The following is a 60948-nucleotide window of genomic DNA, read 5'->3' as shown; positions in this document are numbered from 1 at the left end:
ATTAATGTATTATTGAGGTATTTTATATTTTTCTAACTGTTATATCATATACTCGTGCGAGATGCTTTCAAATACCTCTTCAAAATCTAATGTAATCAAAATCTAACTGTATAGTTCAATTCTCTTTTATTTGATCCAACAATCTCATCTTGAATGCTTGTAGGGAAATCATCGGTAAGTCTGTTTTTACAAATCCTTTCTAGTTTAGAGTGATGAATAAGGTATGTATAACATTAAGGAGTCTTTGATTTTGAGTCTTGAACAAAGTATTTAAAAGTGATATTGGTCTGTACTTTTTATGCAAATTTATTTTTTCCGTTTTTATGTACTAATGTCAAGATACCCCTACAGATGAACCCTTTTTGAAAGATTTCCTCGAAGCATAATTCTAATACCGGACTAAAAAACGAAACAAACTTTTGATAAACTTCAATGGGGTGACCTGAAGGTCGAGGTGATTTAAACTTTTTATCGTATCTATTAATATAGTTTTTTATTTCTTCTTCCGATATGTGAGACTGTATATTATTATCAACTTCAGTCTCGGTTATGCATATCTTATTATTCTTCTCTTTTCCTACCGTTTGTAGTTTGTACCCCATAAATATTTTTTTGGAACCCCCAGTATTTGACAAAATGTGCACATTTTATCATCAATGCAGCCTTGGCACGAAATAATTTAGAATAATATACCATAGCTTGTTGTGCAATATATTATGGATCATTTGAGATGTTTGCAGTTTCTGTTCTCAAGGCACTCAGTTTTGAATATATTTGATATTATTTTCTAAATTTTTAAGGGACATTTTTACTTTTAAGTTTGCCTCACTCAATTTAGACTTCAGTCAATAATAGAACCATTTTTTTTGTATTCCAGAAGAGATTTCAGTTCCCCATTAACTATGTCCAAGTTTTCCGAATTTTCCATCAGTGATTGAAGTCTCATTCTACTCTCTTTTCTCTGTAATACTTCTTTTTAACCAACATTTTTGAACATCTCTTTTGATGTAGCTTTTATTTTTTTTTATTTTTTAAAGGTATAACAGAAAAGTATAATCTGTATTCGATTTTTATATATTTCGTCAATCGCTATTTCAACTTTTTTCAGGTGCAATAATTTAATTTCTTCCAAAAAAAAAACTACGACCAGATGGAGGCAATCTGAATCTGGAAAATATCGGGGAATTAAAGGATATTAGTCGTGGGAGTGTGGAGAATTCCAATAAAAGTGTAGAAAGCTCCTTGTGGAATAGGATGTAATCGAGTCTTCCTTACAACTTATTACAATAGAATGCCATCTTAGGACTGTTTGGTACGTGGAGCAGACCAATATAATCAAGTGACAGTTATGATATGATTTTTTAATTCATTCTTTTCTGCAATTAAATTTGGTTTCTTCTTTTTTTTTAGTTAGGGGTATTTTTAGTTTGCATAAGGACTTCAGTGATATAGCAAGGATAACGTGTGATTTTTCTCGAGCTAAGTATCTTAGATGTTAGTTGCTTCGTAATAGGGATTGGTTAGACGTGGTGGGACTTTCAAGGTTGCTCTGGTGGAGCATGGCTGATTCTGACCATGCAGTTGTTTGGGAGATGTCAATAGTGGGATTGATGTCATGATCTTTACTTTCTACTGGAAATTTTTGATTGTTCTCTATCCTAGGTATCTTATGTTTTTTTTTAGATGATGTAGTACGGCTTTGTAGTTGGTCTTATATGGCGAGGCTCCAGAATATGTCTCATTCTTTGATTCAAAGTGTTTAATTTCACAAACGGTATTATACAAAAGATATTGTTTCCTTTGAATAAGGGCTAGGTGTTTCTAGAAGATACATTTACCTTCTCGGTATCCTGCTCGATCTCACTTTCAGAAACATAATCTTCGGGGAAGGACTTTCATTGGCATTCTCGTGAGGCTTTAAGATATAGGTATCTGAGTTGTCAGTGAGGGGAGGAGGCTCCCCCCACTGGTACGGTCATTGGTGGTTATTTAAGTTGATTTACTATATCTTATTATGTTTAAAATTAATTTGAATATCGCTGCACTTATGACACTAGTTAATTAACATTGTTAATTTATCAAAAATCGAATGAACAACAGAGAGAAAAAGAGTTATTATAATTCTAGACACTTTAAGTATTGCTTTCGATTTCCTTACGATTTATGAGCCTCTTCTATCATTGAAAAAAAGTGGCAGACAAATCTAGACTTTTGTGTTTTACTCGATATCTGCAATTTGATTCATTGTATATTATTATTTATTAATATTAATCGTGTATTATATGGGTCATTCCACGTAAAGTATACACACTTTTTTCCAATTCACGGCATGAGCATCACCAATTTTGATGATTTTTGGTTTTTGCTTTTCTGTATGAAAGAAGAAAGTGCGTGAAATATTAAGGTTCTGTGACTCATCCCAGCCGTTCTAGTCCCTTTCAATATTGGGGCTAATGCGTTGGACCAGTGTTGTTCAAAAGGCCATAATTCCTTTCATAGTGGCTTGATTTTAACAATAATTACATCAAAAGATGCAAAAGAACACAAACTATAATTTCTATTGTGTCATAATCTTATTTGAATGAAAAATAAAAGTTTGGCGCTCTGGTGTGGCTTTCAAAATGGCGCCCCTGCCAAGCAGAAAAATTGATTTTGTTTTAATTTTGGCAGAACATGTCTCAATGTATGTTTTCAAACATATCAAAAAAACAGAGTGGGATCTTAATGGGATCACTTCCAATGGAAGCCTTAACTATAGTATGTATAGTCGCTTTTATAGTAAATTAGTATTATTCTCATATATTTAAACTCATATTTTATAAAATATACATATTTTGTGTTAATTAATGAAATAAATTAGGATACTTAATAAGTAAGTATAACATAATTGAAAATTTTGATATTTTGCTAAATAAAAATAAAAATGATACTATAAATAACTTATTACCATTGGATCGAGAATAAGCCGCAATAAAAACTAATCAAAAGTACCGTCATGTTATTTTATCTATTGTATGCAACACTGCATTACCTTTGTACTACTTTCGTACATGTGATGCCTTCAAACTTAGTAATAATAATGAAAATACATTACTCTACAAATTTGAAAACAAGAACATTAACGATGTACAATTTTAACAGTGGGTATCTACTGATGGATTTGAATTAACTTCTACAGTGCTGCCAATAAAAGACTTTGTTGAGAGTTACTTAGAAAAAACAGTCTAGCTATCCAAACACGACTTTATTGCTAAGACCCAAAGCAATTTTTTAACATCAGATCTTATACCAACGACCAATCCCAAGACACCACGCAAAACGACATTATCCGGTCATCGAGTCAAGTTCCCCTTTATAGTTAAATATTAATCATACAGCACATTGGGGGAGGGAATACTGTAGTGAATACGAATCAAGCCGGAATATTACTTAATTAGACTGTTGTTTTGTTTATATGGTTTTTGATATTTTCTTTACCTTTTGCGGGGATTAATTTAATGTGCGAAATTTAGTATCGATAAAACGTTGTCGACAGTGTTTAATTATTTAATGAAATATAAACAACATGTGGATATAATAAAGGTTAATGTTAAAAAAATGAAATATATTTGTTCTATTTAGCTGTTTTTGTTCATAATACTCATCTGGTAAATTTTGCAAATCTACAGAGCAAGTCCATCAGGTTCAGTTTTTAAAACCTTTTAAACCATATAATAACATCCTAAATTAAAGGAACAGTTATATAATTCATCCATGTGGAGTTCATGTTTTGAAGTAGTATATTTGAAGTTCCTTCTTCATATGTTTCATAAGACACGTGTATAATGGAGTCACAAAAATACCCTTTACTAAATCATTTAGTACATGCATTACCGAAATCCACCCATCTATGTTACATAACATTCATATACTCTGTCCATTATGACCATTTTGTCATTTCATGGCAGCCGATATTGCTGTGTAAGAATCCAGCTCCGTGGATCTCTCCCTCCAATGCCTTTGTCTCTCCAATTCGATTACCCTCCTACATACAGTTTTGAATTAGTAATATTAAAATCTATCGTAACTCAAGTGGTTTTTTTAATTCTTCGCTCAGCTTCCTTATTGTTCATTCTCAATCTTGTCAGTTCTTCTGTCTACCATTGTGTAACTATTTTTTTTTTTCCGTACGCTGTGGTGATAATTCATTTAGAACTTTGAAGGGCGAACTTGTTAATTTGGGTAGCTAGAAGTTATATTTCCTCCACGCATATCTTGTTTTCTATTCCAATTTTAGCAACCTTCTTCAGTGGAAGAAGCTTCTTCTTCATTCTTATTATAATCCCGCCCTTTGATTTACTTTAGATTGATTCCTTTATAATATGGGTTCTGTTTCAATTTCAAGTTGTAACATTAAATATTTGTGGTCAGACATTGTCAATTCTCTTCTTTTTATTGTACAAGGCTTACTATGGCATATGATGTCCATAGTTCTGAAGAAGGACTAAAAGGCCCCTATATTCCACTTGAGTTTCGTCAAAAATTTATCCTTGGAGTCGAGTGGCTTCACCAAAGACGGATATTGCTGGTGAGATATGTGTGCCTTCGATGGTGGTATTCCGTAGACCCAGTATGACCAGAGGAAGAGCTTGAATCCAGTTCTCCGACTCGTTGAGGATTTTGGCACGGTGGTTAGTCTTAAGAGATCTATGGAATCTTTCGATGAGACAGTTTAATTGGGCATGATAAAAAGTTGTAAAGTTATATTTGGTTCCTAATAGCTCTAATAATTTTTTCTAGACATTCCCCGTAAACTGAATGCCACGATCCGAGACAACCGTGATAGGAACGCCGTATCGATTTATGCAGCCTGCAATAAAAACCTTTGAGATCTCATTCGCTGCTGTACCATTTATGGGGTATGCCTCTGACCATCTGGTATATCTGTCCATCACTGTGAGGATATGTGAATAGCAATCCCAATGTTGAAATGGGCCAAATATGTGGACATGAACATTGGTAAAGCAGCCATCTGGAGGAGATAATGGAGCGTCTGGTATTGAAAATCCAAGAAAAGAAGAAAAAATGCTGTTCATATATCGAAAGCCTCATATATAAGCAAAATTCCGGAATGGAAATATATAAAGAAGTTTAGGACTTGGTTGACGAATACACTGCAGGGAAGATAATCCAATGTATGTTAAACATGTGAACTAAATACTTTGAAGATTGAATAATTTAAAACAAAAGAAGAAAAGTTTGAAGACTCTATTCAATCAACAAGGTAGGAACACTGAAGATCTAAACAAAATTACTGCTACACTGCACGATTACTACGGAAACATTTATAAGTGTACAGATTTGATGAAGATACGCTGTGTCTGAAATGTAATTACAATACAGCAGATTTTGTTGAAAAGAGTATTGTTTAGATCATAAATGAAGAGGAAAGAAGTTTTATCCATACCAAAATTATTACGGATGAGATTTTGATTTATTTGAAAAATTATAATGGGAAGCATAAATCACCTGTAATTTCAGGATTCCTTATGGAGTTCTATATAACTTCTAAGGAATTACTGGCTCCAATACTGAGCAGAGTATATGAGGAATGTTTTAAGAAAGGACACATTCCAACTATTATAGCGGAAGGTTTAATTTCCTTAATGCCAAAATGGAAAAAGATCCCAGCTATGTACGAAATCTTAGACCCATTACTCTTTTAAATATTAATGATAAAACAATGACGGGAATTCTCACTGAAAGATTAAAAATCGTTTTAAGTAACACTATAGATAGAGATCAGAAAGGGTTTGTAAATCTATCAAGGGGACAGTGACGAGTGTGCAAGACTTGATGGTGGAAAAAGAAGCTTCTGGGTTAACAATTTAGTTTAAAAGAAGTATTTAACTCTGTTTCTCACAATCACATTATCAAGTCATTGAAACGCAAGAATTTTGGATAAGTTTTTATCCGGTATGTTGGGACATTGATTTCGAGAGCAAACTTTTCCAAAAGTGGAAGTGTTCAGGTAAGAAATTTCAAAAGCCAACGTTCTTGTAGACTAGGAAACCCTTAGCCTGCTTATCTTTTTATTATTGCATTAGAAGAGTTGATTGATACAATATATAATAATGAACGAAATATGGATATTGGTAGGAGACATGAATGTGAATACGGAGATTAATGCCGACAATATGACTGTCTTAGCAAGAAAAAGACACATCAATTTTAGAACTAATGAAAGTGCTAGAAGCGTTTGGAAGAAAAAATGGATTTAAAATAAATACAAAAAAGACTTAAGTAATCAATATGGGTAAGGAAACCGAAGAAAAAAATCCCAACTAAGAAAGACTAGCTATACTAAATTATTAGGTATATAAGTCTGGAGAATAAAGTGCCTAAACTTTGAGGAAATGGAAAGTTGAATAAAAAAAATTTGTCTTCACTTTCAAAATTACAGTTTGGATCTTCCTGAAAGAATACTTACATGGAATCAAATGATCTTGTCCAAGATTAGTCATTTAATATTTTTTCCTTCCATACATTAAAGAAAAAGAAATCATAATTCATCGAATGAAAAGAAAATTCATCTTCCATGGTGTAGCACAATATCATCGACTAAAATTCATTAGAAATGTTGTGGTGGGGATCTTGGACTAGTGGACAAAAAGAAACTCTGGATTATGAGTAATTTCAGATAGTTTAGAAGATTGAATGAGAGTCAAAGTACATGAAAAGAATATATAGTTATAATCTTCATGATCAGCCTGAAATTGGTAATACCGACCTTATGAAACTATTTAAAATTAAGGGAAGCTTTTAGAGTGGTATAGGTACTGCTTGTTCAAAATTACTGGCGATTGTTTTAATTTGTATTAAAGGAGCAGAACTTCTAGTTCAAAACCAAAGAGTATTGAGGATCTTTGGAGATCACGGTAAGGGGAAACTGATCCAAACAGGACGGAGAGTGGTGGGGGATATACAATTGGAGAGTAACAAAATGATAGTCTTATTTTGAAAAATGTATACTCATTTAAAAAAATATATATGTCGTTGGTTAGTCCTGAAGGACCAGTAAATGCATTTTTCCATTCACTTAAAAGTATTTCGAAGGAGAAAATTAAGAACCACATAACTCCACCTACATCATCTGGTTTGAGGGTTGTCAAAGAATTCAGGAAGAGATGAGGGATCAACAAATGTGCCTAAGTGATTTTTAAAAGTATACAAAACCCTCGGATCTCCCATTACACATGGTGGGTAAATTATAGCCTACAAATAAATAGATGAAAAAGAATGGTACAAGTATTTATAGGTTATGTGAGGTGATAGAAGTGAGTTGTACATATGAAGTGCTGGGCTCCAAGGCAGCTTAAACTCCTCCACTTCCGTGTTCCTAAGCACCAAGGAACCCTTCTAACGCTCTGGCCCATGGGTTGTCCAAGGCCAAATCCATATAATATCTTCATATTTAACGTTTTAATAAAAGAAAGGAAAACTTTGTAAACTCTTTGGTAGTCCTACATAAAAACATTGATTACTGAAATTTAAAAAAAAACAATTTATAAGCACGGAAGTGAGCTCAGAGTCTTCAATTGGAACACTTTGGATTTAAAAAATTAATCTAAATATTATTACATGATGAGGCCGGTCGGTATTTGGGGATATTAAAAGGGTTCCTTAATGCTCAATAAAGCTGCACCAGATAATTTCACTTGCCTCCAGTCCCTAAAGTTCATCTACACAACCCATGGACCAACGTCTATTTTTAGCATATTAGAAGGGTTCTTTGGTGTTTATGAACTCAGCGGGGGTGAAGTTCAGGCTGTCTTTAGGCCAGCACTTCATCTGTAAAACCTGAGGGCCAGGATGTATTTCGGGATATTAAAAGTGTTGCTTGATGCTCAGAGAAGCAGCACCGCATAAATTTAACTTGACTTCGTACTCAGCAGTTCACCTACCCAACCGGGGACCCAGGGTTTATTATACCATCACAGAAGGGTTATATCTTTGCATGTTTCATCATTCAATAGTTTTTATCATCCAAATATAATATAAATTGCAACAAAATTGCATAGGATAATATCTTCTTACAATGGAATTACTCACAAAGATATTGCTTCACGATTATATTGCCCACGACGTTTTTGTTTCACAAGGATAATTTACACAAAGATATTACCATACAACGATATTACCCATCCCAACGTTATTGTCCACAATCGTTTTTTTATAAAATATATAAGTTTCATTATAAAAATTAGGTAAAATTAAAAATATATAATTCACATTCCAAGTCATTGAACTGATAATTGTTTAATGATTAAACTTTCCGTTTAAAAAATTCAATTATTTTATGAAATGATTAAGATATGAGCTGATAAATTTCAATTTACTGCATTTACTTTATTAATATATTTTGCACTCCTATCAAGCACAAAAAAAAATGAGCGTTCCATTTCACTTCAGTATTTTCTGTGTGGTAAATATAAATGTATAGTAATATGTAATTTTTCCATGAGATAAATCTTTTTAATTCTTAAATAAATATTACTCAAACATAGTGTAACAACCACCTGCTTTAAGTGTGGCACCTCAAAAAGCATTTTTCAAATTTAGAATGATTAAAAATATATAATTTTGAGGTGAAATATCTATCTAGATGAAAATAAAAGGTAATAACAGTTGATAAAAAACATTCCATCATTCGAAAAAATTATTATTTATTAAGTTTTCATTAAAAGAGTTCCTACAAAAGTATGTCTAATCATACAAAAATCAGGAAAAAGAAGGATCATATTGTGAGACTAATATTTTTTGCATATTTTTTGAATGGTTTTATATAATATTAAAACTAAACATAAATTGGATATTACAACTTCAAAAGATTTGCTGTAAAAAAAGGTTGGTTTTCATTGATTTTTTCAGTTTGAGTTTTTATATTCTTATAATTTATCCGGTGAGGGGATAAAAACAGATGCGTTCCCGGTCGAATTAATACCTGTCTATGTATAGATTCCGGCCAGGGCTATACTTTGGGTAATGCTCAGCAATTTGTGTGGCTCATCATAGATTTATGCTAATTTTACTAGGAATTGTAGGAATGAAGGATTTTCCTAATTGATTGGAGTTAGTCAGAGATAAATAAGCACAAAATGCTTTTATATTGAAATTTTATAGGTTTTTAATTATTGAGGTCCCGGTACTCGAAAATGTGGTTTTGTTACCCTGTTAGAATGAAAAATTATTGGATACTCCACAAATGTGTAAAGGGCCAAATAAAATGTCATTTTTGAGGATTTTGTAGGTCTTTATGTATGCAATTAAACTTGTTATGGTTCAACTTTGTAAATGTCAGAACTTTCCATATTATATTATTATAATCATTCACTCTCTGTTGCTTTCGTTACAAACGAATGTAAGTAAAGAACGCCCATGCCCCATTATCACATCCACTCATTTCAACAATTTCTTGCTTAAAAGAAATTTCACAATGTGGGATCACCCTCTCAATACAATTTGCGAAATTGCTTCTTCTACACCGCTAAAGATGGATCTATCGATCACCATCACTTTTATTTTAGACGAGATTCACTTTCCTCCCCAGATACTTGATCTAATAAGCTTCTGGGAACAACTAGGCTATTAAAAGGGGCGTCTGCAGGATTATATATTATATTTGGGAAGGGGGCTTGTATTGTTTAATTTCTTCTTTGTTGTCTTTTTTTCTTAATTTTTCAATATTTTTGTGTCTTTCAAAACAGCAATTTTTCGAAAATTCCTTCAAGACGGGGGGAGGCTAAAGGGGCCGTAGGACGCGCCTAATTACTTTCCATACCCACATCTTTTATTTTCTATTTTATTTTAACAATAGTTTTAGGAATTATTGCGCCTTCCAGTTTCGCACTCATTTTTTTTTCTTCAAGTAGGTCTTTATTTATTGATACATGCACACACATACTAATAAAAAAAATATGTACACATATGGGAAATGAATAAAAAAAAATTTGTGTTTGGAATAAAACATAAATAAACATAAAGTTTCAGAAGAAAGGAATATAAAATTCCAAACTACAGTCAACGCATGGCAGTCAAAAAATACTTGTATAACATTATTATATATTCGACCACAGTCTTTGTATGGTAGTAAGAATTTTTATTCAAAGTGTAAGACTATCTACTTTGGATATTCCCGATCCTTCTGCAATGTAATCTTCCTTTCAATTAATACTGTAGCTATATGATTAGAGATGAAAATTCTTTTGTACAATGGGCATTTTAAAAGAATATAAACCAAAAATCAGTATGGTAACGCTAAAAATTTGAAATAATAATGCTGATGATTTTTCATTAGATCAATTGCATTCAGCTGTGACCAAGAAGCAAGAAGAAAAAAAGGTTCTTAAAAATAGTTCTTGGCCACATTTTGTGTGAGTGCAACTTCATGACACGCGCAACCTAAGATTGCTGTTTTAGTCACGAAGTTTACCCCGGGTGACCTTCTAAACAGCTCACAATTTGTCAACGTATTTTCTCTCTAGCAAATTTATTCACAGATTAACACAGAAAACAATGTAAAAGCAACAAATAAAAATGAAAATATACATATATGTAGCTGTGACAAGGGAGGAAGGAGAAAAGGATATTAACATTTGCTAGAATTACTCCGATGTCGATAAGGACTTACAATTATAACTCTTCAACAAATCCTCACGGTTACGCTCCGTCTTTTATGAGCACACACGAATGTTCAATCAGGAAATAGAATATAATTTAATATATTTATGAAAAGATGTTCACTAGTCAGGAATGGAAAAATAATGACAACTCCAAAAGAAAAGAAAACTCACATTTCCAATTAGCAATTTTTTTTAAAACTACAATAAACGGGCCAGCTATTAAATTCTCAGAATTAACATGAATGTATATTATACAACTTTCAGTAACAGTTTGGATGTGGTGAGTATGTAAATGACATTATAACAAAATCTACTATTCATTTACAAAAAATTTGGAGAAAAAAATTATCATCTAAACTTCCACATTTGTGAAATTCATACATGATTAAAAAGTTTTAAGTAATTCATCTAACATTACCAATTTTATTTCTAACTATCAATTTACAAATTTATAATAATTAATCCAAAAAAAGACTCATATTAAAAATATTAAGGAATGGAAATCACAAAGCTAAGATTGTATTTCTGAGGTTGGAAAGGATTTACATCATTACAATATCTTTTTTTTTCAAAAAACAAATATATAAAAATTATTTATTATAATTTTCGTTAATTCAATTGTAGTAGCTCAAAATCTTCAAATTTTATGGGAATTTCGTTATTATTACCAACTTTTCTCAGAAATAAAATAAGAAATAATAATATCTTATAATCCAGGAAAAGATGATAAATGTGAATCCAATAGTTACAATACAAGGTCTACAGTATTTATTGATTTCTTTAGTTTAGCTTAAATTTTTATGGAGCCCAAGTCTATGATTGTAAGATCAGGCCAAGTTGCAAGTCTGAAGTTCAATTCTCCACCTCTGATTTTCAATTTATTCACAAAATAATTAAAAGACAAAAATTCACAAAATCGAACAATGGATTTGAGTTTGGCTAAAATTAGAATTTTTAAAGTTTACTAGACTAAACTAAACTTAGATAATAAATTACTTTTTTTATTATTCTTTCCATTTAAAAAATGCAACTCCTATTAAATTTAGCAATACCAAGTACCATTATTATTTAGCGAGATATTTTCAAAATAATTATTAAATATTAATAATTATAAAATGGATATTAAACTGAACTTATCTCATTTTTAGAAGAAACAATCCTAGAATTTTTCAATGCTTTTCTCACATATGCCCGTCGGGGACAAAAAAAGTTATATTTTTGAAGAATAAAAAACTTAAGTGCCAAATCAAATGGCCTTTAACATTTACTCTTATTTTCTCTTCGATTGAAACTTTAGTGTCTTAAGACGTAACTCATACTTAAGAATTTCAGACTTGACCATTCCTCTTGGGATAGTTAAGGTCATATGTCGACAAATTTACAAGAACTTTTAAAACCCCTAACTTTTTTTAATGAAATAAACTAACTAAATATACATATGTACAACTGACTTTATTTCTGAACTTTATTGAAGAAAGATACTTTTCTCATGTCATTTATAACACAAATTGATTAATGTTGTTTTTCAATCTTGCCAACCCATTTAAAATTTTCTTTATAGGTCAGAAACACATTCACCTTCGATCTCCCTTCTTATTTAAAACTATTTCTTAATTTTACTCACACCACGAGTTTACTATGGTTAAAATACTCTCTAAAAAGATTCTCCAAAAATAATCTCTGGGGTGTTTTTATTTATTCTTGTTGTGAATCCCAGTATATATGTATGAATCAAGTAAAAGTTAAATATTACTCCATTATTAACAGGAATAAATTATATTTTTATTTTTTTGCTACTTGATATATTTTTTTGAAGGAAGGAGAAGGAAATTTTAAATATATTGACCTTAAATGTGAAAAACAATTGGGGACCACTATTTTAAATATTAATTGACTAATGTGACTGTACTATCATCACCTACGTATTATAGAGCAATATTTTTCTTTTAATTCTTTTGGAACTTCCATACAATTTTATTATTTCTTCTCAATATTGAATTTACTACATACATAGTCTAATATATAGTAAATCACAAAAAAAAAATATACAAAGAGAGAGAAAAAAATAGTATTTAAAGAAAAAGATTTCCGACAAGTTTCTATTATGATTGAAAGGATATTTTTTATCAAGATATGTTATCTTACGGACGATCCTTGGAACAAATTTTGAAAAATTATTTTAAGCATATTACTTTAAATTAAAAGTTTTTTTAAATCGATAGAAATATTATGCGTTAAATAAAACTTCTCAAAGAAAAATTAAAAAAAAAAACATATGATTAAATTAATAAAGAAATTACTCTAACTATATAATAAGTGATACCAATTCAATTTGAAGGCCACGCGAGTTAACCAAAAATAAGAATAAAAAAAACACAATAATAACAATAAACGAGTACTCGCACTATTAAAAAACTTATATGAAGGCCACTTTGAGCGCTCATTTCGACTTATTCACCAAGCAACAAGTGTATAATATATATAATAAACATTTATATCTCCTTTTTTCAATTATGTGTCAGAATCTGTTGTCTGATATTTTGTGATGTTAAACAAGTTCTTTATGTGATTATGAACTTCCTCCTATACAAAAGGTGGTTTTGTTGTTAAAGAGCAGTTTGACGAGTTTTTTTCTCCAAAATGAGCGTGCTGGATAGTGGCGAGTGCTTGGGTGTCAGTCTGGTCAATAATGATGGTAGTAGTCGTTCGTCGTCTCCACATCAATTGTACCTCCAATCGTCTCAAATCATATGTGAAACCAGCTCCATTGTGATTAATAGGCAAACAGAAAGAGATTTAAGAGAATCCTCCCCTAAATCTACAATTAAGTCATGTGTCAGTGATTCTTTTAACAACAATAATAATTCAGTATGTTCATCATTGAGAAAACGAAGACTCATTGGTGATGAGTTTTATTCAGATCATTTGGTGATTGAAAAACAGCATCAAGGACATAAACCCCCTTTAAAACTTTCTGTTTCTATAGTTGAGGTAAAAAAAAAAAAAACTTATTTTAAAATCTAAAAAAAAAGTTACATGGACTAGGAATTAAGTTATGGTGTTACAAAATGTATTTTTAATTTTTTGCACTGTTTAGTCAGGTAATATATGTTGATTAAATTACAAAAATTACTTATCTTTACGAAGTTAAAAAAGTGTCTCATAATATAATTTTATATATATATGTATTTACTAAATTTTATATATCTTCAAAAGTAGCCTAATCTCTTTGTAAATCATTCTTCGTAGTTTTAAAAATTGCATGTATATGTCCAATTTTATTTTAAATGATAACCTGTTTTGAGAAACATTCACTTTTATTATTGACCAAAAACCTGTTTATTACAAACGAAAGAAGGCGTTAAAATCTTACTTAATAAAGCATAGTTGAGTCAATATTTGTATAAACTTTATGAAAAATATAAAATCATTCATTTACTTGAACATAATTAACATTTGATGGTATATTTACTCACTAATAAATTATATATTTATATATTATATTATATATTTTACATACAAATACTATTATACATATATGTTATACATTTAATAGTGTGAGTTCAATAAAACTTCATGTGAAATAAGTGAAATTTGAGTTTTGAAATGTACAAATTAGAATCTCAAAACATTTATTTATAATACTCATTTCAATCCTAGATTGTATCATTTTAATAATTAATCCAGGTAAAACTCTCTCTAAATTTACCTTAAAGGCAATATAACTACATATGTAATACATTTATACCACGCGTTTTAAATTTCAAGGACTTAAAACAACTGTGACAGCAGCCTCTTACCAAAATTCAATTTTTTAAACAGTGTATATATATCAAAGTTCAAATAATCCATAAATAACTAACATTTTATAAATATAACTATTAAAACTAAGTAAAAATTAACATAAGTTGTTAAATATTCTTAGTTTTTCAATATTTATTTATCAAAATGACTTTATGTAATAATATACAAAAACATGTTGTAATAACAATATTAAAATGAAATTACCAATACTAACAAGGGTCAATATGTTAATCAATTTTTTTTTTTCACTACTATGTAATTAAGATTTTTTTTTTTAGAATGTAACATCATCTACTTTACAAGAAACTTCAAGCTCAACCTCAACAATAGATTCATCTCTATCGTTGGCACCATTACATTCATCACTTAAGAATAATAAAACAACAATTCCATCATTAGAAACTCCAACAACTTCATCAAATTTGTCTGACAGTTTAATCAAGCATGTTTACAACATATCAAGTAGGTTCTTATGATATGTATTATACAATTATTGTGTTTCTTAAAATCAACTATTGACTCGATTTGAATGTGATATATTATAAAATCTAAGATATAAGCAAGTTTTAGCTTACAATACATCGTTTATATTTAACCTAAAATGTGAAAAAAACATTGCTATAATTTTTAAAAAGTTACATCATGTTAAGAAAAATTAATGTATCAAAGATTTATAGGGTAATAAATATGATACAAATATCATATGATATTTTCTATAAATTGGGCAAATCTTGGTTATAAGCATAATCTAAATAATCAATATTTATTTTAATTCCCTATATTCATTGTAGATGATGTTGTACTATACGATTATAGACTTGGTGGTTCCTCCGGAGAAATATCAGAAATAGAAACAAAGCCATTGAATCTTTATTGTGGAGGTATTTCTAATTTAAAAAAAAAGTATTGATTTACACTGTCCTGTGGAAAGTGAACAAACGAATGATATCAATGACATGGCTGCCATTATTGGCCATGCAGTAAAAAATGAACCCGAGGACTTGACAGGAGTCAGAAGGAATTCTTCACCAAATAGTAACAGTAATGATCATCATCACCATGTTGTTTTGTCTAATTCCGGTAAGTAGTTCATTTTTAGTAAAAGTATATTACTTTTTTGCGATAAATTACATTTATTCAAATCATAAATATAATTACGCTACTTATCTGTTAATATAATATATATAAAGATATAAAGGAATTTAAATTTTGATTTTTGTTAAGAAGGTTAATTTTTCGAACAATGTAAATTGAATAAACACAGTAAAATCTCGATTGGCCAGAGGTAAAAAATAATTTCTATTCAAAAAGCTTATGCATTAATCTTCTTAATTTATTTTTATTGACAATTTTTACATTATACATTAATTACATTAAATATGATAACTATTAATAAAATCAGTAATATCATTTTATTAATATAACATATTTTAACATATTTTCCTTTATTATTAAACACCATTCCCCGGATTAGGGTTTCTTTCCAAAGAAACTTCCAAATTTTTTGTTAAATAGTTCAAAACACTCTTTTGAGATAATCAAATTTTCTTACTCCTGCTCATTTTCTTCTTTTAGAAAAGCAATATAGCCAAGATCTCTAAACTTTTTTTTTTTTTACCATAGCTGAGAGATATATTTAAATTTGTATCGAACCCAATCATACCAATAAATTTATTTACAAAGAATTGTTTCTTCAGATTTCGTAGATTCCAGGACTTTGGTACTTTTTTTATGGTAAAATTCTGAGGGTTTTATATTTATTCCTGAAATCCGGACCTCTTCAATGAATTAAAATAATAATAATAATGTTTCAATAATTAAAAGCTTTTGGCACAGAAAAAGTCATTATGCATATTAGTTATTACCTATTTCTGGTATGAACATTTTGCAGTCTGTCGACGTTTACTTCATATAATTTGAAATATGTTTGGGAGATTAACAAAATACATTCAACGCTGAATACTTATGAGTGAAATACAAATCTGACTTGTTTTATTTATATGACATTCAGTAGGCAGGATATATGCTTCTTTGTCAAATACTAACATTCGTAGTTTATGTATACAATTGGTAAACCAGAAGTATAATATTATTTAATCTATTTACTTATTTTGTATGTGATGGATACGAGGACAATTTTTAAAAAAATAGACCGTGTTCATAAGTTCATTTTTGAATTGGAAATATAGGATATAAAGTTAAGAGTAGTCTTTTCTTCCCAAAAAATTAATAACTTTTTAATTTTTTATCACTCAACTAATATATTGATTTCCTTGGTAGTGTACTGCTACCTAGATATCATAAGACACAATAAAACATATGATCGCCCCCCCCCCCATTTGTTCTTCCTCTAATACGAAATATTCCATAATCTTGGGATCAGTAAAATTGTCTTTAATGACAATTTATAATATTGAAATAATTGAATAAACAAAATGAGTGCCACTTATTTACGTTTTTTTTAAATTATCAATTTATTTATGAATGAAATCATGATATAAAATCAATTAAAATCAATAGCTATAGAAAGTGCTATTAAATTATAATATTGAATTTAATCAACATCCCAATGCAGATTTATATCAGGGAAGAAATTATGGATGTTCCTCTCCCCCTCCCCCCAAAAAAAAAATAATAATAACAATATATATATATATAAATTAATGTTTAGTTTTTACAATATATTATAGATATATGATCGACCTCTTTTAGACTATCCATATTTTACTCTTTAGATGATTAGTCTATAGACCTATATAACCCCTCGCCCATCCCAATAAGGTAATATTGACCACATTAAAGATGTTTGCATATTCTCACTTATGTTTTCATGAATATAAAATATTGCAGAATATTAAATTAATTAATTAAGAGTCTTAGGAGTTTTAAAATTATAAATAATATATTTTTGCATAATCATAATAAATTATATCTTATAGTCAGGACCGATTTGTGATAATAATTTCTTACGAAGCTATTCCTTACATAAAATAATACGAAAAGATATAATTTATTATGATTAGGCAAAAATGTATTATTTATAATTTTGAAAAATCCTAAGACTCTTAATTAATTAATATATATTTAAAATTATTTTTTTTTAATTTTAATTCAATTGATTAATTCTTGTTGTTTATATACAATTATTATCAACGCAATTTTTTTAATTAAATAAACGTTATAATTGGGTGTGAGTAAACTATTAGAAAATTTATACCGCAAGATGATGCAACCAATGTGGGTCCAGTTCATAGAATTGTAATAAAGGAAAATTACAGTGAATAGCATTTACATTGGCGGAAATTACTAGCGGTATTCAACAGCCATAATGTCAAAAAATCAAAATACTTGAATTGGATCCCTTGATTCCAATATGGCCTTAGTATTTCTCCATCGCTCTTAGGGCCTTCAGAAATAGGATATAATTTTTTACTATTTTTAAGATATATTTTAAGGATATATGATATGAATATACTTCAATGCCTAATGTTGAAAGATTCCAAAACCGTTTTTGAAATATCTTTTTTTATTATTCAAGCTTCAGTTATCTTTGCGTAATGTTGAATGCTTTTTCGTATATATTTATTTGATTATGAATTTCTTTAAAAATTTAGGGCAAAGATAGGCGAGAATTCTTCTTTTAGAGGGACATGTCAACACACTAACGACTTATTAAATAATGAACAAAAAAGAAGAAAGAGCACACTCATCAACGGTTTTTCCTTTTATAATTCATAATCTTAGTTTTTCTTTACACAGATCCCTTATTTAAATATAACTTGTTACTTCGTTTATTTATTTAGAAATTATGAAATAGCCATGACGTATCAAAAAGAGAATTGACAGCTGACAACAAAATACATAGGGTATTTTGTGTTAACGAGGTAACACCATGGAAGAAAAAAGGAAAGAAAGAAAGTTAGAAGAGGGCGTAGAACTCAAAAAGTGTAAGAGTAAATTTATCTTGCGAATAAAATCAAGAATCTGGGACCCACTCCGGGGATTTCCTGTGAATGTGATCCAAGAATATCCGCGTACTTCTACTAATTGTGATAGATGGAAACCATACGAATTCATACTTTATAAATGCATTTGGATCAAAAGATGAGCTATGGAGATTATCTGCGCTAATCCTCAAGGATAGATTTATCCTGATGATGATGGGTCCAAAAGAATTATATATAATTGATATTGAATCTATTGATTCTATTCATTGAAAATATTTGCATCTTTATACACCCTAAAGCATATAACATTAGTATGCTGGCGCCCATTCTCAACTTTAAGCAAAGATAACTTGAATTTTAAACATAACAAAGGCATTTTAAAATGGTTTTAGAATAATTCAACAAGAGAATTGTTCTCAAAAACTATTCATTTCGACTTTGAATTGTCGTATGTATGAAGATAATAATGATGCAGTACATTAATACTAGTGGTAGTACCCGGCATTGTCCGGAGTAATTAGGCGTTGGCTAAAAAGACAATGTTTTAAAATAATATAGAGGATAGCTCCCTAATAAATCCTCACTATTACTCTCCGTTTTTCAGGAGCACTCTCACAAGTAACTACTTCATACAATAATACGTAATAATACAATGCATATGATAGGATCTCTTCTCAAGAATGAAAGAATAAAAATAAGAGTCTGAGAAAAGAAAATGTAGGGATGACTGATTATTATTTTAGTCTTAAGAGCAATCACCAATAAAACTAACAAAAATTCATTTTAACTAAACAGCGTTAATATTTTATTCAAATCTTAACCTATATTGAAACTCCACATAAATTATGATATACATAAGATACTTATAACAAAAACAAATAAAAACAATACTCTTGTTATACATGCACACACCTACAATATTTAATTAATACAACTACGTTATTATTTCTTATATCAAAAATATTTATATAATTTACATAAGGGTACAGTGCACCATGTATACACGTTTGATGCCCACATCTGCAATATTTCATTAATACGACTATATTGTTATTTCTTAGATCAAAGTATGTTATTGATATACATCATTGAGTCTTATATACAGTGCATTAAGTGACTTGTCAAATATTTAGACATTCATACAGACAAGAAGACAAACATTGCTTCATTAATATAGATTATATCATTAAATAATTCAAGCCATATTTCATAGCTAAAAATTTATTTTGACAGTTTTCATCTTTGAAACACCATACGTTTCTGCTTTATAGACGATATATTCAAAATCGGTATTTCATATCATCTTAAACAACAAATGAAATTTACATACTATGAGTTTTATGATTAATCGAACGTAGTATTTAAATTTTTATGCTCAAATTTTATTGATGAAAATATGAATATGAAAGTTCATTATTTTTATGGGGCATGAGTGTAACACACTATAAACTGTTGTTTACTTTTATTTGTAAAAAAGAAACAGCCGGTAGTACTGTCTTTGTGGAAAAATAGTAGAGCTCACTGAATGATAACATTATTGAAAATAAAATAAAACATGTAAATATAAAGGGTGCTGTGAAAATTATTAGCAGCCTGCGCCATTTCTTTCAAAAACAACTTTTTAAACAAGCTATGGACAGTCACACCACCATATATATAATATTTTTTTAAATGTTTGCTTATGTCTTATTGCTTTTGGAAATATGCTAATACTTTTTTATCATACTGAAACTTTGCATAGCATAAAAAATTTAATAAATAAAATAAAATTTCTAACCACTCTATTGTATAATATTAGTCTTCATAGTCGCCATTCCCTCTAAAAAAGCACGTAATAATAATGTGGACATATAATTGATAATTTTGTATAGCTTAACAATAAGTTATTCGAACTCAACCAGTTAACCTTCAAAACACAAATACAGGATTTGAGAAGTTTAAAATCGACATCTGACAAAAAAAAATGTAAAAGTTATTGATGATTTTCGGATACAATTAGAATACATATATATATGGTAAAGAAAATGAGTAGTTGATCCCTTGTCCAAATTTTTAAGTTTCCCCACTGACAAAGGAAAGAACTATCTTTAATTGTAAAGGTAGCTTTATTTCAAAGTGAGAAATATTATATCAGCAAATAAAGTGTTTGGAGGAAGAAAAATGCTAAATTTAACCCATTTTTGTGCAAATGTTATGTTTTTTTTTTGGAGGGGGGTGTTTCTGTACTAAGGGGATAGGATGACTTCACAGCATACAGGAAATATTGGGTTACAACCTCCTTCCCTCAGAGCAGGGAATTTAAAATATGTCGTTTAATAGGTCTTCTAGCCTCAAAAGCCCAATAAAATAATGCCATGGCCATAAAGTAGTGGCTCGAGAAGAAGCACATTAAGGTAATGGAGTGGCTTTTGATAATCTTTATTATTCGACAAACTTACAAAATCAGCAAGGGGGGTTATATACTCCACTCTATTTATTTATATTTTAGAATTATTATCTATGTTAAAAATTTGTTACAAGGGTCAATAATCAGAACATAATAGTTAAAACAACAACATTGAAATGGAAACAATTATATTTACAAAATTTCTTTGTATAATTACGCGTTTCAATGTTAAGGAATATATTATGATAATTTTTCAAATAAATCGTTATTTTTATCAATTTATCATTTTTTTAAATATGGGACAAATAAAAAATCATTATTTGTCAACTCATTCATTCTCACAAGCTTATTTATTAAAAAATAAAATATTCTGAATTTTATCGAATTTTTTCAAAATTATTTGGATTATCCCAAAGTTTTAGAATTTTAAATATTTATAAAATTATTAAATATAATGTTTATAAAATATAAATTATTTTTCTAAAAACAGACCACTATCCTTATTTTTAAAAAATCATTTGAATTGTGTTTTTCTAAACATAGGGAATGTTAAACTTCTCTATTCGAAGTCGAGATACATAAAGAAAGACAAATGAGTATTTTGAAGCGTACGAGGCGACGTCAAAACATTTCAACTGACAATGTTGCAGCGTATCATTTGACACAGTATATATCCCTTGATCAAGAATTCCTTTTTGTAGCTGTATTCTTCCAAAAAGTTGTTTGTAGCAGCAATACTATGATACCAAAATAAATAACTTTTTAGTTGGAAAAAAATATGCAAACTTTAATAGCTACCATATCTTTTTTTGATGACATCAAGAGGATGAGTTACTTTTTACACAACAAATACTCACAAATTACCTTCTCTAGATATACTAGACTTGGATATTGAACGGAAAAAATGAACTGCTTTCATAAAGTTATTGTCGAGCTAAGGTATCGTTGAATGACTACTTTTTCCAAAAAAAAAAACTTTAATTTTTTTTTATTGATTTTAGATACAGTTATTAGGGGTCCCTAAAATAAAAATTAATACATATTGAAAAATTATCGATTACTCTGTACTTTGATTATTTTCTATACAATGTCTCACAATATAACATTTGAAAATAACTGGACTATGGAATGGTTGTGTATAAAACAAGTATTCTAGGATAGGTGAGAGTACAATTTTCTAAACACCCATCCATTTCTTATTTTATTCTTAAATATTTAATTAAAATCGGTATTTTATTTATGAAAAGATGAAGAATATCAAGTAAAATCAACCATATTCCAGAGAATGCATGTATGTAAACATAATAGGTAGCCATTTCTAAGACCCCCAATGTGATCGGTCTCAGATCATGTATAGCTGAGGCAATGATATTACGACCAAGGACGGTATAATGTCTGAGGTTTTGTCATTTAGAAACAATGTTTTAAATTATTGATTTCTTCACTTTCCAAAAAGATTTGGGCTGATATATCGGCTCAAAAGTGGAGAACCTATATATCGGGTAAAATATCCGATATCTGTATTTTATTGTTTTTGGGAAAAATTTGTAGAAATTTCCATATTTCTTCTGATATTTTATATGATGCAATCAGAAAAAAAGAAGGGAATCGAAAATAAATTGTTGTTCAATTTTTTTAGACAGAGAATGCCTGATACACAGAGTACTCACACTGAGATGAATGAATGCGACACATTGTTTACCTTCTGGTCATTAAATTAGGTAAGAAATCCAAGATAAGATTTATTAATTACCAAGATTAATCAATTTAGTCTTCCATAAAAATTGCCCTTTTTTTAAACAATCATATTTCTAGTATAATCAAATGGTGATCAAATTTATTGAATCCATTTTTATTTATCAAATATTTTTATTCAAAGAAATGTAGCTTTCACGAGTCAACTTTCTCTATCAGGTAAAGCATTAACCCACAAGATCTCAAACCAGATGAATGACCGCTTGTTCTTAAATTATTACGACTCAGAAAGGATAATTCAAATTCCGCAGCCTAGTAAAAATCTTGTCACTCAAATCTAATATTAAGCTGTTATTTTTTTATTCCATCCTTATACATCCAATTATTCTTAAAATATTTAATCTAAATATATTTTTTTAATGATATCCGAAAATATTGTGATATCAGCCCATTTCTACTACCCATCTGATTCAAATGCTTTTGAACTAAAGTTTATATATTATTTGCTGTTTAAAGGTTTTATATTCTACACATAAACAATCAGTTCAGGGCTTTATATTAATACTTGTCGGATACCTATTATTTAAGCTTATTTTCTTTTACATTGCAAGTCTTTCTCAACATATTTTGTGTGTAATCGGGAAAAACACCGGATTTTTGTGGACGTATGACCTAAATCATATTTTTGTAATACAAAAAGCTTGTCAAAATCTGAAAAAATATATTTGACAGCGAGTTGGATAGTAATTTAGCTTTTAGTATAGCTGGTACAGGGGCATTTGCAGAGGGTGGGCTGGAGTAGCTGTACTTCCCCCCCCCCCAAAATTAAGGAATTTTTGCTTCTTACTAGAAAATTTAATGATTTGAAATTTAATTTAATTTTTCAACTTTTTTTTCCAAAATATTTAACTTTCTATGAATGGTTATGAACTTTTTAAATTTTTCTCCAATTAATTTAATATTTCAAATTTAAATTTTTTCAAGAAATTTAATTTTTTGGAAATAGCTCTGGATTTTTTGAAATTTTTTCAAAAATATCTGTGGATTTTTTAAACATTTTTTCAAGATAGCTATGGATTTTTGAAATTAAAAAAAGTCCAAAAACCAGGTATACCCAAAATATAATATAGCAGACTTCCCTGGGGTGTGACGGATTATCAAAATATTAACATCTTTCACGATGTTACTTTTATTGTATTACGAAACCTTTTATTTGAAAAGAGACAGAAAAGCCCCAATAATACTATGGAACCATTATTCAATTATTGTTGATAATTGTTCATAGTTTCAAAGGGGCTAATTAGAATTCAATTAATCAACGTTCAGATCACTGATTAGAAAAATTGAAGCAAAAACTCAACCGCTAACAACAAAATAAACATTATCGAACTTCAAATTTTTGAAAATATGACTATATCTGGTCTGTTAATATTGTTATAGTAGCTAAGTAGTGGAACACTAAACTGGAACGAATGCTTTGAAGCTAGAACCCAAATATATTGTTTATTATCAATCAATATTGCAACTAGAAGCATGGTTCCGAATTCCTAACTTCCAATTTTAATCAACTGAATCAAAGCTAATTTATTAGTTCTCTTGATAAAATTTTATAACATTTCGAATTATAAATGAGAATAGTCAAATTCAAAATGGGAAGAGTCCAGTTCAAACCGGAATAGGCAAATTTAAAATGAGAATAGTCCAATTCAAAATAGGAATTGTCCAATTCAAAATGGAAATAGTTTAATTCGAAATGCGAATATTCAAATATATTTATGGTAGTCCAATCCGAATGTGTATTATTTTAAAAGTACTAGGGTATATATATATATATATATATTAAAATTTGAAGACAAAGTCATAGCCATAATATAAGGACTTGGAATTTAAATTTACTTTTGAATGTAAGATCATATAATATATTAATACATATCGACTTTTGGGCCAATAATGACCCTTCTAATTATAGGAACATTTTTCTATTCATTAGTGAAAAAAGTATAAAAATTGCTCGATGGAATCAGTTTTTATGAGATGAAGAAGTTTGTATGTGCTATTAAATTATCAAAGTAGTGTCATGTTTTTGTTATACTCATTCCTTTCTGGTAACTGAGCCTCGTACAATTCACATCTAGGAAAGTGTAGGCTCCGTGATTGAATCAGTCCTAAATGAAGAAATACATTATTTGAATTCGATGATAATAAAAAAACTCCTGCCTTATATTTAATATGCTAGTCTTAAGAAACCAGTTGTTAGTACGTGCGATTCAATGAGAAAACTGATCTCATTTTCGACCACGAATCTCCCTATTTCTCTGGATTTTAATAAATAATATATTTATTACATCATACTCAATGTAAAAACTCATCTTCAAATTCATATTTTGACTTAATTCAGACTGTTTAACATACCTACATTTTGTGTAAAAGTTGCAATTTTGTAGAAGTTATAATATGTACAAACAAATTGTGAATATTGCAAACCTAAAATGAGATTCAACGTTTTAAATATTAAATTTATGATAGATTTTACAGTACTTATACAAAAAATGATATCATAATTAGATTAAATGGTTATATATTAAAGGAGTAATACTAAAATTATATATTTGTATATATACATATGTATATCGAATTAGACTATTCTTATTTTGAAATTGATTGTTCCTATTTTGAGTTTGACTACTCCATTTTGTAGTGGACATTTTAAATTGTAGTATTCCATTTTGAATTGGACTATTCTCATATTGAATTGGAAACGGTATATAAAGTAGGACTTATTGGGATAGTTACAAATACTTTCCATGATATTATTCCCAAAATAAAGAATATTGTCAGGTGTATAATTTTATTTCACTCAGCTTTTATAAGAGAATATACCTCTAACTACCAATTCAGCCTTACATATAGCTAGTAACACAATTATTTTTTTCCAAAAATCGGTTGAACATTAAACACTCAACGCTAAAAAAATAAATGAAACAAGCCTAGTATAATAATAGAATACAGATTTATTTAAAAAAATTTAAATCGAAAGCCATTATTTCCTGCTGATAAGTCTCAAATTTTGATTGCACATTCCCTGACTACTTCATTATAAAATGCAATAAGGTAAAAAAAAAGTATACCGATAAAAAATAATTATAAAAAAAAAATTCTTCTTACAATTTCTGCCATTTTTTAATTAAATTCCATGAAAAGCTACAAATATCAATTTTAAAAGTACTTCATTTACAAAAAAGAGTAAAATAAGATGTTATCTAGATCATCATAAGCGTTGTTTACAAAAATTGAAAATATTCAGGGAAATATTGAATGTTTAAACTAGTTTGAATACTGGAATGTTTAAACTAGTTTGAATACTGGAATGTTTAAACTAGTTTGAATACTGGAATGTTTAAACAAAACATCGGCATCAGTTGATATTCAAATTTTTATGTCATTTTATTGAAGAAAATATTGACAATTTATGAAATGAAAATGATTTTGGATTTAAAGTTAAAAATGACAATAGCAAGGTAGCCAAGCTGTATTCAGACAGCATGTCTGATAAAAAGGGCAGAATCGAAGAAAAATATGACAAACAAAAACCTATTAGAGCTTTTGTACCAGTTACGTGTGATGGACAGCTTTAGTTGATAAAGGAAAACATTCTGTTTTGTACTTTCTGTTGAGAATTCCCTGAGGTAGCAGACAAAATATCAGCTTTATTTATTGCAACTAATTCTTTCAAAATGGAGAATTTAAATTAATACGGAGAATTCTCTACTTCATCATTTCCCAAGGGGATTAAAAAAAAATTCCCACTCAAAATATGAAGAACTACTTTCAAATTCAAAGGTGGTACTTTGGTAGAGATAGAAGTAGAAAACCGGTTTATGCAATGATTTACAATTGTTAGCCTATTGGACTAAAATATATTTTTTATATGAAAATTAACTTGACTTTGAGAGTTATAAATTTGGAATAAAATTTTACTTGTCATTAAAGATATTAAAACCAATTTACAAAATGAAATGCTTTATTTCAGACTCTTAGTATGAAAGCACGGTAAAATTGAATATGTTAAACAGTTATTAAAATAAAATTCAACAAATAATAAAATCAGTTAAGTATACATTGATAATTGCTAAAAAAAAAATTCTGGATTATAACTCCCCATGAAGTACTTTTTACAACAAAGTTTTCAAATTATAGGGAAGGTATTTTTTTTTGTAGGACAGATAGTTTCTAACTTGTCTGATAGGACAGGTTATGAAAAAAATAATCTTTTGCTCAGTATTTTTTTAACTATAGAATAAAAAAATATATAGAATAGGTGCCTTGAGGGTATTCGGAGCATCCTCGAATGACCTTATTTGCAGGAAGAAGCTTTAGGAACCCAAGTCTTATGAGAATTATCTGTTGACTGATTTCAGCCAAGTTTTTATTAATAGTAAAAATAGTTAAAAAATAAAATTTATTACTGCATTCTATGAACTTTTTTAATTGATTGTGATTGGGTATCTATAATAGCTTATAAAGACTTATTCTAAAACTAAGGGTAAGATAGCTCGAATTAGTTGAACAGTTGAGGTTACAACAACATTTTCTTTCTAGAAATTATCATCTTTGGTATTTACAAACAATACCTTTTCATTTGGGGATTAATACCATTTTAAAAAACATATTATATAAATTTAATCTTTCAAGACTTATTCAATATGACCAATTCCCTCACTTGATAACGCACCAAAACACAAATTAACTAAAACCAGCTTAAAATATCTAACCAAATTTGAGTTTTTTAATATAAAATAATTAAAACAAGGAATATAAATATGATTTTTTTTTAGAAGTTTATTATTATGTACATAAATTTTGGTCAGATGGAGTTCCATCTATTAAATATAAGTAAACATTGTATTTTTAGTCCAACCTATAATCTAGGAGTGACCGAGTATCGAACCTACCACGTACATACCAGGGTGTTTACAGGGGAGGCTGGAAGGGGCTGTATCTCCCGTCCCAATGAATGACCTTTTTTAGCAGATTTTTTATGAAAAAAATGGGGGCAATTTTTTTAAGGATTTATTTGCATAAAAAAACATAATTTGAGGGAAAATTGGGCTCAGGGAAAAAATTAAATTTTTGAATTTTTTTTATCAAGGTTCCAAAAACCAAGCACTTCCTTCCAACCCCCCAAAAAAAAAAAAAAAGAATATATATATATAAAGGTTAATAGAAATACACAGTTAGAACATCATGGAATCCAGCTTTCTACAATTTTCAATTTAATGTATCGTACCTACTGCTGGCCAAGAGAGGGAGGTTTTGACGTCATAGAGAATAGAAAAGGTATCAAATACAAATTCACAAAATGCCAAAATTAAGAACTTGGACGACGTTGTAGGCCAAGAGAGAGAAGTTTGGTATCATTGGAGTATGATATTATATCTTATTTACATTTTACAATATATATATCATTACTAAGCGATTATTATTATTACGATAATAATACCTATTTGCTGTTCCGAAAAAGTATAATATATTCGCATAAGGAAACTGTCAGTTGTGCAGTTTCTATTTGTGGTTCTCCTAACAACATAGTTTATCATCATTTTCCAAAGGATCCGTCAAGGAGGAAAAAATGGGAAAGTGCTTGTCATCGAAAGGACCCCTTAGGAAAATACCCTAGAATTTATGATAATCATTTTGAGGAAAATGCTTATAAAAAGGATTTAATAGGTGAATTACTGGGAATAATTGTAAAAAGAAAATTGAAAGAAGATGCTATCCCTTCCAGAAATCTCATATCCGGAGAAGGATTTGGGCAAGCTCCAAGGAAAACAAAATGAATTAAGATAGGGGACCATTTTGAAGAAGATTCTATTGAAATATTCTTGAAGACCTTAGACAATTTATCCAAAACCAACGTAAAATCAACTCAAACAATTGTTTTAGAAAAGATTAACACATATAATCAAGCATGTTTATCCCGGATTATACAAATTAGTAGGGCTTCTAATACCATAAAAGATACACTCATTCTAGAATTCGAGTCACTAAGGAAACATAATGCAGATTTACACGAAAAAGTGAAAATCTTTCTATCGGAAATTAGATTCTTAAAATCCAAATCCAATTTTAAGGAAGCAATGAAAGGAAAACTGGAAAAAAGATATACTAAATCTCAATTAAAAAACTCATTATCAGTGGGAAGAGGTTTGGAAAATGGAATGAGGGGGATTTTGTTGAAGGACTGATACTGAAGTATCTTTCCTCAAAAGCCTACCGTTACAACCAATCTAGTAGTCTACTTCCGGTTCCTAGTGTAACAACCCTCAAACGGTGGATCCGAAATTTTAAAAAAGCTCCTGGAATCCAATCAAATATTATTAAAATTATCGCTCAACAAATCAAATCGAACGAAACTCCAAATGGAAACTTTGCTGTCTTGTGCTTTTATGAGATGAAGCTCCAACCAATATAAAAAATGGACTGTGGATGTGCGATGGAGTAAATTTTGATATGCAAAAGGGTATTCTCCAAAGCAGCATGAATGTGATTGGCATACTGAAACAAATTAAGAGAAATAAAAATGTTCACGTGGTGTTCCCTAAGTCATCTGCTTTGAAGCCCTATCAAAAAAGGCATAAGTATTTCATCAAAATCTTTGATATCATTGTATCAATATATAAATAATGAAATTGGCCTTCCATACATATTGACATCTCATTTAAATCAAGATTGTCTTGAAAACTTTTTTTCAAGAATAATATATATTGGACAAACCCACTCTCATTGTTATGCAGTAGAGGCCATGGATCAATTTCGGATACTCTTCATAAGTGGGTCAGAAAAAAATGGTTGTTGAGAATTCTCCCATCAGATCTGAAGAAAGCCAATGTTTTGTTTCTATGTTTCAACAAATTACAGGTTGTAGGATCACCAATGCACTAATGTATCTCCTTTGAGGTCCTATTTTGAGTGAAGTAGATTCAAAAGATAACATCGATTTTTATCAAGACTTTGATTCGATAATTTATCCTCAAATCATTAAAGGTGAGATTGAGGAAGATATAAATAATGATGAAAATACAAGGAATAACTATCTAATGATTTACATCTTTCTAAAATCTGTGAAAATGAAGGGTTTATTTATGTTGCTGGATATGTGGCCAAATCGTTACATCAAAATTTCCCACTCTGGTGTGTAATACTTCCGGCATCCAAGCTCCTCCAAGTCCATGGCTTAAAGCATTGTCAAGAGGGGGACTGCTTCAACCATCGGCATCTTGTTTGGAAATTTTGCAAAAAAATAGAGAAGCATTTCGTTAAGTTTCATGGGATTTTTTTGATACCGAAACTATGTGATGAATCAACTCATCACCATAATTGTGGAAAAGTATCCTAAGGAAGAATATGAAGTTATAAAAAATTTAATCACCCTCGTACATTCATTAGATTAAAGGATATTAAGTTTGTAAACAAAAGTAGTATAAAAAGAAAAATAGCAAGTAACGGGAGAAAAACTGCTCATTTCATTAGTTAAAATATAGAGACGGAAATTATATATATATATTTTTTAAGCTAATTATTTCATTATAAACAATAAACTTTCGAAATGTGAGTGCCTGTGTTCTAGCTAAGTCTAAAAACCTTGTCAAGCAATTCCTCAGAAATTGGATGGTCAACATTTTTTTCAAGTTAAAAGAAATCTTCTTGAAAACAAATGTAATGCTATTGGGAGCGAAGTTTTCTTCTTGTGTCAAATCCACACAGTGAATATAAGAACTGTTTGACTGTGGATGAATTTCAATAAAGTATTCGTTTTAACATGCTTAAGTTTAATTAAATCATTACATAGCAATGCATATTACGATTTTTTTTTTTAAATTCATGATTCATAGTATGTGCAATTATGTTGGACTTTATCACAATGACCTATTCTTTAATGCCGGGAGTGACGAAATAGCATGATTTTTTGTTAGATTGAATTTCACAAATTCTCCAAGGGGACTTCATCTAGTATCTTCTATTGGATGAAGAATACTTATGATAATTTATAGCCATCCTAACAAACAACAGTCAATACAAATAACTTATAAGTAATTACAATATATATTAATTGAATATATTCTTCTTCCATGGAATTATAGATTTGATGATGACAAGGCTCAAGAGTTAACACAGAATAGCTAATAAGTAATAACTAAAAAGCCTTTAATTCAATTTTCCCAATGGATTTGAGTGAAATCCGACAATTTTCTTCGTTCCTTGCTGTAGTCCACTATGGCGAAGTGCTCATCTGTAGAAACTTATACTTAGCTTCATATGGTTCACTACGGCGAGGAAGATCCTCAATGGGCTTGAATGTATTTTAATAAAATGAAGACCTTGTCAAATTGTAGAACCAAGAATGTAGATTGTCTCTTTTTTTATACGATGGAAAATGTAAACAAAACACGCAACTAATAATACACTATGACATCACTAATAAAATAGTGGTGGGAGTCAAACATCACTCATAAATACGTTATCGTATAACCTTGTATATATGATTGTACGCTCCTTCCTGCATTCAGTGCAAGGTAATAACCTCTGAGTGCGTTATCCACTGAGCTAAGTCACTCCATTGGAAACTATAGTACAATGCATTTGTATTGACAAACTCCGAGGTTTGTTATCATTCACTCACGGGAAGATTTATTTTTACTGTTACCACAAAATTTTCTTCTTTCACTTTTTTTTTTTTTTTTTTTTCACACAGTTCAAATATAAACGAACGAACTGAAATATTTGAGAAAGTGAACGAAATAACGGAAGGATGTACATTGGTCGAAGCCTTTGGTGTACGTAAGGATAAACATTTTGTAGAGTGCAATGAGTAAGAGGGAGCAAAAGTTTTGGTTCTATTGAATTAATACTCTGGTTAACATCAGTTTATATTTTTTTAATTTTTGATTTAGGGTAATAAAAAGTATTACTTTCATAGGGGGTAGCAATGTTAATAAAAATACAAGGTTAGGCTTCCTAGATTTTTCAATCTGATGTATTGTACTAACTGCTGGGCATGACAGGCATATTTTGACAAAAAACGCAATTACGTTATAGTCTATGACGTAACTATTGCTAGATTTTTCAATTTAATTTATCGTACCGACTGCTAGGCAAGAAAAACATGTTTTGACATAATGCACAACAACTCATCTACAATGACATCAGTATTAAAATCGTTATGAAAGTCAAACATCAGTCGTACACGCGTTATGATATAACCTTTTATTTCTAATACCCTAGGGTGATAGAGCTTTCTATAATTATAACAGTAGTAGTTAAGAGAATATTGAAAAGAGTCATCGATATACCGCGTGGTTTTTTAATCTCTCCTCTTTACCATGTGAACTTACGGGGTTTTTTTTATAACCGCCTCCTATCTAAAAGAGTAGGCAGATTTTGAGGGATTGCCAGCTCTCCATGATCCTCAAGATTTATAATACCAACATAAAACATATATATGTACCTAGTATATAAATAAAAATTATTGGGGCTCCTTGGTTTAAATATCCATTTATGCCTAAAACTGTTTATTTTTGTGAAAGAAAAATCAATAATAATCTGCAAGAATCGTAGACAATTTTACACCCTCTCCACTCTCTATATATTAATATTCGGCTTTAATATTTTTTTTTTTAGTTTTTACTTTGGATATTGTCAATAATTACGGAATATCTTATATGATTGAAGAAGAGAGGAGGGAAAAAATTGGTTTTGAAAATAATTTTTTTATTCAATCTTAACAATGAGGGAAGAATATTTATAAATATGTCTAATGGGGTAGGACTTAAAGACCAACATATTGGTCATTAGGACCGTTGAATGTTAAAAATTATCCAACCGATAAAAAAAGACTGAAAGAAGCGGGGAAAAAAATTCCTAGGACCAATCCAACACTTAAGGGAGGGCTGGGCAGTCGGCATTGGAGATGAGTGAGAACTAGTGATCGATGGGACACGGATATGAATAATTTATGGTGTTTATGAATTAGAAATGGCGTCATCATAAATCTTTAATATTGAGTACGAAGAAATCCCGATCTGTGGATATTTTTTATACTTTGGGAACTAGAAGTAAATACTGTCATTACTCTTCCTCTTCTTCATCGACTATCACTACGTGATCCTCCTCTTTCTCATTCATCAATCGACAATCATTAATGTCATCATCCCCTTGTCTCTTCCTTTCCTCTTTCGACAATTCAAAGAGGAAGTAAAAAATAAGCAAGTTTTTGTAGGGTTCTCACTCCCTTCTCCAGGATCAATTTCTCTCCCCTGCTTTTAGTTCAGCTCTACAATAATGGAGACGAAGATCATCATCATTCATAGGATCATTATGGGACTCGAAATAGATATTTGTGATTATATGTGTGAGCCAACTCGTTTCTTTGTAACCATTAACCCTCTTCCTATTACTGAGAAGATTTTGGATCCTACCGAATGGAAGAAAAATAAGGTTTTAAGGCCCTATTAACATCCTTTTTAGTGTTTTCAACTATTAATGACTATAAAAATACTAAACAAAATTAATAAAGATGTTATTTATATAACAAAATAGATTTAAACATTTAAAACAAGTTTGGGAGAAGACAATTTTACTAGACATTTGCAAGGTTTCCATGAAAGATGTAAACTTTCTGTAATGAGTACATATGCTTCGCTCCTAAATTTCCTTGCTTTTTCGAAGTCAAAATGCAAAAAAAAAAAATATATATATATATAAATGAAGATATAATATTAAGTATTCAAAGTTATATCGATGGTATACATTGATTGGTGCAAGAAATACAAGGTTTTGTTTATAGCAGAACTATTGAAGCTATCAATTCTGGATCCAAATCGTCGTTGATATTCTTCTATTATGATATCAGAGTATTTTCTTTGGCAAACAATTTCAACTCCTATATCACATCAGTGAGTTTATGCTGATAGTGATAACTCTTTCTCGAAAAACTCAGCGACCTTAATATAGAAGATAACGTAGATATATGTTGTAGTCAATATATATTCTTTTGTCAATCCCTTGTATTATGTAAATCTAAAAAAACTGGTTTTCTATTAATCCAGGAGTCAGCAAGGTCATTCCAACCAATTAGGCATCAGTTTGGTGTTTTTCATCTTACTCTCATAAAAGTTCTTCCACAAGGACATTAGTGTCCTTGTGAACTACATTAAATGAAATACATTTTCTGTTTTGGAGTAAAATTTGACATTTTGAATCCCATATGAGGACAATGAACTTATCTGCCCATTGTTTGGGGAAGAAACAAGGCCTTTTTAAGACTAACTGCAGTTAAAAAACATACTTCCTTAATTTTTACGAGTAACAAACATTAATGGCATTATTAGAAGTTCAAAGCATCACAACAGTAATAAACAATAACTTTTGATTAACTAAATAAGAAGGCAAGCTTTAGAGATTTCGTAGGTAGGTATCATTGATATAGTATAGTAATTCATCAATAAAATATCTTAAAAATTCATTATGTAATTAATGGTTCAATTTTTAATAGAGTCCAATATATATTTCCTTTGAATATGTGTTTTTGTTCTTATGGGTTGGCAATTTCCTGCCACTCGTAAATGGGATATCTATCGACTGATGTTGGTGAGGTGAAGACACTATGCAACAGGTTTTAAAATATTCTAGAGCTTTAAGGGCCTTGGTGAAGACGAATTTTAAAATTTCTTACTGGTATAGCAGATTACCACAATTTAAAATCTACTTGGGATGTATTTATTTCAAATATCCTCTTAACGGTATTGGTAAAATATTTAACACAGAGCTTTTAGCAATTGTCAGGTACTGCAAATTCTAAGATAATGTCTTCTAATCCACTTTAAAGGAATTACATAAAAGCTGTCTCACCAATTCCCTTACTAGGATTATTTATTACGGAATAATGCTCCAGAAAAAGTCTTAGCAATATATCATACCATTTTCGATTGTATCCTGGATAAAATAACCCATTATAATCTCTAAAAGTGGGGAGTTAAGAGGGATTATCATTGGCACAGCTGCTAATAATACAGTAGTTAGGGTCAAACAGATGTATTCTTGCGTTTTAGGTTTGTCCTAAGAAATTAGGTTAACTTTTCATGTTTCTATGTTATCATTACATGCCTGGCTATCGATTTAACAAAGGCAGCATTAATTTGTAATTAAAAAATAATATCATTATAAATGATCACTTGGTGGAATTATCTCCATCTTTAGTGGCAGCACATAGGATTATTTGGAAAGGTACACCGTCATTTTCATCCCTTTCCACCATTGATGTGGGGCGACAGAATTCTAAAAAGAAATTTTATTTTAAAAACCTCGTGGAACCAAAACAGTTAGAATGGTTAGTCTTATAAAGGGGCATTATCTCCTTTCACACTTTGAGCAACGACTCGTTCGAATGGTTAGTCTTATAGAGGGACATTATCTCCTTTCATGCTTTATGCAACGATTCAATGTTCAACTGTGGGATTTATTTATCCACTAAAGAGAGCTGCAGACAATTACATGATGCCCATTTCATGGCATTTGAGAATGTCTTTTGCATTAAATTATAAAAAGGAAGCTGACAAAATTTGCAACAAGTTTTTAAAAATATTGGGCCTACCCATGTCGTGATAGAAGAAAATCATGGGTTCAATTTTAAAAGTAAAAGATGGAAAGCGATTCACTTCGCAACTTCAAATATCGTCAGGATGTATATTCTTCAATGCTACTTGCAAGGACTATGGAAAATTGTTTAATACAGTTATTTGCGGACTGTCCTTCACTACATACACTGAAAAAATTCATATTGCTTAACATAGGAGGAATAAGTGATACATTCGTGACTGCTATTCTTTTACTCGGGCTCACTTCAAATATGTCGACTAATCCTACAAAATAGGGCCATAGAGTTGGCCCTCTCGAGCTGTAGAAAGGATAGCAGAGAAGCTGACAGAAGGTGTCCCTATCCAAAACGAAGAATTTAGAGCTATTTTTATTTCAACTGCTGCAAGATACTCTGTATTTGCCATTAAAATTCCGGATTCTTCTAATATAGCGTGAAAGTAGACGGGGGATTTGATACGTTACTACCCATATTGTTCAAAAGACAATATTACGTTTCTTCGCCGTCTAATACACATCCACAGACGGGTTAAAAAGTTTAGTACATCCAATGCTTATTCGTTGTCTTTTTGTCTCCATCCTATGTTGTTTTTTTAAGTTGTATGATTTTGATAATTCTTATTCATTTGTTTTCTGCCTGATCATTTTACTAATTTTGTTTGAAGATTTTTATGGAATGTGATAAATTACTACAGAGTATTTTAATTATCGTTTTACTCACTGTGCTAATTAACTGTTCTAATGACTTTAGTTTAGGGGCTTAATTGTAAACTAAAATGTTTATTTATAGATGTTTTTATATATGTAACTTCTCTAAACGAATGAAGTCTTTATGTGAAAAAAAAATGTATATATATAGAAAATTTCAATTAAAGAAAAAAAGACAAATATACACATTCGATTCCTTGGGTGAGGTCAAACAAGACTTTTTCGTGCATAACCAAAAAAAATGATTATATCTTATGAATAAAAAATTATTGTTTATCTTAATTTAAAGATTTTTACTTATATTTTTATACTTAAGTCAATTATTTTTAAACTTATCGTTTTGTGTAAATGTACATTCTATAAAAAAATCATTCTTATCCATTTTTTAATAAGAATAATTTCCTGAGTTATATTATTTTTATAACAAGGAAAAACTCAATATCTAAATTACAAGAAACAAGTAAATCTGCAGAGGGGGCGAGGGTATATATTTGGTAAGCATAGGAAGGAAAAAAGAAAAACTTGAAACCATTTTTGAGACACACTACAAATATTGTTGACATGGCGAAATATTAATTTCATTTTACTTATATAGAAGAGGCAATTATTGAATTCAGAATTTATTTTTCTCAGATCATGGTTAAGTATATATTCTATAATAAGTTAAAGGAAATAAAATATATAAATTTTGAATCAATTTGTGTTCCTTCTTTCCAACTTATTTGGAAAAAAGCTCTTTAGTTTAAGATTCATTTATGGAAAGGTACTCACATCTTTATAACTGATAAGACGATTCAGGCAATCATTCTTGATTTAATGTAGTTTTCTAACATGACATCGTAAAGATTTAGAGCTGAAGCTAATTATGTAGTAATGTCCGGCGATATTACTCCTTATTAAGAGCATCAAAAAAGATTTTCCCCCTGTTATTTATGCTTGTATAACAACATACTATTCTCATGAATGCTATACACAATTGATAATTATAGTCCTACACCAAATGCAACTACCCCCGTTGTTGTGACCATTTAAGCAGTTGTTTTTGCATTTTTATGAGTTTTCTGAACACCATTTCTTGGAGCTTATCCTTAAGTGACAAAAAATTAATATTTATTGACTATGTAATATGGGAAAACCTAATGATCATACCAAAGTCTTTAAGGGAAAAAACTAGTTGCGAACCATCCAAAGCTACTACCTCCGTTGTTGTGACCATTTAAGCAGTTGTTTTTGCCTTTTATGAGTTTTCTGAACACCATTTCTTGGAGCTTATCAACCATAGTGTTGCGTCTTGACGAGGGAGAGACGCAAGCTTATTTATAATAGGAGAGATCCAGGATGACCGTGAGAAATGAGAGGAAGAAGGACGTGGAGGAATGAAACTACAGCGTTTATACGCTCATGTGTATTCTAAATATACTCTAATATATTTACAAAATACGATACTATTTATAACACGTAAACACAGTACTTATAATACATAGACGAATATACAAGAAGATAAAAACCAGAAAGGACATATTAAATACATAACATCACCCCCCAAGCACCAAATCCATGGCGGTGCTTAAACAGGTTCCTCTCCATGAACAGCAGCCTATAAATCCGCTCCATCCATGTCCAGGCGAGGACCAAACATTTTTCCTTGTATTGCAAAAGTTTATCTCCATAGACGTGCCGTGCTCTCAGCACGCGCACCGGAGAAATGAGGACAATACTCCTCATAAAGGTTTTAAGGACCCGAGCACCCTGCTCGTCCCTGGGAGAAATAACACTCACCCTTGTTGAGGTTTTAAGGACCCGAGCACCCTGCTCGTCCCTGGGAGAAACAACACTCACCCTTGTTGAGGTTTTAAGGACCCGAGCACCCTGCTCGTCCCTGGGAGACATCTTGCTCGATGTACCCATATCCAACTCGGGATGATCCACAAGAGAGACCGTTCCACATCCATCAACCAATGATGTGAACGGGAGAGTAGGAACAGTAGAGAACCAAAAGTGCGTAGGAATAAATCCATTGTTAATTATGTGGTCCCTGACCCAGACACACACACTTCACTTCTTGAAAGTGACCAAGGTTCTCTTCCTTCCTCCACGAGGCCCAAACATAGGCACAGTCCATATTGCTCCGCCTTCCGTAGACGAACGAGCGTTCTCCCCATCGACGAAAAAGGGCTACCCAACTCCAACAGGGCTAGCTTCGCCGACGATCCCACAACAGGGAGGTCACGTAATCCTGATCCCATCCTCGTCGCCAATGTTGCGTCTTGACAAACGAGAGAGTCAAACTTCTTTATAAGGTGGAGATATCCAGGATGACCGGGAGAGATGAGAGGAAGAAATGGCGTGGAGGAATGAAACTGCACTGTGTTTATATCATGTGTCTTCTAAATCTACTCTAATATATTTACAAAAGACGATACTATTTATAACACGTAAACACAGTACTTATAATACATAGACGAATATACAAGAAGATAAAAACCAGAAAGGACATATTAAATACATAACACATAGCTAATGCTTAAGTGACAAAAAGTAATATTTATTGACTATGTAATATAGGAAAACCTAATGATCATACGCAAGTCTTTAACGGAAGAAACTAGTGTCAGACAAACTAGTTGCGAAACATCCAAAGCTACTACCCCCGTTGTTGTGACCATTTAAGCAGTTGTTTTTGCCTTTTATGAGTTGTGTATCACAATTCTTTATATTTTTAGCTAAAATAGAATCATATTTTATGATTACATTTAAAAAAAATGAATACTTACTGTTAGATAGTACAAAATTCAGAGTTCCATTTCGAAATCGGTAAATATTTTATACTTTTTACTGATAACTTTGATCGTAATTTGGTGTGGATGACTCTAAAATTGCTGAAAGTTATCTCAACTTCACAATTTACAATGGGGGTATTTCTATAAATTGAATCTTCAACACAGGCTAGGTCTTGCAATTCATTGTAAACTGGATTTTCTGATAGGAAATTGGTCAATTTAGATATGAATGGATTTAGCTTAATATCATTTCGTAGCAGTTCAACGATAGTAATAATGGCAAGTAAGGGTAATCGTTTTTCTAAGCTGTGATGCCCCCAGAAACTTGATTGAGATTATTATGAATGGTTTAATTCTGGACGGGAGACTAAAAGCACATTTATATCGACAAATACGACAAGCCATCTATTTCTCGGCCGGTAAGTATTTCCGAATTCTTGGGCCTCCATTTTTAGAAATCCAGACAGAAGGCGACGTTATTTTAGGCGTTTTATTCAGTTCTCTATCGACTATCATCATCTAATATTATATTAATATTGAATAATATAGGCGGGAATGATAACGTTCTTGATACAAGAAGATGTATACTATTTAAACAATGATGCCATGCGTATTTATTCCTTCCTCCTCGCACGCTTTTCTATTCTTACCAAAATTATCACCCATACATATAAGCCCTTGTCATTTAGTCCTCTTAAACCTTCTCATATACTCTGAATCCCTTCATTTTTTTGTTTCTTTTCGCCGGCATGTTTTGGTAATATTTTTTTTTCTTCTGATCATCCATGAAGCTTTTCAGATATCACTTTAATTTCTTACTTTGTAGTCGTTTAGCATTATGTGTAAACGGATTTCAAAATTTATAAATCCTCATGAAAAAAAAAAAGTTCATGTTGGCAACTTTTGAATATTAATTATCTCCTTACAGATTTCACTATAAAAGTTATAGCGATTTTGCTTACTAAAACGCTTGAATTTCCAAAAAAAAGAGAAATATTTAATAAAAGTAATAATATCTTGCAGCTTATACTTTTTTTTAAATGTATGGTCAAGAGGATTATGAAAATTTTCACATTCCTAAACATGATATATTGTATCTAAAGAACTATTTCATCAATTTTTCACACACCTAATACTATCATACAGGGGTACCATTTTCCTATTTTAATTGAAGATTATCTATTGTCATATGTCCATTACATTTTAGTATCATGAGTTTTCACAATCATCTTTTATTTTTTCCAAAAAAAAATTATATGTCGATATAGTAATATAAAATAGTGAAGAAAATAAAAAGATAGCTAGAACCGTAGGACTAAATGACTAATTGGTCCTAAAGACCATTGAATGGTTAAAAAGATAGGACCTTTCAGAAAATTATACTCAAAAGAAGGGGGGGGGGGAGATTGATTAGGAAATCAGTCCTAATAACTATCCAACACTAGTCATTAACGATACAAAATATTTTCAAATATAATAATTTTTATAGCACAAAAAAAACCTATTCAATTATCTTTTGATACTATATGTATATTTTTTTAATTTAAATTGTATAATGTATATTTTCAATTCGTTGATTTAGTATCATATTTCCATTTATTATTATTTGATGTGTAGATATTAATGCAATTTCATTTTCTATAGATATATCAGACACAAACTTTTCACCATCAACTTCATCTGGGCCTACTCACTTTAGCACAGGTGATTTTGGATCTTATGAAGCTGCCAGCCGTGCTATATACTCAACATCTTCCGAATCAACCTCGTACAGAAGTGAATCTGAAATATATAACTCATCAGGACAAAATTTTGTAACATTTTCAACAAGCAAAAAAGATTTTTAATTAATTTGTTTTTATAAGGTACAACGAGGTTCTGTTTCTGAGGTTCAATATGTGCAATACAATCCATACAAGTCAGGTTCAAGTACTCTTTCCGGAGCAAACCAAATTGCTTCCCCAGATTCAGGTATAGGTGAATCTACGAATATAACAGGAGCAAGTAAGACAAATGTTCTTAGTCTTACAATACACGTATTAGATCGTCCTTTGAATGATTTTGGAAAAATAAAAAACATAATTGTAGTTATTTTTAGGAATCTATTTATCATTTACTATTAGTTTCATTGCACTAAGGTTGCATTATAAACATTTGTTACTATATTTGTATAAAATATGACCTACCCGTTTGTAAATTTAATTGGTATGTAAAAAAAAAAAAACTGAAAATAAACTTGGTAACTCTTACCATTTGAAGAATTTTTAGAGAAGAAGCAGTTAAGCCGTCATTGTGGGTTATTAAATTATCTGCAAGTGACTAGAAGAGGAAGGAAATAAACACATTTTACTCCGTATCTAGCAAGGGCATAGACAGGAACTACTCCGATATCGATCCTCAATTCTATTGGAGTCCAACAAGGACTTGCACTTATAACTTCCTAACAGTGTTATTCTCCGTCTTTAATGAGCAAATGCACTAGCGATTACTCAATACTCAATGTTATCTCTTCAAGAATTAAAAAATAATGATGGCATACTAAAAAAATGAAAAAAACACTGCTCAAATTGCCAAATACATAGGTCATATTTTCTACAACTATATTTATACTTTTTCAAATAACACCCTTTAATAAGGAATATATAATTTGGATATAAACATTTGAAGAGATTATTTAAGCCAATTTATAGTGTCATGAAATAAATAGAACTTGTTCAAATAAATCCTAAATCACTCTTGGATATCTATAAGGGGGTTCACACATTGATGACGCAAGAAAAATATTATCATACCTTTTTGTTTCTCTTCATTTTTATTTACTTATAATTAGAGATGTGAAGTATGTCATAATAAATATGATAACTCTGAGAGACATCAAACTAACTTTTATCATGTATATTCTGAAATAAGGAAGAGAATGAAGAATTGTGAATATTTTGCTCCTCCAACAACCAAAGCAACTTTTATTTATAACGAGTACACCGTTAGGGCAACGAAGTAAGAAGTCATTCCCAATCCCCAAAGTGTTTTTTTGTGGCATTTTCACTTTCGAAATTAAAATATATTTATTTAATAGATGTGTCTTTCAAGACACTTTAAAAATAATGATGACAGCATGTAAAAAGATGTATAATTCAGCTTCAGAATGAAAAAAACTATGCCAAAAAAAATAAATAATATCGTATGGACACCCCTGTCATTGCTTACTAATATGTTTGAAATTTCAAAATAGGGAGAAATGATAGGGTACGAGCAAACAAATAATAAAATTTATGCAGCTAGATGACGCGTTATACTTGGGCCTTGTTCATATAATTGAAAAGAAGAAAAACTACGGTGAATGGTATCTACATAGGCAGTAATTACTAATGCTGCGAAACAGTAAAAGTGTTACAATATCGAAATAGTAGAGTTTAATTCCCTGATAACAAATGTGGTCTTCGTTTTTCTCTATTATACTCATGATCTTCAGAAAGAGGTTATAAAGTTGTTTTTTTTAATTTTTGGGTATTTTTAAGATTCAAAGCTTTTTTAACCGTTTTTTTGTTGAAGAAATGGATAAATGATAGAAATATTTTTCAATACCTAATGCTAAACAATTTTATAAAAATATTTATTATCTTTAAAACTTGAATGGTCTTTGTTTAAAGTTGTAAACGGGTTTTTTTTTTGTTTTTTTTCATAGGCTCAGAGCTCCAAAAAGAATAAATCCAAAAAGTTTAAAAATATCTTTTTTGAATTCAAAGTCTGAAATATAATTTATCAAAGCCTTCAATCAGAAAACCCTCTATATGTCTTAGTAATATTTCAAGGATACAGCTCATTTTTGAATTCATCTAATAAGATCAATTTATTTAATTATTAAAGGGCCGTATAGGAAGAAAAGAAGGTAAGAAAATGCTGGGGAAAAGAGGGAGGGGGATCTGAAACATTTTGTCGTAAAAGTTGAAATAATTAATTAAATGTGGGACTTTATTAAAGGGGGCATACACAATTTGTCAGATTCAAAATTGTCTCCAATTGCGATGAATTTTCCCAATTTGGCTTCGGAATCAGATCAGAAATCTGGACTACTGAGTCATTAAAATAAGGATTTTATTATATGATTCGAGAATCTCAATCAGAAGTAATTTTCTCCCATGAGTCCTAGCACCTCGTTTTACGAGTTCTCGTTTAAGTTCCATAATTATCCAACCAGAATAATTTTTATCGATAATATATCAAGTTATGGATAACTTCTGTTTTATTTCTAATAGTAATACTTATTTAAGTCATTACTATTTACTTCTCCTGTAGTTTGAAAAGTAGAACTACTCATTTATATGACGTTTTTTAAAACAGTTGAAAATGAAAATATTGGCTAGATAAGAAAACTTGATGTACTATTCCTAAAATACTACTGATACGGTCTGAGAGAAACAGACCGGAGAAAGAGTTTTCAATAATGACTAGGGTACAAGCATACACTATCTGAATATATTTCTAAGGGACTAAAAGGTAAAATAGGAATGCACTCATTGAATAATAACAGATCAGTACAAGTAAAAAAGATAGGTAAAAGGTCATAAAAGTAAATAAAAGCAAAAGTGATACATAACACTTCACACATGACTATTAACAAGACATATAGCAACTTTCAGTTTAATTTAAGTGTTTCAATATTCTCAAAAAACGATTAACTTTGTCTTTCAATTGTCCTTTGCATCGATATAAACAATGATGGAGTACAATTTGTCATTAATGAATTTAATGTTAAATCTATTGTCTGTATCAAAAATTATTCAAACTATGTTTCTTAACTCAAGATGTATTTTTAGAAGTTCCACTTTTCGAAACATCTGCTTAATAGACATGATATTCAAAATCAGTATTTGAATTTTTAAACTAAAAAATTATATTATTAAGAGAATTCAATATGAATGTTCATGTTTCTTGAACTTTTTAAATATTATTTTTCTAGTACTGAAACGTTGCAGAGCATATACCTAAGAACAACTTTAAAAAAGTAACAGCTACAAAAAAATTAAATATATACTGAAATTTATTACAATTCTATTATAAAGCAATATTTAATTAAATAGTAATTACACTTTTATGATGAATATATTGTATTTATGATATATATATTCAGTTTACTAAGGTATTAGTATGACGTGTCATCTCTTGGGTCATTATGAATCACGTTGTTTACATCTTACAACCCATTAAAAACAGCCCTATTATTATGTAATATTACCAACGTAAAGTGTTGGGCAACAAAACATGGACTTTCGAGCCTCCTGGCCTTCATTATCTGTACCAGAAGGAGTTATCGTGTATGAGTAAAATCCCAAGTCTCACTTCACAGCCCTCCTGAGGGTCATGGCGGCCACAGAGAAGTCATCAGTGAGGTGATTCATCGATTTGGTAAAGTCCTTCTTGATTTTGTTCTCCAAGCTACACAGGAACTCCAGATCCACTTTAAATTGTGCCCCTTACTCCTTACTTTCTCCTAGATATATTCCGTATCATGCTTCATCTTGCCCGCCTTGAAAGCCAGGTTCCTGTATCACTTCACAATGTTACTAATCATCGCCACCTAAGCTTCAGCATCCAGGATATCTGAAATACGCTGCTTTTTGGCTCTTTGCTCACTCTTGATGACGAGATGACGAAAGATTTATTATGGTTTGTTTATTCCACAAAAGATGGCTGAACCAGAATAATAATAATAAAAAAAATTAACTTCCTATATAAATGAGAAAAGTAACATTAATTAACAGTCTACTTTTTGCTACCCAACACTGTATATATATATATTTTTTAAATTTACGCTGGAGAGGATTTTGACTGTTTTCACATCTCTAGTCATTGTCAACAACAAATAGTTGATAGAATGAAGTAGAGTAATCAAATAATGATTGCTATCATGCTCACTCACCTTAAGCAATCTCACGTCCCTAATTATAATATTTGACAGGTACTTTATACTTTTAGCTGTGTTAATCAATGTGTGAACCCGTCTTAAGATTGCCCACTTAAATAATGAATAAATATGAATTTATAAAAAAAACTCACTTTTAGGTCAAAATGAGAGCTTTGAATATCCACATGCAGATATTATCAATGATATGACAAATCGTAAACCCTGGCATGAATATGGAAGGCAAAGTGAAGAAAAAATTCATATTGATAAGATTTTTAGTCCTTATGGGTTTAGGTATTTTATATATTTTAGTAAAAGGCAATCAGTGTTAGGTTATAAAGTGATAAAAGGTAAGAATTTAGTTTTGTTTTCTCTATAATCACAGCACATGCACTCATTTAATAATTGCACTCCTTAGTTCACATCGAAACACTGGTTTCATTTTATTTTTATTAAGCAGCATAAAACATTTCAAATAATTAGTTATTGTTTTTTAAAGATATACCTTGGAAGCAGCATCATCTAGTTCAGTTCGTCGGGAGGATGACAAAATCACATATGTGAATAAAGGCCAATTCTATGGCATAACTTTAGAATATAGCCATGATCCAGAGCTTCCTCCACTTAAATCTCAAACAGTGAAATCTATAATAATGCTTGTATTTCGAGAAGGTAAATCAGCAGAAGAAGAGCTTAAAGCTTGGCAGTTTTGGCACGCTCGTCAACATTCTGTCAAACAAAGAATCCTTGATGCAGATACAAAGAATTCTGTAGGCCTTGTTGGTTGCATAGATGAAATTGCTCATAATGCTCTAGCTATATATTGGAACCCACTTGATAGTCCGGCAAAGGTGAATATTGCTGTTCAATGCCTGTCAACAGACTTTAGTACCCAAAAGGGTGTAAAAGGACTTCCTCTCCATTTACAAATTGACACTTTTGAAGATCCACGGGATAGTCACAGTGTACCAGTTTATAATCGAGGATACTATCAAATAAAGGTAAACAATTTATATTTATTAATACCAATAACTTAACATACAAAATTAATTATTTAAATGCATACTTCAAACATGGAATTAGTTCTTTGGAGGAACTTATACTTAATATTAAATGAACTTAACAGTGATAAAAAATTTGAAATTGGCATTGGTTCAGTTTAAAGCCAATTAACATCCTAACTTTTTGGTTTTTATATATTTTTGTACATTTCTCGAAATGGATGCGCACCGCCGGAACCCATGTAAATATTTTTATAAAATATGAGACATCTGAAATGTCATATCTCATACTCCTTCAAAAACACATATTATATTATAAATACAGAAGTTTTTTTGTCCACATATGAAACATTTTACAAATCATTTACCTGACACATAAATAGTGTCTGATATTTTGCTTTGATTCTAGGTCCTTATTTCCTTTTTTCAAGTATCGAAAGTGTATTATGTGCTTCACTTGTATTTATCAATTTATTAGTATTACTCAGAGAAACAGACAAATATTACTTTATTGATTTAGATATGTGCTCCCCTTTTCTGTTTTAATATACCTAAGCAACATATAACTGACCATGATTGGATTTATTTTTTAACATTAAAAAAAAAAAATATGAAGCAATGAGCTTCAGTACACATACTTATTGCTACATTGTTAGTTCTTAGATCAAATAATAACACACAAATATGAGGTATCCAGAAACATAACGACGAACTTTGTCTTTTTAATATGGATGTATGGTAATGTATATAATATGTATGGAGAATAAAAATAAAAAGACTGGGAATGTACGAGATTGTTGTTGTAATAAAGTTTCATTATTTAAAACGTTCTGCTTCTTCGCTTGGGATAATAGCGACGGAACGCAAAAATCTAGGGTATGATTAAGGACGTCAATATTGGAAAAATATAGTACACGCAAATAGTACACTTTTGAACATTTAGAAAAATACATGGCAATATTTTTATAATGGCATATCAGCTGCTCATGTTTGAATAATAATAATAATAATATGTCACTACTACTGACTTTTTATAATAACTATGAATATTATAAAACTACTTATTAAGTTATTACTAGGGGTGTATCGATACCAAAATATTAGCCAATTCCGAAATCATCTTTATGGACGATTCCGATTCCTTATTATGGACAAAGGAATTTGATAAACAAATAACGAAATTAGCTACTTATTTTAATGCATAACTTTTTATTAATCACAGATAGGAAAAAAATACATACATTTTTCAATCATAGTTAGTTGCCAATAAATTTAAATTTAAAAAAGTTAATTACTGTCTGTGCTCAGGAGTCAATTAATTTCTGGTAGGGGAGTTTGACGTCCCTACGCCCCTTTTGTTAGATACTTAAAGTCAACCTCCTCACCCCTCCCCCTCTGATATAATTTCAACTACCTCACTACTTAAAAAAATACTTGCAACATTAACAAAAGGTTTTTTTTTCTAACATTTTATTGGTTCGGCCCACACGAGATGAAATGGTCTGGAACGGTCTCCTGTTTTTAAATGGGTTTTATATACTTGCTCTAGAAATTGAAATATGTATAAACCAGTGTTCGAGTTCAGACTCGTCTCTTTTTTTAATAGAAATACTGATGATTCGAACTTGATACAGAAAATATGAACTCAACTTCAATTCTTTTATAAACATTATATATGTAAGCGCACTGCATATACAATATTATTCAACAAACATACAAAAAAAAAAATTTAGTGGAAAAGTTTTTTAATGGTTTCAAAGTAAACCGCTCAACCCAACTCCTACAGTTACAGACTTTTTGAACGACTATGGGGCCTAACCATGTGGTTATTTCTAAATGTTTACTTTAAGTAAATTTACATAAAAACTTGCAAGTTTGTACAACCTTTCAAGGTATTCAAAAGAATAATAACTGAAAAAGTAATTTTATAATATAAAAAGTCAGAAGGAGTAACGTATTATTATTATTGTTATTCAGATATAAACAGCTGATATGTCATTATAACCATAATATAACATTGCTCGAATTTTGCTCATTTATATAAGTTTGTATTGCTTTTTCTGGTTCTACCTCTAATAAGATACCATCAAAAATTTGAGAGATACAGAATCATTTTAAGGATTGCAAGAATAGACAGTTGAAGTTATATCTCAAGATAAGCTAGAATCTTTTTTAGCATGCTGTATCTATCACTTTAAGAAGACTCCGATTTCGGTTCCCACAGAGACACCGCTCGCTCTTTTTTATGTCGAGATGCCGTGAGAAGATAATTTGTAAACGAATTTTCCTAACTGAAATACGATATTCTTATATTCTTTATATAGTAAATTAACATAAAATTTCAAAATCTCACCCAGACATAAGTTTGCAAACTTCAAATACCTATATACCAGCTCGACCTAATTATCAGGATTAACTGTATGATATTACACGAAACTTCGTAAATACATGTCCCCTAAGACAGTGGTCCCCAAACTTTTTGTTCCTAAGGAACACCAAAATAAAATAAAAATTCTTAACACACATATTTTAATTAAAACAATCATTTGGATTATTATAAGGTATTTCAAATAATATATGCCTGTCACAAATCGTACAGCACACTTGAACTTACAGTATATATAGTTTAATTGTAATCATAAAGAGTAGTCAAATACAATAATACCTGCTAAAAAATGAGTCCTCCCTCCCCCCTTATTTTTCAATTGAGCATTAGTGCGCTAAGGATTTCTTGGGTGGTCCAATACTCTGTCATTATGTATGTATGAATCTTTGAACCAAATGAAGGCATAATTGATCGAAGAAATAAAAATCTAGTCAATGTAGATCTTGGAGTCATTTAGCACGTAGCAGCAAGCGTTTTTACAGGGTGTACAGTTTGTTGTACTCGAGTATGGATACAGGAACTATTTTGGGTTTTTTTCTGTTAGCGTGTACTCTAAAGACTAAAGTACTCATAAGTCATCATATCATATCAAATTATTTTCCTCAAACTCATTATTATTCTTTCATCCCTGAGGAGAGAACATATGTGAATTAATATAAGAATGGAATAGTTGCGTGTGAGTTTGCTCATGAAAAACGGAAAGTAACCCTGAGGATATCTTGGGTAGTTATTTTCTATAATATTAAAGCAAAATTTGTTTTTTAGCTCCACGAGAAAACATGATATCGAGCTTAAAAGAGAGAAATCCTAGTATGAACATTGTTGAGTTGGTTGTTTGTTTACTAGGCTCAAGATCTCTGACTTTATTTTGACCCTTTCCATGTTTGTTTAGTTTCCTCTTGTCCTATTGATATTATATATATTTCATGTACAATGTTATTTGAGTTTGTAGGTTATATTTATTCTCTGGCATAAATTTAATTAAGACCCTTAAAATAAAAACGAACTTAAACTAAAGCTAAAACAAATTGTTGATGACTCTTCATGGCGATATTTATATATGTAAATATTTGTAGATATAAGGAATAGTCGTGGAAAAAATTGCAAAAATTCAGTATTGTGAAATTTTCTTAAATAGTGGAGTGAAAGTAATTATTTTCTCTGAGGAGAAAAATGAATAGGAGATTAAAATACAAACAAATAATATTGACGATTTAAAAAAAATGTTATTAACTAAAATCAATGTTTTGGTTTATTTTTCCATGTAAACATTCCATTCATAAATAGATATTATGATGTGTATTCTGTTATTTTATATTAGGCTTCGAAATTATTTACCCAGCTTAGTTTTATGCCTGTTATGGTTCTTAATTGCAATATTATTATTATATTAATTGAGATAAGTTTCTCCAAATTTTGTGATAAAACATTTTGTCCATAATACCCTAGTACTATCTTCAGAAACAAAATATTACTGAATAAGTTATAAAGTTCTCACTTAATACATAGATTTCGATAAAATCCCAATCAAAAATTATGTCATAAATTAATTTGTACAATAGCATACGTTAAGCTATGAAAGAAAAACAAATCCTAAAAAAAGAAAGTTTAATAATATACTAAGTTAAAGCGGCTTATAATGATTAAAACAATTGCTATAGCTTTATTTGAAAAGTATTTAAATATTGTATTGAATTTTAAATGTGTTAAAATTATTTATCTAATAATATATCCATCTTTCATGTTGTTTCATTATAATAATGGAAAGTAAATAGATTAAGATTTTATAGTTCCTTAAAATATATACCCACAAAGTATACGCAGAAATATAAAGTTCAATTCCATCTATTCAGGTATTTTGTGACAAAGGCGCGGAAAGAAAAGCTCGAGATGAGGAAAGACGAGCAGCAAAACGTCGTATGTCAACAAACGGAAAAAGAAGGATGGAAGAAATGTATCATGCTGCAACTGAAAGATCTGAATTCTATTCAATGGCTGACTTAAGTAAACCACCAATACTATTTAGTCCTTCAGAAGATCCAGAAAAATCTTCTGTTACAGGACTTGAATTTGGTTCTGAATTACCTAGCTATTTTTCAACATCGCGAGCCAGCCCTCTTTCAGGAAGTGTAGGCACACCATCCATTCCTCAAAACTCATTAACTGGAGGAACATCCTCAGGGGGCCATTCACCATCCTCTATATCAACTACACACTTGCTCAATAAACTTAACGTTGTAGACGATCTTGGAGTTGAACATCAACCACCTAACCCAGGCCAATCGCCAAATTCAACAGTAAATGATTTTGAATTACATTCTTTTTTAATTCTTAGATTTGAATTTCTATATTTTTTAGTTGCTTGTTCTTCCACCTGAAAAAAGACCTAAACTCATACCTCCTCTTAGTGATAGAATCATGATATATGTGCGACAAGAAACAGAAGATGCATATACACCGCTTCATTTAATACCACCAACAGTTACAGGACTCATACGTGCCGTAGAAACTAAGTACAAAATAAATGCTAATAATATTCGATTTTTATATCGAAAATCCAAGGGTGGGATTTTAGCTAAAATTGATGACGATATGTTAAAATATTATTGTAATGAAGATGTATTTTTAATGCAAGTGAGGTTATTCAGATTTTAACTTTATTTGTAAAATTAACTTATTTCATATATAGGTTATGGTAACAGAAGGAGCTGGAGGTGAGGACCATATGGTTTATGATATTACACTCTCCGAATGCTGAATTTTGGTATCAAAATGAAGTAAACTCTTCGATTTAAAATATTAAATATCAAATTTGGAATGAAAACAATGTTGTAGATATATTTTATTTTCGCCATATTGTGATTTTGATTTATATATATATAATTGTATATGTATATGACATTTCCTTTACCAATATCAAAAAATGTAAACCATGTGTCAAAACACTGCAATAACATATTTTCTCTCATAGTTAATTTATTTTTATATAAAATTTCATATTTAAATAAAGCTATAATTATGTACCAGGAGTATTAATCATTTTCTTCGATAAATTTAGTAGACAATGAATTGAAGTAATTGATATTATAAAAAAAGTTGTAAAACCGAAATAATACCTTAACTCGTCTAAATTTACTATTTTTTAATCTATTCAAGCCTAATGTTTTTTTAAGTAGGTCAATGATAATATTTACAACTATTTAAATAGCCGAAAAAAGTCCTTCATTTTGCATGAAAATAAGTTGCTGTATAATAGGTATGAACTATTTAATAAATTTTGGTACATTTTTTTAGGGAGGCCTTTTTTTTTAAATTGGTAATCCAAAGATTGAATTTTCTTTTCCTTAGCAGTTGTCTTTATAATTTAATACGTGAGTAGTGAACATCCTTTCCTAATAAAATTAAATTATATTCTAAACCTGCTTGAACGTTCGTATGTAATCAAAAAAGACAAAGCGTAACCCTGAGGATTTGTTGCGGAGTTATAATTGTAAGTCCTCGTTGAACTCAAAGTATAATTTGGGATCGTATCCAATTAATTCTAGCAAATGTTAATATCCTTTTCTCCTTCCTCCATTGTCACAGCAGTATATATATGTATATTTTCATTTTTATTTGATGTTGTTTTTACCCTCTTTTCTGTTCTCTGTGTTAATCCTTGAATAAACTTGCTAGAAAGGAAATTACGTTAATAAATTGTGAGTTGTTTAAAAGGTCACTCGGGTAATCTTCCTGATTAAAACAGCAATTTTAGGTTGCGCGTGCTATGAAGTTGCATTTAAACGAAATGTAACCCAGAACCATGATGGAGCCGGGATACTTACTTTTCTGCATCCAAACGACTACTGCCTTGTTTTGCCTTGCCACCTGTTGTTCTTCTTTTTGTTGTGAACGTCAACAACGAAAACTTATTCGTTATAGAAAAATCTCAAAGGAGGAGTTTGGCCAGTCTTCAAATGCCTAAAGAGATTGGTACACAACTCCAGGTACTTGGCTTTGATGGTAGCCAAAGAGGACATAGGAGGTGAGATATCCTTAGGGGCCCTATTTACTGAAATCGTGCACACAGAGCGGTCTTTGGCCAGCTTCGACATTGGCTTGGTTGAATTTGCCTCAACTGTGCCTCTTCGTGCCGGTCAGGAATATTGGCTCTGTTTTTGTCGCTTCAAGGCTTTTGAACTCTCCTGGTGACGTCACTTGACTCGTTCAGTTGTTCTAAAACATCATAGCTGATCGCTTTGAGTTACCGATCTTTGCATAGCTTCCATGGTTGTTGTTGTTGTGGATATATTTCCCACAAAATAGGAATCATCTAGTTGTAAAAACCCTCATATACAATCATTCAATCGACTACAATACCCTTGTTGTTCATGTTAATGAAGTACAACTTTGTCCAGATTTATCTGTTAGGCCCTGAATATATGCAAATAAAAAGTCGATTTTGTTTCTTTCTCGGGTGGACTGGTGTTTCTTACAATTTAAATTGGTATATTTTTTTGAACGATGCTAGGTTATTCATTATTACGTGGATAAATATTTCTCCTACTTTGGTGAAAAATGAAGAAAAACAATCCCTAGATTTTCAAGTGATGGCTAATATTTGTCATGACAAGAGATAACAATATCCATTAAGCATATACTGAAAACTTGAGGGAAAAGACATCGTTTCCAAAATTATATTATACTTTTCATTGAGGCTCATAAAGTCCTTTTAGGCAGGGTCGTATCCTTATCGGTCTAGGGTACAGTTCTTGAACCGTTATAACCGAACCGACAAATTTAACCAAGACCGCAATTAATTGGCTATCGGTCTTGGTTCTTGTGCATTGTTCCAATATAGAATATATAAAGAAAATATACTATATATTATTTAAAAAAAGTTAGCTGTAATCAATAAGCAATTTTTTTTTTTTTTTTGAGCAACTTCAGTGTTTTCCAATGATTTGTTTATGTTGCCAGTATCTGAGTTCCAAATAGCTAAGGGCTTATTATACATCTGGAAAAGGGTTTTAGGTACCAAACGATATCAATGAAAAAAGGAAGGGATGAGTAAGGTTAATAGAAATACAATGTTAAACCATAATGTAATCGGGCTTGCTAGAATTTTCAATTTAATGTATCGTACCGATTGCTGGGCAAAAAAAAAATGATTTTGAGAAAACATAAAACCACTAACACACTATGATGTCAATATTAAAAGAATTGGTGAAAGTCAAACATCAGTCGTACACACGTTATGGTATAACCATGTATTTCTATTAACTTTGGGGTGGGGTAAATTAGTGGATTAAATCCGTTACTAAGCTTCTAATTATACGAAAATGTGTACTACGTATGTGTAAACTGAAAGCAATCGTCATGTTCCTTCCACCAAACCTCAACGGGTACTTGCTGAAACTTAGGGTACTACATACTATGAGGTAGCTGTGGCCCTGTTTATATCTAGTATCATTTCTTCGGCCCAAATTTTCTAGCAACGCCATTTGTTTTAAGGGTCGGTCACCAAACTGAGCCGGTATAAAAAGAACCGAGACCAAGACCGAAAACAATGGAATGAAAGAACCGATACAGGGACCGATATAACCGCTGAACCTGAATCGGGCACAGCCTTGCGGTTAGGTATAATACTTAAACACAATTTCCCATTTAACTTAGCTTGAATAAATTCATCAATTGATAAATACATCATTGTCGAGATCCTGTGGAAGGAGATCATTGGGAAGTTGAGAATATTATCAGGAGTTGAGTTTTATGTTCCCCATTGTATAATTACGTGATGCCTTTAATTACCAGTAAAACTCAAGTTAATGCTGAAAGACAGTACGAATGTCTGAGCAATCCATTCGTTAGTAAGTTTCGAATCAATAAAATAATCTTCGGCATGGAAGACATTATTAATCACCTTTTATTAAATCCTATTGATGCTCTAGAAAGTACATTGACCAAAAGTTCTAAAGTTGAATTAAAACCATGATTCTTTGCACGAGTTGATTGGGTGTACAAACAAAGTTTATTTATAGTATCTCAACGAAAAGTTGCAGGATAAGTGATTCTGCCGGTATTTATAAATTCATAGTTGCGAGGTTTGTTTATCTCTAAAGAATTAACTCTTTCACTAGACGATTCCCATCTTCAACATAAATAAGGGTCTTCTTGGGTATCTCTGAGATCATGATTCATCACTTTTAAATAGTTATTGATTATTTGCTTGAATGGATTAATATTTAGGTATTTTACTTATCATTCTTGCTACGTAAAATTATGGAGGTTGCATGTCAATTATCTATACAGATGTTAAATAATTCATAGTCTATTACATAATAATAACCCATGTGAATATTACATTTACTCTTTACTAAGGGATGATTTTGAACATATTTACATTCTTACACTTGTATTAAATAATATTACCGAGACTATTTATGCTCATAATAGATCAATCAATACTTACATTTAAAAAAAGGAAAAAGAGTGCGAGATGAGATATGGTATGGGATATTCTTATGTTTTTACTTCATTGATATGTATATTACGGTACTAGGAAAATGGCCTGTGGAAGAATCCCCTGGATAAATTTACCATGGAGGAAAATTGCCAGTTACGAAAATTGGCCGTATTTTGTTCAAACTTCATGATGAATAATAACATACCATAAATTCGGTTAGTATTATTTATGACAAATATCTAAACATATTTGTTTATTCTATCCGCCAAGGGAGTATCTTCAAGTGTGAGTAACATTATTGCAATAAAATTTCCTTGCATTTTTTTAATTCAATCCAATCTTCTAAGAAATGGATCAAGAGGATTGGATAGGAGGGGGGGATAAATAGCTTAGGGTCCTTAAAATATGGTTTAATACCCTCCACTCTCGGATGGACCTGGGTGAAGTATGGAATTGCCAATTTATCCAATACATCCAAGGAACCTCTCTAATACTACGTTACATACAAATAATAATATTTGTATTTCAGTACAAGATCGACCCTGCCACAAAGAAGAAGTCAAGGAAGATAAAGTCCTGAGGAAACAGCTTCAGTGTCTGTAGATCCAGTTCCTTACAACTTGAAAAAACTATAAGTTAGAGATAATTCTGGTATTCATCCTAATGAATTGGGAAGGAAAAGACGAAGTTAGTTTCTAAAATTATTGAAAGATGGCAATTAAACATCTTATTTAATACATGAAAAAAAAAAAAAATACACATAATAACAATATTATAAAATTAAACAACATGGCAGAAGATTTTTAAGGTCTGACAACCTTACAACTTGTTAATCTATTCCAACCCCATATTATAAAGAACAAACACAATATTGTAATGAGGAAAAAACATTGTGAAATCTACAAGTTCTATTACTATCATCCAGGCTATATCCTTCAATATTCCACTTTATATCGTGAACCTTCAAATTGTGTTAAGTTAATGTAAATTTATACTGGAAAAGTAAATCCATCTTGCATCTCCATCACTTAGTCTCAATGTAAAGTAGTGTTATCCATGATCAATTAAGCATTCGAGCTTAAGGATATATTTCTTGTATTGGAGGAAACTGCCGACTCGACCTCACTCCATGACTGCATTGATGGTTGGTCCTTTCGATAGTTATTTTTTGGATTGTCATTTTCTCATTAACTTGGAAGGTATAAAATGATTACAAGTGTTGCAATAATAAGTATAAGCAACGTTTTTAGTTCCAATTTCGGAGACGAAAAAATGAAGGTTTTCTTTATCGATGGATAAGGTATTTATATTAAAGCAGACGAAAACAATAAATACTATAATCTTGCATCTCATTTATTTAGCTCATGTCCCTAAAAGAATAGTACTCTCTGCCTTAATTATTTCGAAAATACAAACACTTTTTGTTTTGATAAATGAGTTCCTTTTGTCAGAAATAATGCTTATTGAACACAATTTCAATCTAATCCAAGCAATTATTATAGCATTGGAAAAGAGATTGCCGCTACTAGCAAGAATAGTTATCGTTGAAAATCTATAACAAGATATTACACGTGAACCTTTCAAAACTAAATGTCCGGAGGTGATAGAGAAAAAAATAGATACATCAAATTGAGAGAATGGGCACCTGAAACCATCAATCACCATAGTCAGTTTTTTAAAAACAAAAACACTCTGATCATGAACTCTGATTCTGATAGTTCTTTCATTAGGATGTTTGATAGTGACACTTATGATTAGCGGCCTTCTGTTTTTTAATGTTTTAATGGTTACTTGAATTAGATTCAAATTGTGTTCAATAAGCATTATTTAGGACAGAACTAACTCATTCATCAAAAAATCTTCTAGTTTTTAGATTGAATCATTATTTTCATACATAACATTAATATACCATTTGAGTTAATTGAAGTGCTTGGCATTGTTGTCAATTGTTATTTTATTCAATAGAATTACGAAAAATACTTTACACTTCTGAGTTAATCAATGATATAAATTTGTTGTTTTTTAACTGGCTCGTAAATTTGTAATTGCTAGTAGAAAGAAGGAATTTTATTTTCCTAAGCCGTTCTCATTATTATTTAATTCCTAAGTAGTGAAGATCCTTTTCTTAATGGATTAAATTATATTCAAAACCTGTGTGAACGTTCGTGTGTGCTCATAAAAGAGGGAGTGCAGGAGTTGCAGGGCTATAATTCTAAGTCCTTGTTGGACTCAGAGTAGAATTGTGGATCGACATTCGAGTAGTTCTAGCAAATGTCCTTGTTTATATAATTTTTGCATTCTTCTCTTGTCATATCTGATTGTAGCTGATCTGATAAAATGTCATAAGTATCATTCTTTCTCTCCTCCAAAACATTCTTCAAATTGTTAGTGTTACCATGTTTATTTGCGTTTTTTTAAAAAAAAAAGCCCATTCCTCACTATTGATAAAAAAAAAAATTGTATTTCACGTACATAACAAAACCATCCAAATAGTTTTTACATGGTAGATGATTGTCTTGATATTTTAAGCATAAATAAAGAAGTTTTTAGAGGTAACTGATAATTTAGAAAGTGAGATTAGGCCATTCTTCAGATCTTCCTTATGAGCGGTGGTCCCAATCGTATAATGACATGGAAGAAGTAGTAAGTATGAAGATTGTTCATAACGTTGTAGATGAATACAATGGTCTCCATATCATGTATGTGAAGCTACATAATGAAAGAAAAATGTATATAGTTCATTGATGTAAAATCAATTAAATATTATCGAGAAGCAGAGATGAAAAGTTGAAGGGAACTTGCATCTATTTAGTCTACAAACTTTCGTAATGAGAGCACTGTACTTAATGTTGTTCCAAGCCTTCCGTTGTGAACGGTTTTATTCGAGTCTCTCTAATTAAAATTAATACTCTGGAGGATTTAAGTTATCTTCCTCATCATAGATAATCTTTAGGTACAATTAAACATAGATTACTATTTCAATACTATATAAAACCATACCGGTGGTATTTGAAACTTGAAGGACTCATTGTAAGACCATGCACATTCAATCAGGCTTCTTTGAGTATATTGGAAGAATAAACCAACGCAAAGGTGTTATATATTGATGTAAATATTCTTACTTGTATGTATTATATTGTTGCTGTGTGTACCTATATTATGTATATGTATATATTTCATACAAGATGACCCGTAAAGGAATAATAAAGTGTACAGTTTTAATGTAGACCAGGTTCGAGCAAGGTGTATAAGTCTTACTCTTAAAGATTATTATATGGTACAGTTGCTAGTTTATGAACAACCTTAAAGAGAAAATACCCGTGGATTCCTAAGAACGTGACAAGATGCCAACTGAAGAGAAGACTGCCATGTTACCCATTCTGAGAAGATCCCAAGGGGCCCAGAAAAGATCATATGAGTGGCAATCTGAAAAAAAATATATATATATATATTAAAAGAAAAAATCAACCGGACTTTAATAGCTACAAAAATGCAGTTATTAAATAAAATGAAAAAATAGAAGAAGTTTTTAGTCTTTTGGAAGAATCCTCGGAAGAGAATATGAAAGAGGAAAATAATATAATAACAATCGTAGAAGAGACCGTCGGAATTGAATCTCGAGTAGATATGTCTTTGGAAAGACATCCGAACAATTAAACAGACCCTTTAGTAAAGAGCATAAAACCTCCAAATATTCAGGCATATTCAGACCCAACCAAATTGAAGAAAATATCAAATATACAGACTTCCTGAAATACATGATACGGGGAAAATTATATGAAGTTGAATCATGGTGTCATCTAGTTGTTATTGTACCGAAACATAATGGAAAAATTCGGTTAACAATAGATCTTAATATATTTAATTCTCAAGTAAGGAGATTAGTTTACCCTATAAAGACACCTAAAGAGAATGTTTTGGAAATTAACCCGAAATCAAGATACTTTACCAAATTTGATGCAGTAAATGGATATTGACAAAAGCCTCTATTTGAGAGAAGTCAGAAAGTAACTATATTTATAACACCATATAGTAGATTTTATTTTCAGCGAGCACCAATGGGTTTCATTTCTACTGGGGATGCATATAATTGTAATTGCGATCAGGTTTTAGAAGGAATTCATAATGCTCATAAAGTTGTTGATGACGTCCTTTTGCGATAATGCAAATTTCGAATCACATGTTGAAAGTGTAAGTAAAATATTATTAAGATGTAGAGAAAATGGTATTACGTTGAGCAAGGAGAAATTTCAATTCGCAAGTGAAAAAATCAATTTTGTTGACTATAGAAGTTGCAAAAATGGGATAGCATCGCATCAAAAGAAATTGAAGGCGATCTACGAATTCCCGACACTTACAAATAGAGCAGAGCTTAGATCATTTATTGGTTTAGCAAATCAACTGGCAGGCTTTTCATCAAAATTTAGTAAACAGCAGAACCATTAAGAAATTTGATGAAATTAAAGTATGAATTTGTATGGGGCAATAAACATACCATAGCTATGGAAGAAGCAAAGGACATATTGACGAATAACCCTGTCCTCCCCATTTTCGATCCGAAGAAGAAAACAAGCCTCGAAACGGATGCATCAAGATTGAAAAATCTTGGATTCGATTTACTACAAAAACATAAAAAAGATGGAGATTAGTTGAATGAGGTTCAAGATTTGTTAACGATTCAGAATCACGGTAGGCATTGGTAGATTTAAAATCTCTTCCGATTAAATCGGCAATTAAAAAGTGTCACATTTACCTGAGTGGATTAACAAAGTTTGAAGTCCTCAATGATTATCAATCACTCTGAACAATATTCAATGAATATTCTCTAAATCAGATCGAAAACCCGAAGGCCCAAAAAGATAAATATGGATCTCCAACATTATCAATTTTATGTTACATGAAATAAATAAAAATATCATTTAATTGCTGATACTTTATCTAGAGCACCTGTTGAATGCCCATAAGAAAAAGAAGACATCAAGTATGGAGTAAAAGATTTAATACGTTTAGCTATAGCAAGAATCACTGTTATGGAAACAAATATTCAGAATATTGGATTTATAAATCATATTATAAAAGAAATTAGAAAAATAGCTAAGCCCAATAAAGACTATGAAATTTTAGTAAGAATTGTTGAAAGTGGTCCATGTCAGAAGAATAGATTTTCAAATCCATTTGTAAAGTTATTCAAGACTATATGGAATGATTTGACAGTGCACGATGTACTAGTTCTGTCGGGAACACGTATTATTATTCTAAAAGTATGTCGACAAGACGTACTGCTAAAACATCATTCATTGCATCAGGGAATCACTAATACAAAGAGACGTCCACGAGACTCGGTTCACTGGCCTGGAATTAATAATGAAATCGAAAAGATTTCATTGATAGATTTGATTCGTGTCAAACTCAAAAAGCAAGTCAATGGAAAGAGGAATTATTGACAGATGTAATTCCTTCAATGATTTTTTAATCAATGTCGATAGATTTATTATCATTAAATGAGAAGTCTTACCTTGTATGTGTCGATGCTCTACCTGGTTATACAGTTATATAGGAGTATAAAACTATCCAAATACTAATCAAATTATTGAAACGTTTTCTAGGTGGTTCAGGAATTTTGGATATCCCAAGAATTTAAGATCGGATCAGGGTAGTGTTTATACAGGTAAGAAGTTTCAAGAATTTCTACAAAAAAAATGTAATTATTTGGTGACCTTCGAGCCTGTGAAAAATATGAAGAGATCACTTGATAAGTATAACACCCAAAGAAGCGACTCCGATGAATTTCGTGATAGATTACTAAAATATCGTAATACACTTCATCAGTGTGGGTATTCACCAAATCAAATAGTTTAGTGCAAGAATTTGAGATCCCCTATTCCTACACTCAATTATACTAAGATGAAACAATTAGACAATCGCAATGTAGTAGATGCAATGCAATTAGAGAGAGGGATAAAAAAAATATAATAATAAACACTCTAAGTATTTACTAGATCTGGAGGTTGGGTGGACAGTACGTGTTCAAAGTTCCATTTCAAAAAAGTGGAACAATATAGGAAAAATCATTAAACAAAATAATATAACTTATCAAATTTGTCTTTATCAAGGTTAATAGAAATACAAGATTAGACTATCATATAATCAGGCTTACTAGAATTTTCAATCTGATGGATTGTACCGACTGCTAGGCAGGACAGGCAGATTTTGACGAAACATTCAAAAACTTATAGTCTATGACGTAACTATTGCTAGAATTTTTAATTTAATATATTGTACCGACTGCTTGGCAGGATTTTGACATAACACACAACCCCTCATCTACTATGACGTCAATATTAAAAGCGTGGTGGAAGTCAAACATCAGTCGTAGACGCGTTATGGTTAAAGTTGATAATATTGTAGAGAAAAACGCGTGCAAGGAGAAGGGGGGGGGGGAAAGTACATATGGTATCATTGTTTAAAATACTGATTTGATTATCATCTGCCTGCTTTATTATGATTTTTGAGGGTATAACGAAAGTATTTATTAGCAAAATGTTTAATGAAGATATACTACGTATAATTGACTTAGAC

General features: G+C 30.5%; 1 protein-coding gene across 17 annotated transcripts; it reads left to right on the top strand.

Moving 5' to 3' along the window:
• The first annotated feature begins 13090 nt into the window (after positions 1-13090).
• On the top strand, positions 13091-50947 carry LOC121127106 (protein grainyhead). 17 transcript variants are annotated; one of them, XM_071892054.1, is made up of 11 exons: positions 13189-13652; positions 14744-14927; positions 15257-15545; positions 22438-22519; positions 40277-40446; positions 40498-40603; positions 44696-44831; positions 45037-45538; positions 49778-50221; positions 50283-50558; positions 50614-50947. In XM_071892054.1, exons 4-11 carry the CDS (start codon positions 22483-22485, stop codon positions 50680-50682), a joined length of 1740 nt encoding a protein of 579 aa, XP_071748155.1. In that variant the 5' UTR covers positions 13189-13652; positions 14744-14927; positions 15257-15545; positions 22438-22482; the 3' UTR covers positions 50683-50947. The 17 variants fall into 17 exon arrangements, with proteins under 17 accessions (XP_071748154.1, XP_040578415.1, XP_071748149.1 ...); XM_071892050.1 differs by having other exon boundaries at positions 40498-40636; XM_071892051.1 differs by having other exon boundaries at positions 13355-13762; positions 40498-40636.
• Positions 50948-60948: the final 10001 nt, after the last annotated feature.

The sequence above is a fragment of the Lepeophtheirus salmonis genome, chromosome 12, assembly GCF_016086655.4.
Source record: "Lepeophtheirus salmonis chromosome 12, UVic_Lsal_1.4, whole genome shotgun sequence".
NCBI classification, from domain to species: Eukaryota; Metazoa; Arthropoda; class Copepoda; order Siphonostomatoida; family Caligidae; genus Lepeophtheirus; species Lepeophtheirus salmonis.
This window is presented reverse-complemented; position numbering and strand designations above follow the sequence as displayed.

What these genes read in the sequence shown, in the direction of transcription:
- LOC121127106 (XM_040722478.2), top strand. Translation starts at nt 15,422, where the DNA reads ATGGCTGCCATTATTGGCCATGCAGTAAAAAATGAACCCGAGGACTTG. An exon ending in TTTAGTCCTTATGGGTTTAG is followed by an intron (nt 44,832 to 45,036) that starts GTATTTTATATA and finishes TGTTTTTTAAAG; the next exon opens with ATATACCTTGGAAGCAGCAT. An exon ending in AAGATGTATTTTTAATGCAA is followed by an intron (nt 50,559 to 50,613) that starts GTGAGGTTATTC and finishes TTTCATATATAG; the next exon opens with GTTATGGTAACAGAAGGAGC.